Raw genomic sequence first — 72,089 nt, forward strand, 5'->3', positions numbered from 1 at the left:
TGCTGGAGGTATCATTTTCTTCTGTACCATTTTTTTCCAGTGTTAATTGATTCTTTAATATGCCGGTTTCTTTTCGCCCCTTCCCCTGACTGAGAACTCAAATTGTTTGTTAAGTAAATGGTGGAGAAAGGTTAGTTCAATTTATACTCGATATCCTTCTCCACATTTCGATTATATCTACAAATCTGAGCAGGTCTAGAAACTATATTTGAGGAATGGAAATTATCATAGTTAGGGCAGGCTCCAAATTGGTATGAAATCTGTGGCTTGTTTTCAGATGGAATGGGGACAGGACGTGAAGTGCGAGTTTATTGAAGCAAATTTATCTCCTCAAGAATGTCCTTACGATCAATTTAAGATGCCAAGGTATTCATAAGGACTTTGTAGTTTGGGCTCCCAATACGTATGAAGGATAATTATTTGTGTATGTGTGTGGTGATAATATTGTGAATGGAGCAATTATAGCTGCCCCTGATGAGGGGTCTTAGTCGAAAGAATATTAGCTAGAGTATATCTAAATGGTAGATGAACATGTTAAGCTTCGCCAAAGGTTGCTACTGACGGTAAACCTGGATAATAGGAATGAAAGGATGCACGCTGGAGATGAAGGGAAGGCTAGGAACAAGAGTTAAAATTGGTCAGCAGAAGGGGAATGGGAAATAAGAAGGAAAGGAGGGAAACCTCTTGCAAAGAATCCTTGGTAGAAGAAAAAGTAGAAACTTTCAAATATGAGATTCTTAATATGAAGGGGTTTCACAGGACTAGGAAAAGCCTATCTGAGGAAGTGCCTGAAAAAATGACTTGGCATAAGATATGTGAATGTTGCATACTAAGGTCATATTTATCCCTTATGCGCAGCAGTCTAACCCATGAATAGACATGCCCTAGAATGTGCAGTGACTTTTCATGCAAATTTAGAGACATGAACAAAGGATTAGGAGATTTTGGAAGTGCAAAGTTCTGAGGGTGAGGAGGCCCCATAATGGGCACATATGTTGTGGGAAGCAAAGACGAGTAAGAGGAACAGAGAGGAAGACATGTAGGAAAAGATAACGCAAAGAAACGATGAAGACATGGACAAATGTCCAGTAAAGTGGCAAAATGAGATTGTTGGAAGATGTAGATGTAAAGTGATCATAACATAAAATGAAGTGGAAGAGTGCCCGCCTCATTGAACTGATGGACCTCTGCATATACGGCCACTGAAGGAGATCAAGCTCTCAAAGAAACAGAGAGTTCTCTAGAAGAGAAACAAGTAAATAAATTAATTTACATATATGGTTTTTCTAGTGGTTTTTGACATTTTGTTTGCTTTTCAGGCTGATTGCCCTGATGCATTAGCTCTGCAACTCCTTCTAAAGCTTAAAAGATATTTAAACATTGTGTATGGTTTAAATGATGCCTAGTGCCACGTCGGTTCTTTCTTAACTTAGTAGTCATTTCTTGCCTGTTCTTTGCTGCAGTGCATGTACATTTAATTATCTCAAGCCAGTTAATGAATTCTACATTTCTTTCCAAATTAGGCATTTTGCCTAAAGGAATCCAAAGCCTGGAGAGATGCTATCTAAGCAAAATATTCCCTTCAACATCCATGGTGCTCCTATCATTTTGCCTACTTCCTATGAAGATATGGTTCAAAAATACCAGGTTTGCCACTGAAACTTTAGATTTCTTAATTTACACCGTATTTCTGCACTGCTAATATAATCTCACATTTTTCACCATGAAGTGTTTGGATCTTCTGGATATTTGGTTGTCGTTTCTCCTATCTTATGTTGAAAACCTGTTTTGTCGGACATACATCTATCAGCAATTTGGTTAGCCTTCAGCTTCACATCAAAGTAAATATGCTTCCATTGTATTGGCTAATTAGTCATATAACTATAGAGCAACACTTGGCTGAAAACATTTCATGTTGTATTTCCCTTTACTTCCCAACCATAGCCCTATTATTGACTGTTTTAGAGGTTAAAATCTATTATCCTATTAGTGTTAAGCATTTTCTCGTGCCCCTAACAATATAAAATTTCCATATTGCACTAATTCATAATATGATATTGTAATGCAGGAGTTCAAGAGGTTGTTTAGATGCTATGGATTATGCTACGTGCACAGCTAATGTCAAGAGGAAACGACCTACTCCAAGAAGTTTGAGAGGTGGAAAAGCTCCATGGGATAAAGGTGAAGATGATGAGGATGGAGAAGATGATGACGATGACTGTATGGGAGGGCCACGAAGGCTCTGACTTTAGAAACCAAAAAGAGCAATGACAGCAGGGTTACCAGACAACAATAATTGTAATTATAACTTGTGCAACATTACTGTACATTATATGATTATAGTGAGAGGGAAGGATTGGTGTGGGAATTGTTCAATTAGTGACAAAGTAGTTTGATTATATGACAACTTAAATATTTCGAATGATTTGAATGTGTGTCAATGTAAATGTAATACAGGTTCATATTGTTATAATGTATTTTTATAATTTACATTCGTATTTTTATTTTTTAAAAAAAATAGCAATCCCGACGCTTTAAAGTGTTGGTAAATAAAAGTTGTGGCACGCCTATGCCGACGCTTTAAAGCGTCGGTGAAAACCTGCATGCTTTGGGCTTTCCTGACGCTTTAAAGCGTCGGCGAATGTTGTTTTTTTCGATGCTTTTATTAGCGTCGGAAAAGCCCTATTTTTGCGACGGCAAAAACTTTTGCCACTCCGGTATCGCCGACTCTTTTGTGACGCTTCTGTTTGCGTCGCGGGAACTTCAGCCGACGCTTTTAAACGTCGGTAAAGATTATAAAAAGCGTCGGGAAAGATGAATTTTCTTGTAGTGAATACTTAGTCCGATGGAAAGGACTATCAGATTCAGAAGCAAGCTAGGAGTATGGTGACGAATTCACTATGGCAGTTCGAGGCATCATCAATGAGTACCGCCTAGCCTTGTCTGGGGCGCCTTCGGCTTAGGTGGGGGAGGGTGTCACGGCACCTCGAATCGGGGCTAAACCAGATGCGGATCAAGGTATAAACTAGATCGGGTCGCTGGACGGGTTCGAGGTCTGACCATGCTTTCTAGAGATTTTGGCAACTTGGAGACCAAATCTGGGCCCTAGGATCACCTAGGAAAACGTGTGCAAGATCTAGGAGGAATACCCAAGAGCATGGGGCCGAGGGCACGTGCTCCAAGGTGTGTATTGGCAAGAATACATGCTAGTTCATCATTAGGAGGAAAGCTACTGCAACGAGTCTGATTCAGTGTTGAGGGCTTATCTCGAAGCATGAGCTGAATCCGAAAAATTGGGATGCATAGAAATATGTGCCACTGATGGAGGTACGTGGCATAAGTCTCCAGAAGGCAAGGGACACATTTTTAACACGTTTTCTAACTAAAAGATAGATGGTTAGAAAACGTGGTTGTAACACTGTTTCCATACGTTCTCACGTTGAGGGGCATTTTGGGAACTTTACAGAAGTCCGTTCAGAGTGAGAAAGGTGCCATCTAGAAGGATTTTTCATTCTGAATCCAACGAATCCAGTTTCGTTGTAATCCGAGTTCGGTTGGGGCACAAACTTGGCTATTTCAGCTGATTGCGCAGAATCCTACGGGAATCGGGGTTTTCCTATCTTATCTGCAATTCATCCCTATCTTGTACATGGAAAGTTGAGTTTTGAGGGATTTGTAATTGGAGGTTGCTCCTCTATAAGAGGACCCTCAAAGAGGAGGGATTGGTATCGGGTAGAGCTCGAGAGACCAGGAGAGCTTATTGTAATCAGTTGAGTGGTTATTCAATAAAGTTCTCTTCCCCTGTATTTCTCTTTCTCCTTCGTGGTATTTTCTGGTGTTGTGCTTCGCTGCATTATTGTTGTTAAGCGTGACCTAAGTCATAGAGACTAGGTTCCCATGCCAGGAAGGCTGATCGGTTATCTTCGGTAGACCGAGCCGCACGTTGTTAGGATCCGCTCTGAGATCCCTTCGTACGTGACATTTATGTTAGATTAAGATTTTATTAAAGTTGATACAGGGTTTTAGAATATTGTTGGTTTTGTGAGATATTTAATTTTGATTTAGTTATTTGAACTAAAGTTTGAACATTAATTATTTAAATTTATTTCGCTACTTATTTATGATATCATGATGAGCTACATTGCATGGTTATAGGGAAACTTCCTAATAAATATAAAGTAGTTGCCACGACTTCTAGCTTATGATTTCAGATTAGAGGCATGACATTTCTACTCCTCCTTGGACAAGCTAGAGGCCCGATCCAAAGACTTTTTTGGTGTGCCCTACACCATGCTGAAGCTCCATAACTGCTTAGACAACACCAAGTAGCAACCTTCCAACCACAGGCTGAGGAAGGGCCTCTTTTATCAGCTGACACTCCTTCCAAGCTAAGAAATAGCACCAGCCGCACTTAGAGGGGTGCTCATTCAAAATATAAAAAGCTCTGAAGAGCTCGATAGTGGGACAGACACTATGTAGAGCTAAAAAGGAAAGGGACCAACTACGCGGGATGGGCTAGGCTGCCTGGTATCGATCTAAAAGCTGAACTATAAAAAGATGAAGAGAGCATCTCAGCCTAGCCTTTAGAGTCTCCTCATATAGGCAAGGTTGAGAGAGAAGACAACTAATGGCCCTCTCGTGAGGCCTAAGTAACCTTAAGGAGATACTTGGGGGGATAAAGTACAATCCCCTATTCCTATCTAAGTCAATTTGGTCCAAGGTGCTCACCTTGGCACGAAGACCGTATGGGTTGACTGATTGTGCTACCTATAAGACCAAGACCAAACCGCCCGACATAGACTTGGAGCCGAACGACCAACTCATGGATGTACTTAGCATACAACTGCATGCTAAAAAATGGAAAAGGGAGAGAGAGAGAGATGGTACCTATCAATTACCTAAGAGATTGGAGAATAAGAGGGCCGGACTGAACGGGACCGAGTAGAGAACTCCGAGATATCAAAACCTAAAACTGACTTGAGCAAAAGCCAGAACTTCTGCAAATAAGGCGAAGATACTGAGGCCTACCTCCTTTATGTATAGCACCCAAAACTGATCTGCCCGAATTGATTATTAGATCTAGTGAGCCTTACATGCCCCACAGCCACATCTGATCATATCACCTCGCGTAAATGAACCGTCATAGTGATTGGACTAGATGCAGCTGCATCCAATGTGGTCGGCCCAAACGACCTGATGCAGCTGCATCCAAATGTGGTCAGCCCAAACGACACGATGCAGCTGCATCCAAAGGGCTTCATGGCCGGACTAGATGACCAGGTGCAGATGAGCCGAGATAAGCTCAGATTGGCCTGTGATTAGATGATTTGGCTATTTTATTCACCCGAGCCAAGAAAATAGCTCGAATTCAAAAATGAGGGCACATGATGTAGCCTCAATCTAACGTCCAATTATGGTCTAACCATGGCATGTGGTAAGATCAGTTTCAAATGGATTCGAATTCCTCGAGTAATCCATTCAAGGAAAGCTAATGGCAGCTCTCATTCCGTTTGGGGATTCTCTAAGTCAAATCCTAGCGGGATTCTAATCTCTTAATTATGAATACAGGGCCAGGGGATTTAGGTACGCATGATCATCATTTCACCTCGTATACAATTCTACCATTCTACTCTAGGTATTCTCATCTATTCCCCAAAGCCCTGACTTAAATATTGAAGGGCTTCCAGCCGGATCAGCTCTGACATCCTACAACCTCCCTCATTCTTGTTGTGTGCTTACCAAACCTCCACCAACCTCTGAGCGGATTCTGATTGCAACCATCATATAGACCTTGACGCAAATTATATGTGCTCCAATAGGATGCATTTATGATATTGCTCGGTATCATGTTCTCGGAACAGGAATCCCTGGCGGATGCATTCTCATCCAAACGTCTACGAGTTTTTTAATAAAAAATGCCCAAAAAGTGCCGACTGGCTGAGCACTCTCTTGGAATACAGACCTAAACAAGAGACCCAAATTACAAAACCGTAGTTATCCCTGATTTGGGAATAGTGCAACAAGACCTTGGCATCATCAATAATTCCTAAGAACTACATGCACATCTTATATCTTGGCAAGTGGAATTCTCCAAAAACATGATAATCATTGTGTGAAATGAGTAGAAATGAAAAGCAAGTAGAAAGTATAAATTTCCAAGAAAGGGGGTTCTTGCACAAAAATACCTTCCACCCTCTCCCTTACCATTTCAGAAGGGGGGCTTTTTAACCTTTCTATAACAAAGCAATCGATTTTGTAAAGGACAGCTTGCTGCAGCGCCAAGAACTGAAGCACTTCGAACCTTATTTGCATTTTTAACTTGGCAGCAGGAAAAAACAATTTCCTCTCCTCAAATTTAGAAACCTAGCATTATAAAAACCACTTACTTTCCACCCTTTCAATCAATCCCTCTCAATCCAATGGAATAATTACTTTACCAAAAAACTGGATGGCTATCATCCTCCAAAAACAATAATGGTTTAGCTAAATCAACCAACACGTTCAGAGCCAAACAAGCTCAATCTTGGTCCATCAGCCCCAGCAATGTTCCTCAAAGGTGGTTTTGTTAGCACTGCCATCATCGGTTTTATCTCCCATGGACACAGCTTTGAAGATTGCCTTCGTTTTTCATACTGAGAAAACAGAGGGAGAGAGAAATAAATTAAGCAGGATTGGTACCACATTAACAGCAAATTAGGAGAATTAGATATTAGATAATTCTCCGACATTGATGAGAACTGTTTACCTCTTTGACAAAAGCATCAATTTCCTCCTTTGTCAGAGCTTCCTCCCCAGCATTTTTATCCCATCCAAGCGACTGTAAGAAGGCTTCTTCTTCAGGGTCAACAACAGGCTCTAAACATAGATTCTTTTCTTCACCATCGGGCAGAAACCCCATGGACTCACAAGCACTAAAATCTTCAAATTTCTTGTTCTCTATTGAGCAGTTCAAACCACGGTTAACGAATCATGATTGGCAGTTTCCACAATCTTCTCTCCTGACTTTTCCAAGTTGGATGACGATGCGACACAGCTTGTCTCAGGAATAGCACTTAAACAGTTCAATGCTTTCTTCCGGATGGAATTAAAGAAATCATTCCTGTTCTGAGCTTGATAAAATGGTCTTTTTTCCCCAAATGAGCTTTGAGTTGGAGATAAAGCAGTAACATTGTTGTCAACTTTAACCTTACTGTTGATGGGGCTTTTCAGAGGGATGACTGCAGCCAATGGAACAATGCCAACAGGGCTCATAGCTTTGCTAACACTTGGGCCTTCTTTGGCAGTGGGAGAGACAGCATTCCTCTCTCGGTTAAGGACTTGAAGATTTCCACTTTGAGATGTCTTTGGAATATCAGATCTTGCAGGTGCAAGAAAAGAATGTTTGATAAGCTGAGACGGCTGCTGGCCAACCTTGGGAAGAGCACTAAAATTTCCACACCTTGCTCCTTTAGATTTTGGTTTTTCTGAAGAGTTGAAAACCTGAGAGTGAGAAACAGTCAAGCACAGCTAATCTTTTGAAATTACAATAACTTTACCTCAATGAATCACTAATTACAACCAAATAACTATCACATCTTAACAAACAAAAGCATGACAAATTGACAACATGGAAAAGAAGCCACAACCCTTATGCACCAATGACACATTAAGTTCAGACCTAGTCAAGCTTAAATGTTCATTAAAGAGAGAATTTATATTGGATAGAAGTAGTTGCTATATGTCTACTTTCACATGCTAATGTTTTCAAATGCTTTCTGAATATAGATGGGATTTTATCACAAAAGTTAGCTAATTAATTATTTTTTCAGCTGCAAATATATCTTGTCCCATCACAAGATTTCAAAGTCAGCATTCTCTAAAAACATGGGCATTAGCCAAAATGTCTATAAAAACTTGACCTAGTCATTGCAATCTTCAACCAGATAATATTCATATCATGTCTTCAAGATGTAAATTTAATAACGACAGCCACGAAAATGGCAAGCCTTATTCCAACTATATGAGGCCTTAGCATATAAAATCCAATACATCGTGACAGTTAGAAAATCTTATTTTATATGAAAATGGAACAGCAAGCACCCATTTATTTCAAGAAACACATGAATTACTGCATGAGAAGATATGATCCAATAGAATGTTCAATAAGTAGCTCTCAAGCCGAAATTAGTCCTCTATAATTGGTGTTAAATTCTTGGCTAAGGCAACTTCATAAAAAAGAGGAGCCACCATGCAAACTCGAAAGGTGCAGACAAAGCTACCAATCTCAAGGAACTGTTTTGATGGCTGCGCAAGTTGGGTAAAAATTCCCTTATATGGTTTATGGTGAGAAGATGTTATCGGTGAAAGAAGCATTTCTTGGGATTAAGCAAAGTCTTAATTCAAACTCTTGAAAATCTTCAAATGTCATAAATCACCTTACAACTGATGCATAATCCCCAATTTTCTGGGATTAAGCACTCCAGAGAGTGTGTCCACTGGAAACATCTCTTCTTCCATGCGAATCATATTACTTCACTACAGGCCTTATGCAATGGATAAGCTGCTGTATTCGAACAGGTCCTAAATGATTTGGCTGTTGAAAACCATGCAATAAGGAACAACAGATCGAGTTACCTAAGCTTGAAGAAAGTATAAATTACAGGGATATAGACAGTTTGCTACAAGGAATTGAACAAACATGAAACATAGTTACACCAGAACTACAGTAAAGGATAAGCATTTATAACAGGAACAAAATCATGTGCATTCAAGAACATGAGGTCCTACCCTTGCATTTTACACAAGCACAAACAGAAAAGATTCTCCCTACCAGTCATATTTGCAAGTGGATGTACATAGCACATGTACTTGCCAGTATGACAATAGAATTATTACCACAAAGAATTGTTAGGGATCAACCCTACGATTGCGGAATACAAGGAATAATAGGAGAAAGAAGAAGAACACGGCAAAACGATAGCACACGCACAAGACACAAATTTATATGGTTCAGAGTTTTTTGCTCCTACGTCCACAGCCGCACAGATCAATATTTCACTATATGAACAAAGAAAGTTACAGAAATTCAGGAGATGAGAACAAGCTCTCTCTCTCTCTCACAACAAATAATCTCTCTCAAGATGAACAACACGTCATCTTCCTGATGCACACAAAGAACAAAATTGTTCTGCCGCCTCCCTTGGATGCTTGGATCTCTTTGGAACCTCTTGTTGATGAGTTCTAGGGTTTCTCTAGGTTTCCACACTCTTCCTCGTGTCCCTCAAGAGGTTTATATATACCTACTAATCTCATACTTTGATTAGGACTCAAAAAAATCTTGACTTGGACCCGGTTTATAACTCAACCTCGCGTCAAAATTGTGCTCGAGTCGATTTCCGCAATTCTGCGAGTCGACTCGACAACAGTCCACAGAATACACCTCTCTGTCTGCCTGTGAGAGTCGACTCCTACAGGTCTCGAGTCGACTCCAAATTTGCAGGAGTCGACTCCAAAAATTGTGTCAAGTCTGCCTGCGTGCCAGAGTGTACTCCAAGTCTGCTGGAGTTGACTCCTGACCTTGCTGAAAATTTTTCTTGCTGATTCAACTCTGAATCTTCTCGAACTTTTTTCGGCTTGTCTTCCCTTGATCCTCCACCATCATAGTGCACATGGAGATCTTGAAAAAGGGAATGGATCAGGCTCCACAACCCAACAGCTCTCCCACTTGGAGACCGATACATCTAGTTGTGCATCTATCTGAAAAATAAACAAACTTCTATACCTTGATCTGTATTCTCTATGCGGCACCTCCATTCAACTATCTTCGGAGGCCCATTGAGGCCATGCATAGCCTCAATTTCTCTATAGTGACTGTTTTTGTCAATATATCAGCTGAATTCTTTGCCCCTTGAATCTTTTCAAGTAATAAACTGTCATCTTCTAACCACTTCCTGATGAAGTGATATCTCAGTTGTATGTGCTTCGTTCTCGCATGGAACATTGGGTTCTTGGCTAAGTAAATAGCACTCTGACTGTCGCAGAATAGTACACTACATTTATGTTCTCTGCCCAGCTCTTTCAGAAGGTTCTGCAGGCAAATCATCTCCTTGCTGGCTTCTGTAATGGCAACATACTCTGCCTCAATTGTCGAAATAGCAACGATCTTTTGCAACTGTGAGAACCAGCTCACTGCTGTCCCACCTATGGTATAAACATATCCTGTGGTGCTGCTTCTAGTGTCAGTATCACCTCCCAAGTCTGCATCCACAAAATCTTGTAGTGTTTGACTGTCTTTTCTATAACACAAGCCCACATCTTTGGTACCTTTCAGATATCTTAGGGTCCACTTGATAGCCTCCCAATGTTGTCTATCCGGATTGGCCATGTATCTGCTCAAAGCTCCCACTGCATGTGCAATGTCGGGTCTCGTGCAGATCATAGCATACATCAAACTGCCTACAGCTGAAGCATATAGTACCTTTGACATCTTCTTCAGCTCCTCATCATCCTTAGGTGATTGCTCTTTTGAAAGTTTGAAGTGGCTCGCCAAAAATGTCTGCACAGAATCTGCATCTGTTATATTAAATCTATCCAGCACCTTATCAATGTAGTTAGCTTGAGAAAGCTTCAGTGTTCCAGCCACCTTATCCCTTTCAATCCTCAGCCCAAGCATCTGTTTTGCTGCACCCATGTCTTTCATTGCAAACTCCCTTGATAACTCTTTCTTCCATCTTTCAATCTCTTGTATGTTCGGTCCAGCTATCAACATGTCAACATACAGGAGTAAGATGATAAAACTGCCATCAATACCTTAAGATAACAGCAATGATCTTCTTGACATCTTGCAAAACTATTGTTGATGATCATAAATCCATCGAACTTTCTGTACCACAACCTCGGAGCTTGTTTCAAACCATACAAACTTTTCTTCAGCTTGCATACAAAGTTCTCCTTGCCAGGAACTGCAAAGCGGGCAGGTTGTTGCATGTAGATGTCTTCATCAATCTCACCATGGTGAAATGCAATCGTGACATCCAACTGCTCCAGATGCAGATTTTCTGCTGCCACAATACTTAGAATCACTCTAATTGTTAAATATTTGACTACCGGCGAAAGAATCTCACTGTAATCGATACCTTCCTTCTGTTGGAAGCCTTTCACAACCAACCTTGCTTTGTACCTCTTGCTGCCATCAAGTTCCTCTTTAACTTTGCAGACCTACTTGTTCTGTAAAGCCTTCTTGCCTTCTGGTAGTGTACTGAGCTCCCAAGTTTGATTTCTATCCAAGGACTTCATCTCGTCCTTCATGGCTAGCTCCCACTTCACCGAATCTTCGTTGTCCATGGCTTCTTCATAACACTCGGGTTCACCTCCATCTATCAACTGCATATAATGTAAAGAGGATGAATATCTATCCAGTTGTCTCGAGATTCTCGTAGATCTCCTCAGCTGCGGTATACTTGGTTGAGGTTGTGTCACAATAGTTTCTGAATTTTCAGAATTTTCCTAAACTCTTTTGGCAACGTCTTCTTCTGTAATCTCTTGCAACTCAACTTGCTGATTTTTCTTACTCTGCTCCCCTACACTCTCAAAATCTGAAGTATTCTTATCCTTGTAGAGAACTCGCTCATTGAATATCACATCCTTGCTTCTGATGACCTTCTTGTTCTGCACATCCCAAAACTTGTATCCAAAATCATCTGCACCATATCCAATGAAGGAACACTTTCTGGACTTTGCATCTAGCTTGTCCCTTTTCTCTGCATTGATGTGCACATAGGAGAGACACACCCAAAGACCCTCAAGTGTGACAAATTTATTGTTTTTCCTATCCACTCTTTTTCAGGCAATTTGCAATCTAAGGGAATCGACGAACCTCTGTTTATCAGATATGCGGCGGTGTTGACTGCCTCAACCCAAAATATCTTAGGCAAACCAGCATGGATCCTCATGCTATTGGCTCTCTCGTTCAGGGTTCTGTTCATGCGCTCAGCCACCCCATTTTGCTGTGGTGTGCTCGGTATTATCTTCTCCATTCGGATTCCATACACTGTGCAGAATTCCTTGAACTCGCCGCTGTTATACTCACCGCCATTGTCAGACCTTAGTCGTTTTATCTTTGCACCAGGCTCATTATCCACCAAACTTTTCCACTTCTTAAAAGTGACCAACACCTCTGATTTATGCTTCAGGAAATAAATCCAAACCTTTCTGGTAGAGTCGTCAATGAATGTGACATAATAGTGTGAGCCTCCAAGAGATGCAACTGGCAAAGGCCCCCACACATCTGTGTACAAGCTCTAGCTTTTCTGTCTTCGGCGTTCTTCCACCCTTTAAGAAACTAACATTTTTCTGCTTTCCAAATATGCAGTCTTCACAAAGACCTACATCAACAATTTTCAGATCTGCTAACTTATTATTCTTCACCATCATCTTCATACCTTTCTCACTCATATGTCCGAGTCTACGATGCCAAAGACTACTATCTACTCCTGTCTCTGCCAATGCCACTGTATCCTTGGTGTTGTTGGTCATGTAGAGTGTCCCCAACTTGTTCCTAAGTGCTATCACCATAGCTCCTTTGGTGATCTTCCATGAACCACCTACGAAGGTAGTAACATACCCTTCGCTGTCAAGCTGCCCAACAGAAATCAAGTTTCTCTTTAAGCTTGGAACATGCCTCACATTCTTCAACTTCCACACTGACTGATTCAGCATCCTGAGATCGGATATAGCTGGGTTTCCGCGAAATCTCTGCGAAGATATGAACTTCACCTTTTCCCACAATATCTAAAGGCTCATCATCAGCGAGATAAAACTTCCCAAAAGTCTCCTGCAATGTAATTCAGCATACACTCCTTCCGTGAGGTAGAATAAAACGAAACTCCAGAGTCTACGATCCACGACTCCATAGGACTGTCCACGCTGAGAATCAGAGCATCGTTGACTTCATCTGTGGTTGCATTCACGAATTCCTCGTTCTGCCCCTTGCTCAGATTCTTCTTTCTAAGCCAACAATTCTTCCTCGTGTGGCCCTTCTTGCCACAATGCCAGCAACCATCACCTTTCGATCTAGACTTGCTCCTCCTCTTAGACTTTGATTTGCCACAGTTTTCATTGTGTTGTACAGTTCTTCCTCTACCTTCAGATGTGTTTAGGACCGAACCAGAGTTCACGCCAGACTCTCTCCTTCTGATATCTTTGCTGAGTATCAGATTTCGGACCTCCTCAAACTTCAACTTGTTTGAGCCACAAGAACTGCTTACAGCTGTCACCGTTGCACTCCAACTTTCTGGCAAAGAGGATAGAAGAATTAGGGCACAAACTTCATCCTCAAAACTGATCTCCACCGACCTCAACTGGCTCGTAATCAGATTAAACTCGTTGATGTGATCCATAACTGAGGAACCTTCACTCGTCTTCAGATTGAATAAACGGCGCATCAGGTACACCTTGTTGGAGGCCGAGGGTTTCTCATACATATTCGACAATGCTTTCAATAAACCCGCTATTGTCTTCTCTTCCAAAACGTTGAACGCGACGTTTCAAGCCAACCTCAAGCGAACAGCCCCCAAAGCCTGACAATCCAATAAATCCCAGTCGACCTGTGACATGTCTTTCGGTTTCACACCTTCGAGAGGTAGATGAAGCTTCTTTTGATACAGATAATCTTCGATCTGCATCTTTGATAGTCAACTTTAAAGACCACGCAATAGCACGTACCTTGTAGGATAGTGATTATGGATATCGATCCATAGGGATTGGGGTACGATTGTTTTCGTAAAAATATGTGAAAAGGAGAGTTTGTGAAAAGTATTAAACTAACTAATTAAATAAGAAATGCAAATAAAAATGATATAAGTAGAAGAGCCTAGGGCAAGGAGTTCACCACTAACATAGCAACAATGGTTAATTATATTTTACTTCGTTCTTGGATTAACATGCACATTGGCTACAAGCCTAATAAGCATTCAAATAGGAATTCACAAAAGTAATTTAGAAATAATTCATCTTCAGTTGGCATGCAATGTCTATCCTAATCTAAGGTGGTAGCACACCGCATCTTTCTTAAGCATGAACTATCTTATATTTACTTAGTGATCATAAAGAATAATTATATAAACATCATACTTAAAATCACAGAATTTAAATATGAGATAAAAAGATATTCATTAAGATCAACGAAGTTTATACAATTCCAAGAACAGAAAAAAAATACAAGAACCGTTGTCGCCTTTGTTAGGGCTTCATCCTGTCCTAGTGAAGAGCATAGGCTTCCATGCAGTGGTGGACGGCAGTAGGGGCTTCCATCGCGTCTAGCTCTTCTTCCTTTCCTCCACCGGCTTTCCTCCTCTCCAAATAAAATACTCGATGGAATACTGGATACTAAGAAAGCTGCCCCCTGTTCATGTCGATTCCCTTTTTGTAGGCTGCCAACTCTCTCTCTCCTCCCCTGTTCCGAGTGCAAGATAAGGATGGAAGGCAGCGGGATAAGGCTGTGGAGGCTTGATCTCCTCCGCGGATGATGGGAGATATTGCCGTATCTAATCCAAACGTTAGGAAGAGGATAAGCTGGAAGCTGATCGTGAATGGTTGGGAGATGAGCTGATGCCGTATCCATGGAGATGGAACCAATCCAAGCTGATGTTGTTTCACTGCGAAAGAAAATATTGGATGCGGAAGATCATTTACGGATGAGGAGTGGCTTGGTTCTTATCCGGAAGTTAGGAAAGACACGGAGGGAACACGGAGAGGATGGAACGAACGGGATGCAACGATCTGTTCGTGAACGGGAGGAATTCGGAAGAAGATTGGGAGGATCTCGGCTGGTTGAGGAATGGTTGGGAGAAGATCCGTAACGGGAGGAAGTTGCTTTGGTTGTGGCGTGCACGTAAACGGTATGAAGAGGAGGTGAGCTGGGAGCTGGGATGAAGAAGTTGGCTTGGTCTTTGGATGCAGGGGATGGCATGGATGCTGGAACGATGCTCACGGCTGAGAGGAAATGAGGATAAATCGCGGAGAATGGGGAGGATCTTGGCTTTGTTCCGAAACAGGGGCCCTGTTCATTGGACGCGGAAGATCTCATGAAGTTGGCTGGGGTCAACCGGAGGAAGAGGATGCTGCACGGGATGCTAAAACTCACTGGAGGATCGTTCGTGGTTGGGAATGACCTGGGAGTTATCCGTGGAAGGAGGGAACGGCTGGAGATTGAGCTAATCCGGGCTTATCCAGGCTGGCCATGGGATACTCAGATGCGGAGGGAGATAATCATGCGGACGATCATATGCAAACGGCCAGGACGAGCATGGGACGCTGGGTTCATGCGGACGGAAGGAATGTGGCTTGATTCAGGAGAGGAAATCAGGGATCCCGTGTGATATGCTGATGGCTGGATGTGGGAAGATGTTGGGAGGAACTCTATTTTGAGGCTAAAAACAGGGGAAGTTTGGGCATGTGGAAAGGAAGTCTTGTTCTGATGGGTGAATGCGTGAAGAAAAGGAAGGCTGGGATGGGGTGCAGTGGGTCTTGGAGGAGAGCTTTTGGAGTTGACTCCGGAAGATGTGGAGTCGACTTTGATTGGCTATGGACTTGTGAAATGGTGCAGTGTGAGTTTAGGCATTATCCAATTAAGTTTGACTCGACCTGCATACATTAGGCTCAATCAATAAATAATTAAATCAACTTGAATTACCTCTAATAATTTATTAAAATGCAATGATGAAGGAAAACACATTTTCTTATATTTAAATTTAAAATATGTGCATAACAATAATAATAAGTGCTATGTAAAATAGATAAATTTATATATTATTTAGCACTGATCAATCTTCCAGAAACTGAAGTCTTTGCCGTCAAATCTGTTAATCTTGACCTTGCCTTCTTCAGCCGTCGTTGCTCCCACTTTTTTCTTCGAACCAAATTGCTCTGATACCAGTTGTTAGGGATCAACCCTATGATTATGGAATACAAGAAATAATAGGAGAAAAAAGAACACGGCAAAACAATAGCACACGCACAAGACACATAAATTTATGTAGTTCAAGTCTCCTACGTCCACAGCCGCACAGATCAATATTTCACTATATGAACAAAGAAAGTTACAGAGATTCAGGAGATGAGAATAAGCTCTCTCTCTCACAACAAATAATCTCTCTCAAGACGAACGACATGTCATCTTCTTGATGCACACAAAGAACAAAACTGATCTGTTGCCTCCCTTGGACGCTTGGATCTCTTTGGAACCTCTTGTTGATGAGTTTTAGGGTTTCTCTAGGTTTCCACACTCTTCCTCGTGTCCCTCAAGAAGTCTATATATACCTATTAATCTCTTACTTTGATTAGGACTCAAAAAACCTTGACTTGGACCCGGTTCATAACTCAGCCTCGCGTGAAAATCGTGCTCGAGTCAACTCCCGCAATTCTGCGAGTCGATTCGGCAACAGTCCACAGAAAATGCCTCTCTGTCTGCCTGTGGGAGTCGACTCCAAAAACTGTGCCAAGTCTGCCTGTGTGCCAGAGTTGACTCCAAGTCTGTTGGAGTCGACTCCTAACCCTACTGAAGGTTTTTTCTTGCTGATTCAACCCTGAATCTTCTCGCACTCTTTTCGGCTTGTCTTTCCTTGATCCTCCACCACCATAATGCACATGGGGTTCTTGAAAAAGGAAATGGATCAGGCTCCACAACCCAACAAGAATGAATAATTGTCAACTATATTATCTTTTTGGTAGGATTTTGCTGACTCCATTATCAAGGATAACAGAAACTAAAGGCCTATTTGGATGCCTGCACGAACTATTCCAGGGATAAAATTCCCCAAACAACTAATCTCTAAGAGAGGCAGTAACTGCAGAGAAAAATTAGGCAGTAATTAGGAGAGATTGAGAGATTTTTCAATCATAGTCCCTGAAAAATAGGATACTTGAATCCTTCTCAGAGGTGATTTCCAGCATCCCATTTCTGGGATCACACAAGCCAAAGTTTCCTTGATCAGGAACATTTTTCATCCTCCCATGCTAACTCTCTCCACCTCTTGCCTTTTGTAGTTTATCCTCTGAACAGCTTAGCCGGGCATGCAAGCAGCCCCTAACTCTCATCCTCCCATGCTAACTCTCTCCACCTCTTGCCTTTTGTAGTTTATCCTAAGGGCTGCTTGCATGCTAGAAGATCTTGTTGGATTGACATCATCTTATGGTAGGAGCATACGATAAGTTGGAGGAGCAATACAGTTAAGAAAAAAGAAGGGGGGGAGAAGAAGCAGGGGATTGGGCCTTCCAGCAGAATCATTTATCCAGATTTTAGGGATAAAGCAAACCTGTGGGAGGTGCTTTATCATATATGAGAAAAATCAAGATGCAAGGATCGAAGCTTCCCTGATTCCTTGAGACTCCTCTTTCATCACATATCCTCAGAGGAAGATTTCCATCTTGAAAAGCAATCCACAGATAATCCACATTGGCTTCCAAACAGCTCATTAGGGGCACATTTTATCGGTCCACTAAGATCTTCCTGTCCGAGGCTGATGTTTTGAAAATAAGTAGTTGGGAGGTGGTTCAAAGCAATCAGGGAAGCTAGGGAACAACTAGTCCCTTTTTATCATGGGAAAGCTAAATCACCTTGGAAAGGAATTATCCCTAAAAAATAGAGATTAACTATCATGGATACTATGATTTCTCTTCAAGCGAATGTTTTCTATATATTCTTTAAGTACAAGATGAAGATCCTATTGGACTAATAAGATCTTCAATTGTCCAAACAACCCCTAAACGTTTCTGCATTTTTTTAACCATATTTATAAGGTTCCTATGTAACTTTTTGGCAACAATGCACAAATCTTCATGAATCAAGAAGGCTGATAACTCATAATTAGTGCTTTGAAAGGCAGCTATTGCATACAAGCAATCAAGAGACTGCATAGCGCATATACAGTATGCGGGTTGCATATGTAGGCACATACACTTTTAGTATTTTTTTCACTAGATATAAAGAATAAAGGGTTTTTTTTGTATATACCCTCCTAAATATTGGAATTTGCGTGAATAACCTCCCAAAATTGATATTTGCATATATACCCTTCTTTTTTCTTTTTTTTGGATTTTTTGCATGTATACCCTCCTAAATATATGAAACTGCATGAATACCCTCATAAAATTATTATTTGAATGTATATCCTTCTTTTTTTCTCTTTTTTGCATATGCACCCCGTACCATCTAACGTCGTTAAAAAATAAACGGCTTAAAACTAAAATGACCAAAATACCCTTATGAGTAGATATGCATAAAAAGTTATAAAGCTATACACGCAAATAGCAACTTCACGAGGGTATTCATGCAATTTCTCATATTTAGAAGGGTAAACATTCAAAAAATCTATTAAAAAAAGGATCACAACTCAAATGGAACTTGCTAAGTCTTTTATAATTCAGTTGGATCAATAAGTCAAAAAAAAAAGAATTAAGCCACATTGTCAATTTTCTTTTTTAAGATCATAACTTGGTCAAGTTGGAATATTAAGTGATCATTTTGATAATACTATTCTCTATTTAATTTTGATATAATTATCATAATTGAATCTATGACATCTATATATTCTTCATTATTTTTAAAAGATTAAAACATAACAAATTTAAATTAATTATAGATTGTTAGATTAGTAGAATATTTTTTAGTGATTTGTAAATGTTGAGTTGTTTGTTTTTAAAGCGAGAATTTTGTAAAAGCAATATGATTAATTCTATAGAAGTTAATATTAACATAAGATCATGTAATATGATCATATTAATCTTTTTTTGCCATCTTTTTTATCAAGAACAATTGAATTATCTTTATTGAATTTTGATCATTTTATATTCCATTTTTTGACGTGTATACCCTCCTACATATGCGTAATTGTATGAATACCCTTACAAAGTTGCTATTTGCATGTATCTCCTTATAAAGTTTTCTTTTTGTGCCTCTACCTATTAGGATATTTCAATCATTTCAAATTCAAATTATTTATTTTTTAACAGCGTTAAATAGTATAGGTACATATATAAACAAGAAAGAAAAAGAAGAGTATACATGCAAAATAAATATTTTATGAGGGTATACATGTAAATAGCAATTTTTCAAGGGTATTCATATAATTTTGTATATTTTGGAGGGTATACATGCAAAAATTTTTTTTTTTCGGCATATGTATCCATACCATCTAATGCCATAAGAAACTAGCAGTTTAAAATTGAACTGACTGAAATACTCTTAATGGAATTTTTTTTATAAGGGTATGCATACAAAAAGCAAGTTTGAGAGATATTTATGCAATTTCCTATATTTAGGTGGGTATACATGTAAAAAAAATTCTAATTTTATTTTTGTCTATTTCAACTTGTTTTAACACTCAGATTAGTCTAGTGCTTGTTGCTCAATGAGTTCTATAAAAACATAACTTAGAAAAAGATAGATTCAACAATGAGATAACAAAGAGAGTTATAGAAGTTTTTTCACTAATCATGAGATTGTTCTACTTATTCTTTTTCACTTATAACTAATGTTGTGGTTAAAATTTGGCCTGAGGGTGACCACGCTGGAGGAAGCCGAGAAGACGCCGGCCGGGACGGAGAAAGCGAGCCACCTTTTGCCCTCTGGTGTACCTGCACAAAATCTTGGCCGGGGATTCCGGCGAAGGCCCTCCGACAGCTAAGTTAGCCGGACCTTTTAAAAGATTTCTCAGTGTTTTGAATTGCTTCTAATGGATTAGAATAGCTTACTGAGGGCCTTTCCCTATCCCTTTATAGGGTGAGGGTTTCAGCCGTTATCTGAAGTCTCGGATCGAGCTGTGATCAGCTGGCCCTTAACTAGAGGCGGCGTGAATCATGCAGATCCCTCCCGCCAGCGGAGGATTCGAAAGATATCTTTTCAGATTTGTACTGAGGACCCGCCACGTCATTCCGAGCAGAAGTGATTGAGGAAACTCTTCAATGCATTGTGTGCGCGCTTCCTCTCGAGGCATTACCTGATGGTACGCAAGAGGCCACTCATCAATGCCCCACCCTCCGAGGCAGTCGTCATCATGACCAGCCTTTAATACGGCGATCCAGAAAGATTTGCTGAAGGAGTTTCTAGGTCTGCCACGTGGCATGATCTAGCCGCTTGGCTGTCTGGGCAGGTCGATCAGAAGGTAATGGAGATAACTATGGGTTGAATATAAGCGCCTCACCTATACCCAAAATCCAAGGGATTTTCCGAGCGTCTCACCAAGGAGGAAGAAAAGCCTTTAAAGTCTCACCAAAAGGAAAGAAGAACAAGCCTCTCGCCTCAAGATCACAAGCAATTTGCAAGCCCAAATATTTTGCATTTATTCTTCAAGTCCACCCTTTAAATAGATAGAGTGTTGGAACATAATAGAAAATTAATCTTATGACAAAACTTAAATTAAGACTCATGACTAAACTGCAATACTAAGGGCTAAAGGACTTCTAACCAAAGTAGGACTTGACCAAGTCAAGGGACCAAGTAAGACTCCTAATCAAAGTAGAAGTGGACCAAGTCCTCTTTTCACATTATATGACGTGGACCTCTTGATGCCCCTTGGCAATTAATTACATAGACTCAATTAAAAGACTCAATTCAGCAAACTACAACTCAATTAAGAATTCAATTGACAAAACAAACGAAGAAAAGATCAAAATCAAATTTTTTGTGCACGCCCTAAAGATTGGGCGCCTTGCTCCTGCATCACATAATTTAGATCCACATGCCTTTTCCAGCAAAGATTCGAAGCAACAGAGGATTAACACAATGCTAAAGAAGGATAAAAAGAATATGTGGTGAGCTATTGAATTTTGGTTCCACTTCAGCTACATCCTAGCGAATGTGGCAGACAATACGTACTATAGGTCTGTCATTTCTTCCATACAGATTGCCGGTCTCGATGTAAATCCTTCAGGACCAAAAAACATCTACGATGAGCTTCTTGACAATAATGAAGAGCTAGAGAAGTGGATTGCCTCATACAAGAGCAAATGGCCCATATATGGACTGACGGTGATGTGTGATGGCTAGACCGGTCCTACCAGAAATAGCATTATCAACTTCTTGACATATTGTGATACGAAAACTTTCTTCCAGAAGTCGGTTGATACTTCCAATCAGGTGCACGACGCCATATACATCCTCAAATTGATGGAGGAGGTGATTGATTATGTAGGAGAGAAGAAGTCATGCAGGTCATCGTTAATAAGGGAACACAATATAAGACAGCCAGAGAGATCTTAATGGAGCGGTAGCCATATTTTCTAGACCCCAAATGCTGGACAGTGTATCGACCTCATGTTCATAGACATTGCGAAAATTAATAGGATGCAGCAAACAGTGGAGAGAGCCCAAACCATCACCAGATATATTTATAACCATACATGAATTCTCTCACTAATGAAGAGGTATGTAGGGATAGAAATCTTGAGATCAGAAGTCACACGATTTGCTACCAATTACGTTGCACTTGATAACCTTCTTGAGAAGAAAGCAGTTCTACATCAGATGTTTGTCAGTCTCAAGTGGCAGAAAAGTAGATATGCGAAGGCCAACACTAAAAGGAGCATTGTCAAAAAACTTGGTGACGAGGCAAATATTCTGGCAGCTAGCTGCTACAATAGTGAAGGCTATCAAACTATTATATAAAGTGCTTCAGGCCATGAACAGTAAGAGGTACCCTTAAATAAGCTTCTTGTATCATATGATGGAGAGGCAAAGAATCGGCTTAAGGAGGCAGATTCACGGCATGCCCAAGACTTGGTGACGAGGCAAACATTCTAGCAGCGGGTCACTATGATAGTGAAGGCTATCAGACCATTGTATGAAGTATTTTGAGCTATGGATAGCGAAAGGTACCCCAGATGGGCTTCTTGTATCATATGTGGAGAGAACAAATATTCAAATCAAAGAGACGATCCGATGTAAACATCGACATTATTGAGCGGCAGTGAGATTATCAGATGGATAAAGACTTGCATCTAGCAGGTAAGCAAGAACATTAAAAATTAGACTACTTTTATACTTGTACAATTTTACTAAGACAATAATAAACTTTATTTACAGCAAACTACCTGAATCCGAGATCTTAGTACACCATAACTGGAATCAATATGGATGACAAACTTCTGGCCGCTCTACGTAACATGGTTTACAAGATATAGCCCGATCCAAAAGTTACAACCCTATATCTAGAAGAGGTAAGTTAACTTAAATGACATGCATAGGTTAATTGGCATCTTCAATGATTAACATATTACAATGTAGTTCTTTTTTATAGACCAAAATATTTAGAGAGAACACTGATAACTTTAAAATCTCGACAGCTGTCGTAATAAGAAAAGTATGAATCCAAGTATATTACATGTTAACGATAACTATTACACATTAGAATGTTACTAATATGATATAAGATATGTAATTTTCTTCAATATTTTTTAAGCTGAATGATAGATTCATTTTAGTTTGTTCAGAAGAAATCTTAAGCGGCTAACTATCCAAATCCTCCTCCAGACGATTTTCTTGAGCGGTTGTGAACGCAATTGGTCCACCTTCGCCCTCATCCACAGCAAGCAAAAGAATTTTTTAACACAGAAGCACTTCAACGACCTTATATATATTCATTACAATCTGAGGTTGAGACTGAAGTGCATTCAGAAAGAAGTGAAGCTAAAGTACATAGATCCGATCCATAATGCTTCCGTTGGCGATGACGATGATCCTATGATTGGATGAGCCAGGTGTTGGAAATTGTGTCCCAAAGCCAATTTTTTAATTGTAAGAAATTGGATTATGTATATGTTTTATTAAAATGAATAAAAATTTATTCTGGCAATTTTCTATTCATCACAAGTGTTACATCTTCAAATTGAACTCCTGTGTATTGTGATGAAGTCCTTAGGACTAATTTAGTGGATAAAAGAGGATTTATCATTTAGTCCTTAAACCAGTTCGCGATCAAATGATGAGCTGTCAATTGGACGATAGCTATGTCAAGTATAGGTCGTTGTGTGCCATTTAGTTGGTTGTCCTCTTAAACCAAGAAGTGTAGAGACACTGTATGGCATACAGGTGAGGTGTAGGAGTATATCGTCACTGAACAGTGACTCACCTGCGTAGTACTCCACTGTCGGAAGTTAGCTTGCAAAGCGTATGGGCATAAGTACCCCTTAGACCTGAGACTGTCACGGTGACTTGCAAGCAACTCACTGTACTTAGGCACTGGATGACCTGAATTTCTAATTCAGGGATCGGAAGGATGCTGGGTGCAGTCAAGTACTCGCAAAGTCTGTGTATGAGTCAAGATGGGATTGACCGCTCCAGATTATAGGAGTTGATGTCTCGCTGTATTTCAATTCAGTAAAACCTTGGCCAGGGTAAACCAAGTGATAGGTCACTTGATTTGATTATTTGAAATACACTATGGATGACCGGACCCGGAGATCGACAGTCCACTCTGAGGTCATCTTGAGCATCGATGGTCATAGGGATGAATTATGCAACCATACGTCTAGGTTCTTGAATGTTGCTTTGCATATTCGACCTATCCGGACGTCGGGTATCACTGCTAGATGGTCACCTCGATTAGTGCATGGAGTAGTCCATGTACTACCGGCTTAGTGTTCGAACCTATCGGAGTCACGCACATTAGTCAAGCTAAGCAGGAAGGTCTTGACCCAATTTAATTAAGAATTAAATTGTGGGTCATTTGGAATTTGGTTCTGTCTATGTTCAGTGCTAGCTGAACATAAGGTACATGCTAAATTTCATGGATGAACAACTAATTAAGTCTGTATTTCGGGTCAATCAAGCTTCAATTAATATAATTGAACTTGATCAGGACTCAATTGTTGAGATTGGATTTGATTGGGTCTAATTAGTGTAATTGGGCTCGATCATGATTTAATTGGAATTTAATTTTGTATTTGCTCTGATCTAAGTCGGACTTGGATCGAGCCGAAACTGGACCCAATTGAATCTCCCATGAGTCGGACTCATGTGGAATTTTTTCGGGTCAAAAATCATTCAAATGGGCTGCCAATTTGGTTTACAACCAAATAGGCTTGCTTTATTACAAAATGGGCTAACCCATTTTCTATTTGGCTAATCCCATTTAAATGGTTGACGGCTGACTTGTTTTTAAACTCCCATGGACCCGTGGACCACTCCCCCTCATGGACCCTTAACATTTTCTTTGTGAGCCGCGATGGAGAAAAGCCTGGGAGGAGAAAACATAGCCTTCTTCCTCCCGGCTTCGTCTCCACACCGCGCCTCCGTCTGCTCTCCCGTCTGGACCAAAATGTCCGGTTTTGAACCGGCTACATTCCGGTTAAATTTGATTTTTGAAATCCGGCTGTTATCGGATGAATTGGACGATTTTCTTCACGTTTGTTTTTGAAACAAACGTTACCAATCTTACATTTAAATCGATAACGGCAGCTCATAACTCCTCTTAAAAACCTCTCTATGTTGGCCTATAGATAGACCAATGTTTTCCTCTTGAAGGGAGAACGAATTAGAGAGGAAAAGGGAGTGAATCTGTCTGTGAAATCTTTGGAAGAAACTTCACAGACAGAGGCTTCGGTGGGAATTTTCTAAAGGAGAAGAGGAAGAGAGAAGAAGTGGTCCTTCTCTCTCAATCTTCTCACCAGTGGCAAGCATCCAGATCCGGTTTTTTGGTCTCCTCTCTTCTCCTCTGCGATCGGTCCAGAATTGAAGCTCTCGGGTTGGAAACGGGAGAGAAGGAAGAAGAAGGAGAAGAAAAGAAAAGTGTTTCTTCTAGGGTCCTTTTTGCAAAAAGTGTTTTTGCAAAATACAGATATCGTCCAACCTTCCTACGAAGCTCGACGTGCGTGCGAAGTAGAGGACTTGCAGATCCAGGCCTCGCAGAGCTACCTTCAGGGATTCAGATCCAGATCCAGATTACCTCGACCAACTTCTGCTGCGGGCTTGAGGTAATTTTACATAAAAGTTAAATTAAATATTTATAATTGTTATAAATAAAATAAATAAAAAATTTTAAAACTGATTTTCATGCTTGGCGTTCGAATTTATTGGACAACTCAGGAGATTTTCCCTTCACCAGGATCACCTTCAAGACCGCTAGTTTCGTATCCAGCGAAGCTAGAGTCGATGCAACGCAATGGACAGATCGCAACATTCCACACATTATTCCAGTTGATCAGCCCCAGCCACAAGTATCATTAGGAAGCCAGTCATCATATGACTCCTTGTTTGAGACATCCTCTCAGAGCTATGAACAAGAGTTGCTTAGATGAGGCCACCATGCTATCCAGTCGACTCAGTCAAGAGGGTGACATCCATCCTCCCGCCTTGCCAGATAGAGGGACACGAAGGGTAAGTAGGCAGCTGCTCAGCGCAACTAAAAAAATATAGTTGCAGCCCCGATGGAGAGTGTGGAGTCGTCAATTCACTTAAATTTAAAGATCAAGAACAGCAGCGATGACAGTTCTAGTAGTCAGAAATCTACTAGCCAAAGAGAAAATGGAGGATATGAGACCACCGTTTATGAGACAATCATGGAATGGTCTTCGATTCACCGGTGAGTCCCAGTTTATACATGCTATACAGAATAAAGATCATAGTGTATGATCTGTTAAAGCCCGCAAGTTTACATTACATATAGGAGACGAGCTTCTCGATGTCATTCAGATGACCTCGCACGTGGAGTAAGATCCATAAACGTATCAAGTTCTGCGCCATATAGTAGATCCTATAACCTACAGTCTCAGGTAGCCTATGATCCATACGAATACAAATATGGATATGGTGCATCTGATGCATCGTCTTCTGGTGGCTACTATCTATGCAGCCCAAAGCATCTTACGGATCGAATTTTGCTACTGGCATATTTGGAAAGGCCCCTCTACAGTCCTATTATCAATCAGAGGATATCTCTCAAAGTCAGAGCTTCAACGAGAGATCTAAGAGTGCTTATAACTCAAAACGCACTCCTTATGGGATGAGCGTATAGGACAACAATATCGATTGATTAGAGAGGTAGGTTGATGTGCTTTTTGAATATGCTAATGATCCAGATATCTATAAGAGACATCGCCACTCGACGAAATTTTAGATATCGATATATGTTGTATTTTAAATATATGTAATTGATTATATTATTTTATATTTTCTATCTCACTAGTTGATTATAGAATATTTCATATTGGTTCTTGTAGCATGCAACATATCAATAATCATTTTATGATTTGTATCACTTTAAAATAACAAGATGCATCATTTAAGCTATACCGAGATCATAGAAACATCAAAAAATATTAAGAAACATCAAATTGTACTTAAAATCATTGAAAAATCTGAAAACAATTGATTACCAATAAATCAAACCTAAAAAGCTTTAAAAAAAATGAACGTGCCAGTTCAGAACCAACACGCCCAAGCATACCGTGTGTCGGTACGGCACTGGTTTGGTGTTGTACCGAACTGTACGCCAACCAGTATGGGTCCCGATACATGTTCGGCGGACATTGTTAGAACTATTTAATATGTTTAGTTCCACAATATGGGGTTACCATAATACTTTTCTTGCATTTCTTGCCTTTCTCATATTTACGATCCACTTGGTTAACTAGTAAACCTAGTGTTTTGCCCTCTCAAATCTTTTTCAAAGTATCAACCAACGAATATTGCTATGGAAATCCTATGTCATTCATATATGGCATTATAACTTCAAAATATTAAAACCATAAAACTTCCATCCAACATTGACAAGATCATATATTATTCTCTTAATTGAATGCATATATTAATGGAGCTTTGTTAAAAGGCAATTACCAAGAGTGATAAACTCCATTAGTTTCAATAACTATATCCATAACTATTTCTGTGAGTTGTTATCATAAGTAAAGAACTCTCAACTGAATTCTACTTTCACCTCTCTCTCTCTCTAATATCTTTCATTTTGTTCCACTTCTCTTCTTTCTCCTCTTATCCCTTCTTATTATTCTTTACTAACCCTCTTCAAACTCTTACATCTCCTCCTAGCTATCTTTTAACTTTATTTTACAAAACAACTACAATTCTTATAGACAAATGACAAGATCAAATCACCACCTCCCTCCATGTTGTTCGTGATATAAAATCAAAGGTACCTAAAAGAACATAGTAATGTCCTAATGTACCCTTCTTTTTATATGGGTCTGGATTCTTATCAGTACCCTTGTCGTTCCTCATGCTAATGGCTTTCTTAATTCTGTTTAATAGCAAATAACTAGATAACTAACTAGAATCCAGACTAGTGATTGAAAAATGCAAATATGAAAGAGAAAAGGAAAGAAAAAGTAATGAATATACACATTCTTTTACTACAAATACAAGATGCATATTGAAGCAAGCCTAAGATCTCATGGCAGACCCCTCTCTCACATAAAGTTAACTCAGCAAGGAATCAAGCACATGATTGATGCTAAGTAGATGAGCTCACATTTCCCGAACAAAGTTTTCAAATTTGCACCATAAAACATCAGATTCTTCACTTTAAGGACCTTAAGTTCATCACTGGCTTAGAAATCCTTAAAATAAGACTTTAAGGTCAATTGGCTAGCGAGCCTTGCATTAAGAATATATAGCAACCCCAATAAGGTTCTATATTAAAACAAATTAAAATTAAATTTTTCATATTTTATAATTACGTATTGATTTTATCATTTAAAAATTAACTAAAAATTTAAAAAATGAGAATAATGAAAAATTAGTACTATGTATAGGTATTTAGACATATTTTCTGAAGTAATTCATCCAGTTTTGCATAAGGTTGTACATTATCTAATTTTTAAGTATTTAAATACTTATGTAATTATTAATTCAACTAAAAATCATGAAAAGTATGGTAATATGTACCTGTAATTGGAGCATATTTTTTAGCACAATATTACATAATATTGTAAACTATCACATATATTAAGTGAAATTAATTACAAATATTGCTACTTTATTTAAAATATATAAAATTTCAATTATTTTGAAAATATACATCTATTTTATGTAATGTATGATGATGAATGAGATAGCTTATCAATTGTGTTCATCAAACTTGCTAAAATGAATTCAAGAATAAGAAGGATACCAACATAGGACTTCAAGATGACACCACTGAAGGTGCAAGTAGTGTGATATGAAGTGGAGGAGGTTGTGGGTGACTAGATTGAAACAGCATCTAACTAGCAGTCACCCCAATCTAGGCATAGAAGAAATGGCCACATGAGATCTAAAAATTGATGAAAAAGCATTTTCACAACTTTAGATAGAGCAAGAAAACATGTAAAAAAGAAGCGGAGATTGATTGTCAGACAACTAAGCTACCATATCCCTCCAGAAATCTGCAAGGCTATGAGGTGTCAGATCCAAATAACATGGAGGCCCAGATTCATGCTACCATATAGTCTGAATAATCAAAGGCAAGGGGAGGAGATTGCTAGGCACAATGCAAAATTTGGGTCCCCACAATATGGGAGGGGTTCTGGTTTCGAATCCTGCAAATCCAAACTATATGAGGAGCCGATCAATGAGAAAGGTTGTTTGTAAAGGTAGCAACCAGATAGCATCTATATTTAGGGCCTTTACCAGCAAAAAGAGAGAATATCGGCACAGCCACCATTCATGAATTACATCTACGTGCCTTTGTCAGCAAAAGACTAACAGCATCAGAGAATTGATTCCACACTTATAAGAAAACGAGATGTGGAGAGCTATTGCTTCGTGATTTCACTACTGCCACATTCCTGAAAATGCCACAAAAACCACCTGCCACCATTCTACTATCATCTCCATCCAAAAAGCCGATTACGGTGTCATTTAAGATATGCCGTACCGGCCTGAATCGGACGGTACGGAGCGTACCGTACCATAATAGTTTAGTACCGGTACCCAGCATAGGTGGCGTACCGGTACCCGACATAGGTGGCGTACCGGTACCCAGCATAGGTGGCATACCGGTATCCGGTATAGGTAGCGTACCGACACTCAGTTGGCCACAAAAATTCCATACCATACCACGCTACCCATTAAAACCTCTATTCTTTATCTCTTCAGCTTGAATCACATCAAATCTGCAAACAACTTATTATCCTTGTATATTGCATTTCAACAAGTTGGCCTTCCCCACAAGAAATCAGAAGCTTCTTACTCTTATCAACAACTAGCATTTATACTTCAAAAAAGAATATATGTAATATATCTTAATGCCCAACCATTCACCAACCATCACCAATATAAAAGAGAATAGAGACTTATTTCAAACAACTTATTATGTAGAGGTGTCAAGCTAAACCAAGGACTCTAATTAAACCCTGATTGGGGAATAATGGCTTCGATAAGCCATAAAACCAGCATATTTTTTACTATGACAAAAACATAAAGAGTTTAGGAGTGGAGGGGTTTGCTATTTACTAAGTTCTAGGAGAAGGATCAACTATTATCCTTAATTTACATCTAGACTTCTTCTGAATTGCTTTTCTAGTGCAAAATTAACATCCAGAAATCTCACCAAAAATCAATTGAGAACAGTCTAGATGCAAAACAGAATTTTTTATAAATGTGTATTGGCATACAATCAATACACTATACTGCACACGTAATGCTCTGCAAGGACAAAGAATGCACACTATGGAGAAGATTAGCAAAATTCAGATATTTATATGAAAAAGTAAACATGTCCTTCAATATATATTTTTGACCAATCTAAATCAATACATGTCTACTTCTCACTAAAAGCAATAAGATTATTCAAGATGCAAAGAAAGAGCATACTAATGTACCAAGGCATGCCCAGTCTGCTGATTGGACACAGAAAAACCAATAATTTTGATAATACTACCAGCTTACAAGCTTTTCACAAGGTCCGCAATATGCATCCAACACCAGCAATGTGCTGTTCTGTGTAAACATAGTTACACATTTCCCAATAAATTTTATCATGAATTTTTATCCTGTTTGTACGGTTGATATGCATACCTAATAGTTCAATGGCAGTTTGCGGAATAAACTATTTAAACCTAGTCAGCATATATATTAAACAACAATTAGCATATATATTGTAGGTCATAATGTACATTAGTTCAAAGATATCTTTAAAAAATGTACCATCATAAAGCAAAATAAAATGATGTACTTTCAAAATAAGTGAATAATGTAAGATATCTTAGCATTTGAATGCAAATATTTTTAAATATTCATGCATTTCCCCAAGCAAATGCATGGCAATTGTCATCACCATCAAGACAGCCATGGACCAGACCCAGCATGATGTGCATACTTTACTTATTGATATGGAGTCGTAAAAGTGAATGAATAGCGATACTATCCACTGCTAATACTCCACACCTGTATTATGCCATCTTCAACAAGGTAAATTCATAACTTACAGGCCAACACTAACACCTTGGTTACAATAAGGATTACTCTATACTGTAATATTGGTAATAAACATACTGACAACAGACGTTCCACATGAAATTATATGGTTTATGTTGCCCAGAGATGGTCACCCAAGAGGGGGGTGAATTGGGTGTTTTAAAATTTTTGTCTAATTAAACAGTACACACAAGTGTATGTGCAAAAGTAAAATTGAAGTGGTAAGCACAGTCAATCGCAAACGCAGAGGTTTATAGTGGTTCGGAGCTTCCACTGCTCCTACATCCACTCCCCAAACACCTTTGGAAATTTTCCACTATAATCAGCGATTACAGTCCGGTAGTTTTTCGAGTGAACTACCCAACTCGTTGTTTTACCCCGGGCTAACAACGAACCCTATAATCCCCCAATTTAACCTAGGCTTGGGACGCCTAACCCTTGTTCCAAGTCTCTTGACTGGAACAAGCACAATATTCAAGTGTTTTACAAGAATTTAAAAGCTTCTATGAAAGCAAATAAAACGATGAAGAACAACAAAACCGGAAGAACCCTCTTTGCCGTTGAAAGCGTGGATGATGGTGGTTCTTCCGATGTAGATCACGTTGGCTTGAATGTGAGCTTTGATTGCCGAGTGGGAGTGAGTAGATGAGCACGAAATCAGATGAAGAAGACTTGAATGCACTCGATTTCTCCTCTTGAAAGCACTAACTCCCTTATAACTCTTTCTCTTTCTTCTCTCTTGAATGCTCTTTTGTTTGGTTGGTGAGAAGATGTTTTTAGGCACTTAAAAGCTCCTTTTTATACTCCTACAAGCAATAGATCCGTTAGACACAAGAATATAGCCGTTAGAATTTCAAACAAACCTGCAAAAATGTGTCGGTCGCGTCCCAGGCATTCCGGAGACGTCTCCGCTTGAACGAGAGACGTCTCAGCTGTATAAAAAATCTTTTGACAATGTTGAAGTCGACTCGGCGCTTTCTGGGGACGACTCCGATGAAGAACAGCTCGATTTCTTGTTTTTCTGTTTTTCTGAGAGAGTCGGCTCGCATGCCTCGGGGGACGTCTCGGGATTTTTGCGCTTTATGCGTGGGGACGACTCCGCGACGTCGGAGACGGCTCCGACGTTTTCTCAACGAAAAAGCAGGTCCTCTAGAATCCCTATGAGAGTCGACTCCGCGTCCTTCGGAGACGACTCGCGCGCATCCCTTGAAATCGGCCTTTCTGCCGTCTCTGAGAGAGTCGACTCCGGAAAGCCGGGAGTCGGCTCCGACCCTGCGAGATGCCTCGGCAGGTGCCGGGGACGTCTCCAGACGTCCCAGTTTCTTCTCTACGTGCCAGAGACGTCTCTGGAACAAACCGGAGACGTCTCGGCTGCCCCTGATCCATTTTCTTCATCTCAAAGATCTTTAATAAATTCTCCAAAAAAATATGGGAACATGCCTTGACAATTCTTAACAATATTCTTAGTTAAACACCTGAAATGCTCAAGTAAATTGTTAATATAAAGGGAATTATACTCTAGTGTTTTGTATTCATCAAAATCCATTAGGGGGTCAACAATCTCCCCCCTTTTGATGATGACAAAACACTGAGTATATGCAAAATTTAAAATTAAACATATACACAGTATTTGATCAGATGTACAAGTATTGTGTTTTGGTTAGAGCTAGATACAGTATGCATAATTCAATATAGTCAACTGTCAGTTCTATCCTTATGCATAAGTATTGATCTTAGTAGCTCTTTGAGCAATTTTGGCATATCATCTATCACTTTTAGATTTGCATCAAGTTAAAGTGTAAATTAATGAAATATTGATGCTAACGACAATCAAAAGCCAAATACTTTTGACTCCCCCTTTCTTTTCCAGAAGGACAATATTCTTCAATTTTATCTTTTCATTTTGTTGATTCTAATTCAACTTTCAAGTATGAGTGTAAATTTTGCATTTTGCATTCCATATTGGTTCTACTCCCCCTTTTTGTCATCAACAATGAAGGGGACAAATTTTCCTTAGGTACCTAAAACGCGATGCCTATTAGAATTCAGCATTCATATTACCATGAAGCATTCAATGATTTGGGAAGGTGAAATTTACTCCCCCTTTGTTTTGGAATTCATTTCAGACCTTTTAAATGCAATTATTATAAGTTGTGCTCCCCCTATTTCATATGCATTGTCAAGTTGGCAAAATAGTGAAATGATTGCACATTGTCAAGTTTGAACATTCAAGGTACGTTATGACATTTCCATGGCACATCACAGTATTAGAGACATACTCCAAGATTCAAAAAGAAGGGTTATGACATTCATATAGTATTACAATCATTTGAAGCCATTACAAGGATTGATTGCTAATACAAAAGAAAGAGTTTCATATAAGCCTAGGGTTTTACAAAAAGATGAACCCTAGATGTCTACAAAAAGTGCCTCACCGGCGACCACGCTCAATAGCCCCAGCAGCAGCCTCCACAAACCTATTTATTGCATCCATTAGACTTCTAAAGTTATCTCCCTGAGATTGATTGAGTGCTGTCACTAATGCTTCAAATTCATGGGTTGCCCTATCAATCCTCCCTCGAAGCTGGGCAGCCACACTGCCCAAATTCCCTTCAGGGCTCGTCAGCTCTTGAAGACCATCCGATATGATCTTCAATTTAGCCTGTATCTCACATGATCTTCTAGTTTGGTTTGATGCCACACAAACCAATTCTGACCCTATAGCTTCCATTTGAGTTCTGATTTCTTTCAACTCTTCTAAGAGTGCTTCATGTGAGGTGCGGATGGGAGCTATCTCAGCAGAAACCACTGATCTCATTTCTTCCCTCATTTGCTGGCACACCATGGATGCTAGGGTGTGCATCTGCTCATCTGACAAGAGCGTCGATCCACAAGCTGGAGGAGGAGGCATGGAAGTGGATGGTCCAGCCGAGCTGGAAGGTACATCAGGAAAGCTCTCCATATGATCAGTAAAGGGTATAGAGCTATGTGGAGGAGAGAGGTGGACAGGCTCCTGATGATGGATCTCAGGCTCTACAGTTTGGGATTTTCTTTTACAGACCTTAACCCAAGACCCGTCTTTCTTGTGAAACTCCATCCTATGTAGTGTGCTCTCGTTATAGAAATCAGTGTTTCTCAAGGGTTTCTCTGGCTCATTTTCAGGGATAGGAACCTTAAAGTGCTTGAAAAGTAAGGTGAAGACCATCCCATACGGTATGCTGAATCTGGAGTACCTATGACATATTGAGATGTAGTTCAACATGAGCCTAGGAAGGTTTAGGGGAATCCCTAGCAGGATGTGGTGCATAATGGCCAAATCTCGCTCCGAAACAAAGTCGAAGCGACCGGTTTTTGGGAACAAGACCCTGTTAATTATGCTCAAGAGCAATCTCATTTCAGCATTGAGGTCTTGGGACTTAACTATGTCAAGAGGACCGCAGTTCTCTCTACCTAGAATTAGGTTTAAAGCAATCTCCCTTTGAGGATGTGAGGTCGGAGCCTCACCGTACTTAGGTATTTGTAACAAACTAGATAAAATGTCCTCATTGATTTCTACCAATGTGCCTCGGACATACCCGATGTACCCCGAGCTCCCTAAGGCCAAATTACTAAAGATTTCTCTCATTAGGCCGGGATAGGTAGACATGTTTAGGGAACATAGGTGTTCCCAACCTTGGGCACGGAGTCTCTCTCCAATAGAGAACCCCTCACTCGCTAAGAAATGAAAATCTATGTGCCTACCTGTTGTTACTGTGCGATTCGCACAGGAGGGAGTCACGGTTGGCGGAGCAACCGAAGGAGACGGCGCAGAGGACTCTTCCCTCCGTTCCTCGTCGTTTGCCACCCTAGGACGCCTCCCACCACTACGCCTAGCTTTCTTAGGTGCCATTGATCGGAAATCTAGAGAAATGGGCAGTGATTTTGGTTCGATTTGTGGTGGAGAGAAGATGGATGCTAGGGTTTAGGGTTTCGTTGGGGACGATGGAAAGCAGCTCGGGACGGCTCGAGCTGTTTCGGCCTATTAAAAAAAACATTCATTCTGTCCCTGAGACGTCTCCGCGACTAATGCGAGACGTCTCGCCGGGGGGACGTCTCTGCGATTTGCCAGAGACGTCTCCGGCACTGAAAGATTTCAGAAGGTTCCCAATCTTTTCCCAATTCGTTTTATTCAACCTTAATGATCAGTTTGATATCTTTTGGCGAATATAAAGTGACCTTGCTTGTGATCCTTCCCTTTAATAATACATCCTATAAAAGCTTGACAATGATTTTTGAATTATCAATATTGAAATGAGGAATGTTTGACCAAATTTCGAATGCCTATGGAATAGGCTCTGAAAATATCTCTATGAAGAGTCCAAGGGGGATAACTATCCTCCGGAAAGTCAAACAATTCGTCATCTAATTTGACAAATTCATATTTTCACTCATTAGGTACTTGGTTTCCTATATGTGACCTTGAAGTGTATTATTAGTTTGAGTAGCATTCATATTTATCTCTAGAGCATACAAAGCATTGCATATGTTTGAAGAGTTAAATCATTTAAGCTATAGTGTTGAAATCAAATCATGCTTGCATTACAAATTCAATCTACTTGCTAGGATCATACAAGCACAAGGCATTCCTTAAAAAGTTGAACCTATCTTTACAAAGGGGCTTTGTAAAGATATCGGCCAATTGATTTTCAGTGCATACATACTCAATCAATACATCATTTTTCAACACATGATCCCTTATAAAGTGATGCCTAATCTCTATGTGTTTTGATTTAGAGTGTTGGACAGGATTTTTTGTTAAATTGATTGCACTTGTATTATCACATCTAATTGGAATATTGTCCATTTTGATACCAAAATCTTCAAGTTGTTGCTTAATCCAAAGAACTTGGGCACAACAGCTTCCGGCTGCAATATACTCAGCCTCAGCTGTGGACAAGGCAACTGAATTCTGTTTCTTGCTAAAACCAGAAACCAAGTTAGCACCCAAGAATTGACAGGTGCCACTTGTGCTTTTTCTGTCGAGTTTGCACCCGGCAAAATCAGCATCGGAATAAGCAATTAAGTTTAAATCAGATTGTTTAGAATACCATAAACCTGCATTAGATGTCCCTACTAGGTATATGAATATTCTTTTAACAGCTTGCAAGTGTGATTCCTTAGGACATGCTTGGTATCTAGCACACATGCAAACACTGAATAATATGTCTGGTCTACTAGCAGTAAGGTAAAGTAAAGACCCTATCATACCTCTGTACAATTTGCAGTCTATACTTTTACCTTTTTCATCTTTATCAAGCTTGCAACTTGAGCCCATGGGTGTGCTGATTTCCTTTGCATCCTTCATCTTGAACTTCTCCAACATTTCCTTGATGTATTTGAACTGACTGATGAAGATGCCTTCCTCTGATTGTTTTATTTGTAGCCCAAGAAAGAAGTTGAGCTCACCCATCATGCTCATTTCAAATTCTCCCTGCATAAGCTTAGCAAACTCTTGACAAAGACTATCATTAGTAGCACCAAAAATTATATCATCCACATAAATTTGCACAAGCAATAAGTCATTCCCTTTTCTTTTAATGAAGAGTGTTTTGTCTACATTTCCTCTTTTAAACTTATTTTCAATTAGGAAATTACTTAATCTTTCATACCACACCCTAGGGGCTTGCTTAAGTCCATACAATGCTTTATGCAATTTAAAAACATGATCTGGATGTAAGTGGTTTTCAAAACCTGGAGGTTGTTCTACATAAACTTCCTCCATTATATAACCATTTAAAAAAGCACTTTTTACATCCATTTGATAGAGTTTGAAATCCATGAAGCATGCATATGCCAAAAGTAGTCTAATAGCCTCTAACCTGGCAACAGGAGCAAAAGTTTCATCAAAATCTATGCCTTCCTCCTGATTGTAGCCTTTGGCTACTAGCCTAGCTTTGTTTCTTATTACTATTCCATCTTCATCTAGTTTATTTCTATATACCCACTTGGTGCCTATAATTGAAACATTAGGGGGTCTTTTCATTAGAGTCCAAACTTGATTTCTTTCAAATTGGTTTAATTCCTCTTGCATAGCATTTATCCAATTTTCATCTTTTTCAGCTTCTTCTAGTGATTTAGGCTCTATCTGTGAAACGAATGCAAGATAATTACTAGTGTTTCTTAAAGAGGATCTTGTCCTTACCCCTTGTGAAGGGTCACCAAGGATTAGATCCCTTGGATGACCATGTGCATACCTCCATTCCCTAGGAAGATCTTGATTTCTCGCTGGGGGTTGATCTTCTTCATCTTGCTGAATTGTATCTTCTTTGATTTCATCCTCATGTTGTTTGTCTTGTATGGAGAATTCCTTCATTCTGTCTTCAAGTATACCTGCATCACCATCTTCTTCTTTTCTAGAAGAATCTCCATTAGCTTCATCAAAAACAACATGAATGGATTCTTCAACAACAAGAGTTCTCTTGTTGAAGACCCTGTATGCTCTACTAGATGAGGAATAACCTAAAAAGATCCCCTCATCTGATTTAGCACTAAACTTACTTAGATTGTCCTTTCCATTGTTTAAAATAAAGCAGCGACAACCAAAAACATGAAAATAACTTATATTGGGCTTTTTATTTTTCAACAACTCATAAGGTGTTTTCTTTAAGATAGATCTAACTAAAGCACGGTTTAAAATATGGCAGGCAGTATTGATTGCTTCAGCCCAAAAATACTTTGGTAAATCTGATTCGCACAACATAGTACGAGCCATATCTGCTAATGTGCGATTCTTCCTTTCTACCACCCCATTTTGTTGGGGTGTCCTAGGGGCCGAAAAATCGTGATTGATACCGTTTTCTTCACAAAATTTTTCAAAATGCTGATTTTCAAACTCGGTACCATGATCACTCCTAATTGCTTTTAGTTTAAGGTTAAGCTCATTCGAAATCCTATTATGAAACTTGATAAAAGCGGAAAAGGACTCATCTTTGTGGGCAAGAAATGAAATCCATGTAAAATGTGAAAAGTCATCAACAATTACAAGACCAAACTTCTTACCCCCTAGACTAGCAGTTCTAGTGGGTCCAAATAAATCCATGTGAATTAGTTCTAAGGATTTTGATGTTGAGACTATGTTCTTAGATTTGAAAGAGCTTCTTGTCTGTTTCCCTAGTTGACATGCAGCACAAATTTTGTTCTTTTCAAAGTCTATTTTTGGTAGTCCTTTGACTAGATCTTTTGTAATCAATTTAGAAATTAAATCAATGCTAGCATGCCCTAACCTACGATGCCATAACCAGCTAGTCTCATTGACCTTGACATCCATGGCTACAAGACATTGGCCATCCTTCTTGGTGAGATCATCAAGATCTACCATGTAAATATTTCCAAGCCTATGTCCCATAAGTATGATTTCATTGTCAATTGGACTACTAATTATGCATAGAAAAGATTCAAATGACACTTTAAAGCCCTTGTCACAAAATTGACTTATACTTAATAAATTATGTTTTAATCCATTAACTAACAATACATTGTCAATAAATGAGGAGGGTGATATGGAGATTTTACCAACGCCAATGATTTGACCTTTAGCATTGTCTCCAAATGTGACTACTCCCTTCTTTTGATTTCAAGGTGACGAAAAGGCTCTTGTCACCGGTCATATGCCTTGAGCAACCGCTATCAAGATACCACATTCTCTTTTTGCTCCCGGCTGCAAGGCATACCTGCAAAATAATCATGTGAAGCTCTTAGGTACCCAAGTTTTCTTGGGTCCTTCTTGGTTAGTGTAGTTGGTTCCCCTAGGCACCCACATTTTGGTTGTGTTTTTACCCTTTACAAGTGTGTTCTTATTAGTTTGAATCTTTCTTTGAATGCAAGAATAAGCTTTATGTCCACTTTTCTCACAATAAAAGCATGTAGGTTTTTCAGTTTTGACATCTTTTGCTTTTACAAAAAAGTTCTTTAGATATTTTTGTTGTTTGCTAGTTTTGTATCCTAATCCGGCTTTATTAAAAACAGCTCTTTGATTGGATAGAATAAGATTTAATTTTTCCGAGCTATGTGTAAATTTCTGCACAATTGGTTTATACTTGTGTAGCTCATCTTTAAGGTCCAAATTTTCTTTAGCTAATTCTTCCTTATCATTTTTAAGGGATTCGACATTTTGTGCAAGTGAAGTATTACTATTGAGTAGGAATTTGACTCTTAGATTTAATTCCTTAATGAGTATTTTTGCCGTTTCATTTTCAATGCTAAGTTTTGAATTTTTATCCTTTAGGTCAATGATGCTATCATTTTCATAGCTCTCCCTTTCAATCAATAGGTTTTTAATGTCATCCTTTAGTTTTTGATTGGAGGCCTTTAGTTCTTTATTTTTTACTCCTAACATACTACAATCATTCATGAGTTCTTGGAAAGCTTCATATAATTCTTCTAAAGTAAAATCTGTAGTTGAGCTTTGACATACCTCATCGTCGTCGAATGCCATGAAACACAAATTGGCGGTTTCTTCCTTCTCTTCCTCGGAGGAGGATGTGTCACTATCATTCCCAAGTCGCTTTCAACGCCTTCTTCTTCTTCTTTCCATAGTGCTTCTTCTGTTGAGGGCATTCGAAGCGGATGTGTCCCGGTCTCTTGCAATCATAACATATGATTGGGTCTCTTTCTTTTTCTTTTTCCTTTTCCCAATCATTTCTCCCTCCAAACTTCTTTCTTGGGAAGGCCTTCTTTCTTCTTATGAATTTTTTGAACTTCCTTACTATTAAGCCCAAGTCTTCATCTTCACTTTCTTCTTCACTTTCACTGCTTTCTTCTTCACAAATACTTGAAGTAGCCTTGAGGGCAATTGTCTTCTTCTTTGGCACATCTTCTTCATGTTGCTTCATTGTGAGCTCATGCGTCATCAATGAGCCCAATAGTTCTTCAAGTGCCAAGGTGTTGAGGTCTTTGGCTTCTACAATCGCCTTGACCTTCGCTTCCCAAACTTTTGGCAAGGACCTGAGAATTTTCCTCACAAGTTCTGAGTTAGTGTAAGATTTACCCAAATTCTTTAGACCATTAATTATATCAGTGAAGCGTGTGAACATGCATGAAATAGTTTCGTTGGGTTCCATCTTAAATAATTCATATTTGTGAACTAGAATGTTCATTTTAGACTCCTTGACTTGATTAGTACCCTCATGGATAACTTCAAGCCAATCCCATATTTCCTTGGCGGAACTACAGGTGGAGACTCTATTAAACTTATTTACATCTAGAGCACAAAACAATGAATTCATGGCTCTAGCATTGAGTTGAACCATCTTACTATCATTCTCGTCCCAATCCTCCTCAGGTTTGGGAACCTGAACGCCATTAACTGTATGAGATGGTTCGTGTGGTCCTTTGATTATAACCCTCCACAGGGCATAATCTTGTGCTTGAATAAAAATTCTCATTCTAGTTTTTCAATAGGAATAATTTGTCCCATTGAAAAGTGGAGGTCTATTGGTAGCCTGCCCCTCAGCAGGAACATTGTTAAAGGGTGTTGCCATCTTGATCTTTGGCAAAGACGGTTAGATTTTCAAGAATACACAGAGCACCTGCTCTGATACCACTTGTTGCCCAGAGATGGTCACCCAAGAGGGGGGTGAATTGGGTGTTTTAAAATTTTTGTCTAATTAAACAATACACACAATTGTATGTGTAAAAGTAAAATTGAAGTGGTAAGCACAGTCAATCGCAAACGCAGAGGTTTATAGTGGTTCGGAGCTTCCACTGCTCCTACATCCACTCCCCAAACACCTTTGGGAATTTTCCACTATAATCAGCGATTACAGTCCGGTAGTTTTTCGAGTGAACTACCCAACTCGTTGTTTTACCCCGGGCTAACAACGAACCCTATAATCCCCCAATTTAACCTAGGCTTGGGACGCCTAACCCTTGTTCCAAGTCCCTTGACTGGAACAAGCACAATATTCAAGTGTTTTACAAGAATTTAAAAGCTTCTATGAAAGCAAATAAAACGATGAAGAACAACAAAACCGGAAGAACCCTCTTTGCCGTTGAAAGCGTAGATGATGGTGGTTCTTCCGATGTGGATCATGTTGGCTTGAATGTGAGCTTTGATTGCCGAGTGGGAGTGAGTAGATGAGCACGAAATCAGATGAAGAAGACTTGAATGCACTTGATTTCTCCTCTTGAAAGCACTAACTCCCTTGTAACTCTTTCTCTTTCTTCTCTCTTGAATGCTCTTTTGTTTGGTTGGTGAGAAGATGTTTTTAGGCACTTAAAAGCTCCTTTTTATACTCCTACAAGCAATAGATCCGTTAGACACAAGAATATAGCCGTTAGAATTTCAAACAAACCTGCAAAAATGTGTCAGTCGCGTCCCAGGCATTCCGGAGACGTCTCCGCTTGAACGAGAGACGTCTCGGCTGTATAAAAAATCTTTTGACAATGTTGGAGTCGACTCGGCGCTTTCTGGGGACGACTCCGATGAAGAACAGCTCGATTTCTTGTTTTTCTGTTTTTCTGAGAGAGTCAGCTCGCATGCCTCGGGGGACGTCTCGGGATTTTTGCGCTTTATGCGTGGGGACGACTCCGCGACGTCGGAGACGGCTCCGACGTTTTCTCAACGAAAAAGCAGGTCCTCTGGAATCCCTGAGAGAGTCGACTCCGCGTCCTTCGGAGACGACTCGCGCGCATCCCTTGAAATCGGCCTTTCTGCCGTCTCTGAGAGAGTCGACTCCGGAAAGCCGGGAGTCGGCTCCGACCCTGCGAGACGCCTCGGCAGGTGCCGGGGACGTCTCCAGACGTCCCAGTTTCTTCTCTACGTGCCAGAGACGTCTCTGGAACAAACCGGAGACGTCTCGGATGCCCCTGATCCGTTTTCTTCATCTCAAAGATCTTCAATAAATTCTCCAAAAAAATATGGGAACATGCCTTGACAATTCTTAACAATATTCTTAGTTAAACACCTGAAATGCTCAAGTAAATTGTTAATATAAAGAGAATTATACTCTAGTGTTTTGTATTCATCAAAATCCATTAGGGGGTCAACAGTTTACACTATTGAAAATGATATAGTGTTTATCAGTCACATCAAAGTAGGGGTAAACGTAAAACAGAGTTATGGAGGAAAATTTCAAGGGAAAAGAAACTGAAGGTCAATGATCACTGATGATGAAACAAAAGGGAACCAGGGAATATTTCCATTATGTCTGATGTATGCAAAATAGTGATTAAAAGATAATTTTAATGAGACAAAAGTAGATGAGGTGTCAAATGACAAACACATTGTACAGGCTTAAAGCAAAATTATATAAGACAATAATCACACTTGTATCTGTACCAAAGGGAAAAGCAACAAGAAACTGCATTAGTCAAAGTTGTTAGAATTTAGAAAAGAAAATGAACAATGAGATTGTAGGAGCCACGCACCATTTTGGATTACCAATCAAAACTGCTTATTTTAAATGAAGATCAGAGGAGGCACTATGAAAAGAGGGACTTAATATTGAGTAAAAGAGCCAAGCACATGCAGATCTAAGAATAACAATTATAGAAGTGTGAAAAAATATAGACAGATTTCATTCCACCATAGATTAAGCCTTTAGGTGAATGATCGTGAAAGGATTTGAATACCTCCACCCTAAATAATTTCTAACACTGTGTACAACAGAATGGGCATTATGAATAGCAACTATAGAGTAGAGATGGGCGAAAAGGTTGGTTTGAGTATTCAATTTATTTTCATAATGTCTTTTTTCTCATCTTTTGAATAGCCCCGCCCTTAGATACCAAATAGCACAAACAAAGAATGTTGACTCCATAGGATATAAGGTTGGCAACTAGCCATAATATATTGCTCAATCCATTAGACAAAATTTCTGGATCAAAACTTTGCCTCTTAAATGACCATCTTGTTGAGATAACAATTGGTTATTGTAATCATGCATCTATGAACTCTTCCCATTCAAAAGAAAAATATAAGGCTTCAAAGAAACAAAAAAATAATTTGACAATCCATGCACCAACTGGAGAGAAGAATACACACATCAACATAGTCTAGAAATGCAAGAATAGGCATACAATTCCAGGCATAAACAACCTATATCTTCTACATGTCGTTTTGTCCTTTTTTTAGATATCTCCACCCTCTTCACCCATAGATACCAATTCAAACAAAGAAATTCACTCCGTGGCATGTAAGGTTGATAATTAGTTGGAATGTATTTTGCTCCATCCTTTTCTAATGTCTTCTTGATAAAAGTTTCCCCATGGCTAACCCCATCTTGATACAGATTATTTATTATGGTATTGATGAGGCTTACTTTCTTCCTCTATTTTGGGAAAATTGCATTTTAAATGTCAAAAAAAATACAAAGCTTCAAAATAAAGAACTTTGTATTTTGATAGTATATAGATGAGTTGGAGCAAGGAATACACTATCTAAAATGAAAACCAAATCCTTACAACAACAATGAAGCATACTTTAAATATTAAGGATGCAAAGTAGTCATCTATCTTGGACAATGGCAACATGCCAATGCATAAGACATGACTTCAAGCTAAACAATATTGATGGAGACATACAAGCAAGATATTGCCTTATACATGGTTCACATTTTTCATTTAGCTGAAAAGTTGGTTGGGACAAGGCTTGACTATTATGGTTTGGTTTGTTGTCCAATAAAAGAGACATTGGACATTTTTAATGAAAAGTAACATAAGAGCAGAGGAAATTGAAGAGGAAATGCTATTATTGCCAAGCTGGATGCCCAATTTTCTTAGAGAATTTCTTTTAGTAAGAGATAATGAAGCAGGAAATGGTATGGAATTACCACCAGCCTAAATGGCAGAATTTCCATGGAAATTATTTACCAGTAACTTATGAGAAATTTAAAAAAAAAAAAACCATTAATGGAACTTAGGAATGAGGAAGAAACATACCGAGGTTTTAGGCATTGAAGGCATCACAGGTGTTAGTTGCTTGCATTGTCTGAGAGTTAGTTCCTCAACCCTCTGAGCATGAAGGGCTAACTGCAACCGCAATTTAAAAAAGGAAAAAAAGAAATGACTGAGACATAACATCCTCAATAATACAGCGAGCGAAGGATGTCATATTAACTAAACTACCTGAGGGCCAGTATGGACTTGTGACGTCCCCCGAGTCAATGCTTCCACCATATTTAAGCCTTTTGTAGTGCTTAAGGCTGCAGTAACCTGATTGACAGGAGTTGTTTGTAGGGCAGATGACAGCCCTGGTCCAACGGCACCTGCTACTACAGGTACTTCTGCTAGAGATTAAGTCTAGCCATCAACCCCAAGTATGGACGCAGAACCCATAGGATGGCTTTGAACAGTGTTAAGACCAGGAAAAGAGACCCTGCCTGCATCTGGAGGCCCCTTCTTTACTTCAGCTCCAAGGGATGGAAAGTCCTTTTCAAAGGAAGTTCTGCCAGTGCCACCAATTATACTTCCTCGGTAAAGAGCATCATTTATTGAATTACCTGCTGATCTTTTGGGCCATGTGTCAACCTGTTTCTCCAGTACCATAGAATGGGAGCACCTGAAGGTATCCCTTTCAGTTCTATGTGCTATTAGCGAATCAAAATGGTCATGGAACCCATTGTCACCCAAAAATGACCTATTTTGCCTATCGCAGAAACTGGGATTCTTCTCCTGCCCTCTCTCACAATAGCTCCTAAAACTACTACTCACCCATGATTTCACAGAGCTGTCCTTGTCGAGACTTGCATAACAATTTGAACTTGAGCTCCTTCGATAGGAGGACAAATTTCCATCACAGTCACTCACTGACGATCTGTTTCTTGATGAGAGCCCAATACCATGCTCATCTATGACAATAAGAAGCACTTTTAGTAGCAGAGCCAATTATGACGATAATAGGAAAAAAATATTAAAAAAAAACGATTGCTACAAAGTAAATGGGCACCACAAGAGTGAATACCAGAATGTGAGGAAGAGCTGGTGTGGTGGTTCAAATTGCCATTGCCTGTTGCACTCCCATTTGCTACTTTATACCACTGTGAACTAATGCTGGTCCACCTCTCTCCATTTCAGATGCAGGCCATTATCTACATACAGAATTATCCCCTACCTTCAAAACTAATCTGCCCTATAACCACCGTATCAATCGTGTGTTATTTTGTGTACAAATATACTATCAGAAGAAGTCTATGCCGCTGCTTTTCCTGAATCGAGGACATCTGATGGGCTAAAAGAGGCAAGAATACGCCTTACTCCCGAGAATGATTCTTATTCTGCTGAAAAGAATAGTTATTCTATTGCGGAGTTAACAAGTCCTGGATATCCACGGACAGGGATACAAACCAAAAATACCCTTCAAGTGCCCTCAGGAGATCCCATCTTAGCAGGAATCCAAGAGAGCGTGGAAGGGAAGTTATACTACCAACCAAGAAACGACGCAAGGGCAATCAACATGGAAGTAGGAGTGAACCAAAAGAAGCAATCCCACCTTACAATGGAATGGAGATCAGAAACCCTAGCTGAAAAGGAAATGCTAGCTGAAAATATCCTTACGAAAAAATATATATATTCTGAGATTATAATAGATTTCCGGTTGTGTTGTAGTATTCTTTGTTATCAGAACAAGAGGAACAAAGCAGAGTCCCGGTAAATAAAAAACAATAATAAAATACGACAATGAAAAGAAAAAAAGCCTTACGGCAGAGAAAAGAAAGGGATTGGAAGACTTGGAGAGGGCCACCGTTTTGCTTCACTCTGAATCCCCTTTTTATACTTCAGTTGATGGGGGAAGCGCCGGTTTGCTCGGTCCGGTGGCGCCGACGGCGGAGAGAAGATAGAGGAGCCGCAAAAGACGAGAGATGGCTTCTGATTTCTATCAATTGAAGGGTAATGGAGACAAATTAGAGGAAGCGAGCGGGAGCGAAGGATAGGAGGCTTCTCTCTCTTTAACCAGAAACGTAAGCGGAAAGGGTTCTTAGTTTTCCTCCTGATTTCAGCCTTGTTCTTTGAAAACAGGCTCTCCCTCGGGCTCTTCTGCTGCTTCCTTTGCCTCGGAAAATCCTATGCCACGGACGCAACTAACTTGCCATGTAGGCACGTTATTGCTCACCGGCCCTCCGGTTGGTTCTGTGAATGCGTGGCACGTGTAAGGTGATCATCTCGCTGGTCGGAGAACTAATTTCTAGACCTTCAACTTATGCCATTTACCAATTCGGCCCGGCCATGATTTTTTTAAGAACATATGGATTCGTTCCATCGTCGACTAACATGCCATGTTTCATCCATTCATATTGTTTGCGCCCTAATTTGGGTTCCGGCTCTCCAAATGTGCCATAGGACTTGTTGATCGATGGAGAGAGGTGACAAATCTCATAGCAATAGCAATAAGGTAGATATCTATAAAAAGTATGCTACAAATAGTTACACGGGCATGCTAATAGAATTAGAGTAGCCAAAAAAAATATGATAGTAGCATGGGTCTAAATGCCTTGACTAATCTAGGAAAATCCTCAAACTCGATGTAGACCACTTTGACGACCACCATAATTTAAGAGCAAGATCCGCCACATTGAGAAGTTGAGTCGCAAGCCAAATTTCAAAAGGCCATAATTTGGTCATACGATGCCCAATTGAAATGGCATCTTTTGAGATCTACTACTTTGGGCTAACCTCTTAAAAGGTTAAATCGGGCCGAAATTCCATTGTTTAGGCTCTGAAATGGGCCACTCAAACCAAAAAGTTTTTTTTTGGAATAAAACTTTGACCGAGTGTAGCTCTCTATTCGAGAAAAATTAGACGAAGTAATAGAAAAAAATTGATATAAAAGTTGAGATCTACCTCCTCAAGATTTTTAGCTTTTTCTAGAAGATTTTTACTAGAAATGTCTATTTTAGAAAAAATAGTTATACTAGATTTAGAAAGAGAAATCCGACCTAAATTGTATTAAGACTGGCCTAACATTAAAAATAGAGGCTAAGTACCTCTTTTTTTAATCATTAATGAAAGAAAAGGAGACTAAAAGCCCTACTTTCGATATTCCTTCATTTCTTTCAGTTATCTTTCGAGAGATTTAAGTTGATCAGGTTGAAGAAAAATCTTTCTTCTCTCTAACCGGATCAAGTTGGTATCAAAACTCTGGTCCTCGTTATCTATGGGGGCCTCTATGCATAGTTCAGATATGTAAGCAATACAAGCAATTAGAAGAAGGGCAATCTGTGCTTCAAGTTTATTGATACACGAAAGCGAGTATGGTTGTTAATTCTTTAATGGGTGATGATAAGATAAAGGAACGTCTCATACAACTAGAGAAGAAGATTGTCCAACTCATCTAGATCGTCTCGAGATTAGCGATACCTTTGGTACAAGCACCAGCAATTTCTATTGCAAAACTGTCTCCTATGGCTCGAGATGAAGATCCACCATCCAACGAGGAGGATGAGGATTAGCAATCTATGGGTATGAGAAATCTCTCTCTTCAATCATTTAGAAAAGTCGAAGCATGAATCGAGATCCATGTATATGACGAAGTTGTTAAAGTGGAAAAGCTAGATAACTAGCTAGACCAGTTAGAGACATACTTTACTATTTATGGATACTCTAGTATTCAGAAAGTAGCTTTTGTTCGTCTCAAGCTTTCTAGCCATGCTCTTGCTTGGTAGAATTCGTACATGAGGAACAATAATGTTTCAAATCTGATATGGAACAAATTCAAAAAAAATCTAATCAAGAAGCAATTCTACCCAATTGGTCACAAGAAGGATCGGTGGATCAAGTAGCATTACCTACAGCATAAGTATAAACATTCTGTCCACGACTACACTACCAAATTTCACAAGTAAGCAATCTCCCTTGTAATCTCCATCGATGATCATACAGTTTTCATGAAGTACGTCGGAGGTCTCCATGCATGGACATATCAAGGAGAAATGTTGGAAACAGTACCCCAAGCTGCTGCCGAAGAGGAAGGCATAGAGGGATGAGGATGAAAGTTAATCCTAGGTTCTTCAGTAAAGCATGCCGAATTTTTTTTTTTTTTGAAAACCATGGCTGAACCTGATCGGGTTGCCTACGTACCCCTTCACAAGGGGGATCAAGCCACACGTAGTTCTTTTTAAGTTTCAAACATGTAGCAAAAAAATGAATCAAGCAATTTAATTCATGCATGCTTACAAGATCAAATCTAGAAATTAGCATATTAAGAACACATAGGATTATGCCGGAATCGTTTAAACAATTATGCTAAAACTTTTATGCATGATTAACTATCAAATCTGAAATTTAAGAACTCTATTTCAATTAATCTCCAAATATCCATCGAATGGATTCTGAAGATATCTTCGTGAGGAGCCCCAAAAGAGGGTAAAACCTTGGGGATTTGAACCTAAACCTTGACACCATAATAAATGATTAATGCTAGATTAATACCTTTTATGATGGATGAAAGTTGTGGATCTGATCCTTGACTTCGCAGCCATGCACACGAATGGCCTCTACGAGAAGTATACGCGAAGCCCTGAAGGATCTTCTTCCGCAACAGTGCTAACAACTGCAGAATACTTGAAGGCTGAATCTGCTCGCCGGGATTCAATCAACTCTTGATCAATCGTCTTGAAGCAGATGGAGATGAGGTTTGTAAGGAAAGTAATGTTGGGAATTGTATCCTAAATGTCAATCGTTAGCATGTTGATGATTGAATTTTGTAAATGAATTGACAAATTAATAAAGTGTTATTTGGCATTATTCATTATTTTACATCTTCAAATGAACTCTTATATATGATGAAGTCTATAGGATTCTTTTATAATAAAGGAGGATTTATCTGTGAGTCCTTAAACTAGTTCACGATCAAATGATATGCTGTTAATAGGACAATAGCATTATCGAGTTTAGGTCGTTGTGTGACATATACGTTGGTTGTCCTCTTAACCAAGGAGTGTGGAGACACTAATATATCACACATGTGAAGTGTAGGTGTACATTTCACTGAACGTGACCAATTTCGGAATACTCTGCTGTCGAGAGATGTTCCGAGTGGATATGGGTATAAGTATTCCTCAGACCTGAGATCACCATAGTGATTAGCAAGCAACTCACTATACTTTGGTACCGGACTAGCAGAATTTCTAATTCTGGGATGGAAGGTTACTGGGTGCAGTCAAGTACTTGCAAAATCAGTGCGTGAGTCAAGATGGAATTGCCCCTCTTGAAAACAGGAGATAATGCTTTGTGTTCAATTTAGCAAAACCTTGGCCAGGATAATTCTTGTGATGAGTCACAGGATTTCTAAAGTTGATCACATAGTGGATGTACTGATTAAGAGAGTTGACAGAACTCTGAGGTCATCCTAGCATTTGGAGTCAAAGGGATGAATTATACAATAACCATGATCCAGGATTTCATAATATTTGTTTCGCATATATTCAGCCTATCCATACGTCGGGTACTATTGCTAGATGGTTACATTGATTAGTGCAGGAAGTCATTCTTGTGCTACCGGCTTAGGTTCGAACCTATGGGGTCACACGCATAGAAGTTTTGTAGGTTGATCATAAAAGCTGATGGACGATTAAGAATCCTCCACGGATAATTTGGTCAATTTGATTGACAAATTATCATAGGTAAAGATTGCTAAAAAATAATTAAAGAATTGTTAGAGGATTAATTGATAATTAGATTGCTAATTGACTCAATATGATTGAGTGCTTGAGCTTGGAATGAGCCAAATTAAATGAGATTCAATTTGTATTTCATCAGGGTTTGACCTAATAGGATTAGGCTCAACCAAAAATCAATTCAGGCTTCAATCATGGTTTGACCTAATTAGATTAGGTTCAACCTAAGTTAATTTGGGCTTATGATTGGTTCATATCCTGATTAGATCAAGGAATTAACTTAGAGAATATTCCTTTAAGTTGTGATCACATTATGTGAATCACAAAGACCACATGCCACCACTTTGTCTTGGCGCCATAACTAATTCTGATTTGATCAAAATTAATCCCTGATTAATTTGAAATTAATTGGAAAGTTTCCTGATGTGAGTAGGAGAAAAAGGAAACATGTGATGCATCCTTTCATGCGCCATAAGAATGTTAGGATCCGTCACATACCGTAGAAAATTTCAAAAAATTTTCAATTCTGCAGCGGAAGGGCATGCGAGGATCCCGTTCATCGCATGAACGTATTTTAAAACCATTCGTAGATAGATTAGGATTAAATTCTTTTAAACCATTTTAAAATCATTAGAAAGATCAGATCTTCACCTTGTGTGGGTAGATGGTCTCCGCAAATCTGATATTCGTGGATTTGATGGAAGGTTCGCTTGAAGCCGCACACGCGTCCAGCCTCTACGGGTATCCACACGAAGTAAAGCACCGATCAAAGCTTTCGTATCTCCCCGAGGTGCTAGCTCCCTTGCAGAGATTTATTTTGATGGTTGAAGCTCTCCCTTTTCAATCAACTCTTGATTGATTTGAGAGAAGGAACAAAGAAAAGGAAGAAGATTGCAACACCCTTGCAGCCTTTTCTTTTGTTCTCACGGTGGATGGAGGAATAGAATAGGAATTGGCCCACATGCCTTCCTCCCTTTTCTTTTTGTTCTCACGGCTGAAAAGCAAGAGAGGAAAATAGGGGGCTTGCGGCTGGGTACTCAAGAGAAGATCCCTTTTTCATTTAAAGCTTACGACACAACCCTTTTGGGGGGGATTTTATATGGAGGCAGCCCCTTGCTTTTTTTTATATGGATAAACATGTGGAGCTCCTAACTTTTAGGAGCTCCATATTTATCCCTAAGAGCGGCGTACGCCCCTCCTTTTCCCTTCATTTAATGAGCCCAGGGAGGGAGTATCATGCACGTGGAGCTCCTAAAAAATAGGAGCTCCAATGCATATCCATAGGAGGGGCGCCCCTCCCTTTGTGCCGCACAAAGAAAAGAAGAGGAGGGGCGTGAACGCCCCTCCCTCTTATGTAAACTTAATCCTCCTCTAAGGAGGATTAGATGGCCCCTCTTTAAGTGATTCCTAATCTAATTAGGAATCATGTTATTAGATTAAATTAATTAAGACTTTAGAAATCCTACTCCAAGTAGGACTTTAATTTAACTTGAACAAGTCCAATTAATTAAATCCAATTGATTCAATTAAATTGCAATCCAATTGCAATTATTCCTTTTTCAACTCACTAACCTTTAACGAGTTAACCAATTATCAATCAAATTGATTATTTGTGATTCCTAATCATATTCAACCATCGGATCGGTCAATACCTCTAATATGTGTGACCCCATAGGTTCTATTCTGTCTGGTAGTAAGATATATTGTGATCTCTATCACAATACCATTGAAAACTCCTTTCAATGGGTTGGAACAATTTCAACTCAACTCACCAGGGATCATTGACCATCAAGATGATCCCCGTGAGTCTCATCATCCACCAGTGACACCTAGCGGCATGTAGTGGTTATCCAACAGAATGGAATGATGAACCTGTAGGTGCAATTATCGTATGATACAATCCTTCTATCGTGGATCCCTGCAGACCGGAGGTCATGAATAACTCTTCAAATTCCGTCGTCTGTCATATATCTAGATTTATTCGACTTGAGTTCGAGAATGGAAAACTCTTTCTCCACTGTATATATTACCCTGGCTAAGGTCTTAGAACTTAGTCTTATAAATCACATAGGATCACTCCTCATCTATCAAGGTCGATAGATTCCATGTAGGTGCATACCCTACTCCTACAGTGAACCTACTGCAGCCAATCTACACTACAAGGACCCATATGACTAGAGACCATGTATATGCGCAGTCAAATTACAATAACCTCACTGTGAGTAGCCGAAGCACTGCTAGTCAAAGGACTAGTCACACTATTGCAACATCAAGCAAGTCACTGACGAGTAGATAGACATCCAAGTGACTTCTTGTCTTGGTCACGCTCAGTACCCATGTTCTCTAACAAGCACCTGCATTATCACTTTAATGTCCCTACACTGTGGACTCGAGTCTCGTCCATCCATAAGAAAAGCGATCTGTGCACTGATCGGATCGATCACCGTCCTCGTGATGATCCATTGATCATGAGCATTTAGAGATTAATCACCAATGATACATGGCTCAAATTCTCAACTCTTGAGAATATGTATCATCTTATTAATTCCTTGGACGATTCATAGACACATAAACAATATGAATGAAAAGAATGCCCATTTATTATTCAATAATAATAAAGTCAAGTACAAAATAATATCCTAAATTAATAATGTGTCTGCCAGATTGGCTTTTAGGGCATATATTTAACAAAGAAGGGCTATAATCAGATTAGAGTGAATCCCTTGAATCCAGGATTGGATGACTATGACATTTTCTCCTTGCATGGTTTTATGGATTGATTTGATCCTAATTTAGTTAGGATTTAAAATTCAAATGTTGATGGCACATGGTGACACATGGCAAGCATCAGAGATGGGGCGCCATATCAAGGAATTATTCAAAAGTTATTGTGAGCAAAATTTACTAAATTGTGAACTAACCAAATCAGGTGGTATGAAGAAAATTTGGTAAATTGAGATTTGATCAAAGGATATAATCAATCTTTTGGGATTTGATCTCATCACTTTGCTTCATCCTCTCATATGCCCAAGCATAAAAGGACATCAGAATATGGCATGAATAAATAGGGGTATCTTGATGAGATTTCAAAGAGATTGAAATCAGCCCACACGCCTCTCTTCATTCCTTTTTATTTCTTACGCCTAGGGTTTAATAGTTATTCCTTTAGGGCGTCCAAAGAGATCTGAGATTTTTGTGAAAAATATGAAACCTCTTCTCCTCCTCTTTGTCCTCCATTCACATCTTGTCTTGGTCTGATCAAAGGTTGATCAATCCAAGAAAGGAAAAAAAAGTTCAGCCACAGCAGGGCTCTGCACAAGTTAGCACTTCCGCGGAATTAGATCAATCCGGAGCTTCGCGTGGACGATCCATAGAGGCCGGACACATGTGCGGCTGCGAGACACAGATCCATAGAGTCTTCAAATTCGAAAGGTAAGAGATCCGATCTCTTCTTCATTCTTAGTTAGGTTTAGAACTTGATTAGGACAGAATTTTCAGATCATGTAATTAATCATGCACAAGTTGTTTTACATAATGCTGTTTAAAGTTCCTAGACTTGTTTATTTCGAGATATGATCTCTTGCATGTTTAGAATTAAATAGTTTAATTCTATCTTTCTGCTGCAAGTAAAAAAAAAATTACATACATGCAAAAATCGGCTCGCACTATCAGTGATATCAGAGCCAGGTTGAATGTTTAAACAATTTATGCTTAAAATAATTGAATTAATCTGAGTAGTTTAGTAATCTAATTGGGTTAATCACCAGGTCGTCCGGTTATAGAAGAAAGAAGGGCTCATCATTCTCTTTTTCCATTCGATGGAATCTTCTATAGCGTGTAGGGGTGCCACTATGATTGATCCTTGATGATGAACAACGAAAGGTAGATTAAAATCTATTTTAATCTTTGTAATTAAATCTGAGATTTATAAATGTGTTTAGATCAGATCTAAAGAAGATTTATGAATGATTTAATTATTGTTTTGCATGATTAACTAGATCTGAAATTTGGATGCATGTGATGCATGTTTTATGATTAATATATGCGATATATTGAACATGTAAAATTTGAAATCATAAACTTATTTAGATTAGATCTAAATGCAATTTATGATCCTTTTAATCTCTGATTTTGTAAGATATATCAAATCTGAAAATAAATGGTTATGATGCATGTTATTTAAGTTAATTCATGTTAGTTTATGTATGTGATATACGAACATAAATTGTTAAAGATTTAAACATGAATTAAATCTGAAATCAGAATGTTTAATTCACAAATTTAGATCTGATTTTAAGAACTAAAAGTTTGTAATTAACATCTGATTTAAGACTTATACAATGATGTAAATTTTTTTTCATAAAACTACACTTAATTGAGAATTAAGTGACCTAGAATTGTGAATTGAATTTCAATGACAAATTGCATAAGTCTTGGGGGTTTGGGTTAGCTCAAGTCAAGTTCTCTAATTGGATTAGACATAAGGTTAGAATCAAATCATGGAATGATTGAGTTAATTGATTAAACCTAACTAAGTAATAATTAGATCAAATCAAGATAACTCAATTCAATTTACAATAGTTATAGATTGGTTGGTTCCATGTCTTTGATTAGACCAAGATCGAACTTGATTTAGGCTCCGTGGTTGAGCTTGAGTCATTAGGATGGTCAAAATCAAAATTGATTAACCAGTCGGTGTCTAAGGTAAGTTTGGCAGACTCGACCGGTGGTTTTTAATCGGAAGCTACTCGCACTAATGCGTATTTGTTGAGTTAATGGCATATCTCTTCCACCGATCTCACTTACCTGGACGATTTGGTCAATCATTTTTTATTGGATCATTTAATGATTCGAGCTAACCCATGCTTGTAAGGAAAATCAGTTTGATTGATTTAGGTGCCTTCTTAACTGGTTTGAATCTAATTCTTTATAATCTGACTTGGTGAAATCAGTGGAAGAATTTAGGTTAACCGGATCTTCTTATCTATCCTAATTAAATCCTCTAAAATTATTAGGTCCCTAAAATGAAATAGTTATAGAGATAACTAGATCATAGCCTCCCATTAAGTTAGATGATAATGAGTCCAATGTTTCGATAATCATTGGAGGCGCCACACGCCTGGTGCTTATCGGGCATTGGAATTGTTATTTGATATATGATGAGTCGAGTGTACCTTCATTTAGTGGTTGGACCTAACTAGGATCTTCGATGGAGGACGCCTACCAAAATGACTGGGGCAAAATTATCACTAGAAGTTGTTTAGTGAAATAATTGATTCAGAACCTACCAATAGGTGCATATGGATGGGCCAAGCTAAACTCGTTCCCATATGCGATCAATTGGGTTCTAGTGCTCACTAAAGATTTAAGTGTAATTCTTCGAATTTGTGGTAGAGGCTACAAATTTGTATAAAATAGTGAGAGGACCTTTAGACTAAAGTCCAAGTCTTTAGGGGTTAGTCAATTCATACACCAATAAGCCGATTTTTCTTTATTCAGAAATGGCCACTAGCCGATCGCTATTGGATAGTGATAAGCTGACAAGACCCAATTTTAATAGCTGGCTTAAAAAGCTGAAAACTCAGTAAAGTCAAACCAAAAAGATTAAGGCTGACCAGAGTCAGGCAGAATGCTTCTATTGTAGGAAGCAGGGGCATTGAAAGAGGAATTGTCCTCAATATATTGTCATACTTGACCCAAACAGGTCGAGGAGAAATGTGCAATCTGTTGCAAATCAAGGTACTTATATGATAACGCCTTATAATTTTTCTATTTGTGATAATTCGACTTGGGTATTAGATATTGGCAGTCCTTTTAACATTTGCAATTCGTTGCAGGGACTGCAAGTCGGTGAGAGGTTTGAAGAAGGAGAAAGATTCCTGAATGTTGGAGATGGAAGACCTATTCCAGTTCTAGCTTTAGGAATTCTTAAACTTGTATTTAGCTCTCATGTAAATGTCCTTAGTGATTGTCACAATTGTCCAAGTTTTTTATTGAATATCATTTCTATAGGCCTTTTGGTCAAAAATGGTTATGAAATATCAATAAAAAGGGATTATTGCAATGTCATTTGGAATGATGTTGCTGTAATGAATAGAATTCTGAGTAATGACATTTACATTTTGTCACAGGCTATTCATATAATATACAAGTCCAATAAGCGCCTTAAAATAGATAATGTCATGGATGTCTACCTTTGGCATCATAGGCTAGGTCATATTAATAAAAACAGGATGAGCAGGTTAAATAAAGAGGGAATCCTTAATGTTAATGATTGTGAATCATTAACAATCTGTGAATCATGCCTTCTTGGTAAGATGACTAAATTACCTTTTACTGGAAAAGGTGAACGAGCCAATGACTTATTGATCTTAGTATATTCTGATGTATGTGGGCCAATGAGCACAAATGATAGATGCGGATATGCATATTTCATTACTTTCACATACGACCTTTCGAGGTATGGCTAAGCGAGGAGATCTTGATGAACGTCGGCCTGAGCTCGGCATGCCCTGAGGGTAAGGGTGGTTGTACTGCTCCTCCGTTCATTTCATCGTCCTTCATTTTTTTTCCACTTTTCTATACTTTTTCTCTTTTTTCTCTTTTTTCGCTTTTTTCTCTTTTTTGGAGCTAATTTGAGACTTAAAATTTTTTTCCAGAAATTGCAAGGATGGTGTCCAATAACGAGGCCCTTCTCGCCAGGTATAATAAGAGGGCGGCCGAGGCAGGCGGAGCTCGCCCCATGCCTAAGAAGAGTCTTAGGCTAACCTCGAACTCTGCTGCTCCGATGGAGGTTGAAGATCTTGAGGTTGAGGCCCTCCAGCTCGTTCGGAAGAATAGCCGAAAGAGAGCAGGGGAGCCTAGATTGGAAGAGGCTCCCCCTGTCGAGCGTGCAACTCCTGCCGAGCGTCCAACTCCTGCCGAGCGCGCAAACCCCTCCGAGGCCATAGAGGAACCATCGGCCCGTGCTTGCCCATCCGCGGGCTCTTATGAAGTCCGCAGGGTCATTCATCTACGCGCTCGAGACCCAAGATAGGTAGTGGCCTCGAGGTTCCGAGCTCCTCCCATGCTCCTTTATCGAGCTCATCGAGACCTGACCTCCCGAGCTCGTCAAGGGTTGAAGATCGCTCAGAGAGGAGGCCCTACTACCCCAAGTGGTCGATCTGTGAGGACGACTTGGCCCTCCATAATGCCGAAGTCGCCCGCGAGGTCATCCGCTGCGCACTGCTTCCAGCTGACCGAGCCAAGCTCAAAGCCGGTGGGGTCAGCAAGTTTGTTGATTAGGCTTACTGTTCCACCGTCCGAGTAAGTTTTTCTCATACTTTCACTTTCGTGTCCTTCTAAGTTTTTAATCTCGGCTAACCTTTACTCCTCGTTTCAGCACCTCCATGAAATTGATGCGTTAGTCTCCGCGGTGGCTGACTACCAGAGCCAATTCTGGGGGAGCCAGAGGGGACGGGAGGTCACGGAAAAGAAGTTCGCCGAGGGCGAGGCCAGGTAGAAGGAATCCATCACGAGGGTAGAGGCCCTTGAGTTCGAGCTCAAACTCAAGGCCGAGCGCTTTGAGGAGGAGGAAGCTTCACACGCCCTCACCAGGTCGACTCTCCATGCTGCCGAGGTGTGCCTAGACGACACCCAATCTGAGCTCGCTAGGCAAAAATATGAGGTGGGGATCCTCCGCCTAAAGATTGAGTAGCTCGAGGCTCGAGAGAAGAAGGCGGTGGAGGACGCTTGGAACGCGGTGCAAATTTTTCGTGAGTCGGCCAAGTATTGAGAGGAGTTCGAGGAAGAGGCGATTGACGGGCTCATCCACGGCTTCGAGGACTTTCGGACCCAGGTGCTAAGGCTTTGCCCTAAGCTTGACTTCAGCAGTCTTCAACCTCGTCTTTTTGGGGCCGCTGGGGATGATGCGGATGAGGCTGAGGAGGATGGCAACGCTTCTGAGAGTCCTGCCCCTGTAATTGTCGAGGTCGAGACTGAGGGGGCTCTTGAGGTTGAAGCCGAGATGGTTTCTGTAATACCCCAAAAAAAAATTATATAAAAAAAGGATAGAATAGTCCTTTAAAATTGATATAAGAGGTAAAATTGGAAAGAATCAAAGTTAATGGCATAACAGTAGATATGTTGAAGTGTTAGGGGCAAAATGGGAATTTAATAATATTAAAGAAGGGGTGAATAGTGCTTGATGTGACTTAATTAGGGGGTTTGGTGGCTGAGGCATTGGATTTGAAACAGAGAGGAAGGGGAGTCTCAGGCGGTGGAATCAAACAGAGAGAAAGAAAAAAAAAGAGGAGAAGAAGAAAAAGAAAGAAGAAAGGAAGGGGATTCGAGCTGGATGGGAGCCCCGGTTCGCTGCCAGCTAAAGGAAAAAGCGTAGGTCTCCTTCCCCTCTACGCAAAGACCCAAGTTTTAGAAGAGAAAAAGGTAAATACCCATCCCTACCTAGTCTTCTAATGAAATTAGGCTATACAAAGGGTGGATGTGGTCTAGAGAAGTGGTTAATGGAGAGGAAATCGGATTTCGACAAGTTTTTTCGACATTACGGAAAAACTATATCGAAGTCCCAAATTCGGTGAATTATTTTGGGGATCAATCGGCATCCGATGATGATGTATCTTACCATTTTGGAAACCCCTATAAGTGTAGAATATTAGGTATAAATTTTATAAAATTTAGAGTTTGGAAAGTAGATCAAAATCGGGATGAAGTGACCCACTGTCAGTCCGGGTTACTGTTTATCCGAGATGAAGAAAGTGAGAAAAATGATGGGAGTCATCTCAAAACGCGCCGGAGTTGACTCGGGGCAAATTGGGGTCGACTCATGCCTCAGAGGGGTCGACTCACGAGGTTGGGGGTCGACTCTCTCTGAGAGTCCAGAAAATAAAGTTTTGCGGTTCTGTGGTCAAGGTCGACTCATGAGGTTGGGGTCGACTCACGCTTCAGTGAAATTTTTAGTAAAGGAGATTTTTGACTCTTTCTTGCACCTTGACCCTATAACAGTGGCCTAAGGTATGTGTGTGATGCTTTTGCATCATAATACATATAAGGAGAAGATTAAGTGATAAGAAAAAGAGAAAAAGGAAAGGATTCAGAAAACGAAGGAGTTGAATCAATTAAAGTTTTCTATATTTATGATTGGCACGTAAATTATGGCCCTTGATACAAGACTAAATGTATTGTAAATGCATGTATCAGTTGGGCAAGAAGCTAGGGAACAAGAGGAGGAAGTCCCCCACTGCCTACTGTAGATTTTGAAGGTGTATCAGGACCATGCCGGATTGACAGGTGAGTGGGAGTTATGTACTTTGCACCATGAGCATTCTTAATTCATTTTCATGAATGTCGCCAAGTGTGAATTGATTCCACTTGTGCATATTGATTGATATTATAGTAGATTTCTCTATAATCTTGTTTCTCAATGCTTGATTATTTTGCATGCATTTGAAGAAACATTATGAGGAATTACAAGAGGTAGATGAGTAGTTAAATTGGTTCTAAATTATGAAATGACTCATATATAAATTGATTTCATTTCCTCTATTTCAAAGACTTGTAGAACCTTTTTAGTGGTATATTGAGTTGCATTGCACTCCCATGATTCCTCAATCCCAACCCTGATGTTAGTTATGATTGGGTCGTGGTCGAGTGAGTGGTAGTCTTGATTATGCTCCCTTTTAGTATAGTATTGGGAGGGTGCATTAGGCATTATGCATGGCTTGGCAGTATTTACAGGATACCTATAATCGATAGGGTTAGACATCGTCCTGTGTGTACATAGTAGCCTTCTGGATGGGCGGAGCCCAGTCCCTTCCTAGGAGGGACACGGCCCTAGGCGTAGGATCGGCCAGTTCTACGACTTATATTCTGCTTGCCGCCGGGCATAGTAAGACCCCACGAGGTGCAGTATGGCTTTTCGCGGATGTAGAATTTCCGTGAGGTGCCGTTTAGTATACAGATGTGAGATGTTTCTATGGATTTCTGTTATGGATACTGGCTAGCATTTACATGATCAGTATGGTGTTTTATCCTGCATATGCATGTGATAGAAGAGAGTTGTTGTGGTTCGCCTGGGGCATAAGACCCACCTCTCAATAGCTGTATAGTGATGACTTCGCATAATGACATCCGATTTGTATGTTGCAGCATTATGATCTGTTGAGCATATTCATGAGTAGTATATATGTTTACTTGATTATTCCATATGTGTTTCAGATGAGTTGATATTGATTATGGTGATATTGATGATTTACTCCATATTTTTTATGTTGAGTTCATGTTCATCTTGCTATTGATCACCATTCAAATACTCTTGAGATTTCATCTCGAGCTATGATTATATTCTGTTTCATATGTATAGTACTCTCTACTCCACTCACTGAGTATTCATATACTCACTCCCCAGTTTGATATTTTTGTTACAGGGCAGATGTCGTTTAGAGAGGAGCAGGGTTAGAGATTGCTTGCTAGCTGTGCTGCTCCATAGTATAATGTAGATAGAGGTTTATACCTTTTGGTGTAATATAAACCTTCTGTTGTATATAGCGTATAGTTACAGTCATAGATCCTGTTGTGGATATGGGTTGACCATGGATGGATTGGGAAGCAGTTATATATATATATGTGTTGATCAGTTGTATGCCCGTGATGATGTATTGTGTTATATTGTCCAGATTTATTATGTGACAGCTTATGTGATTGCTGTTGGGAATTGTATCCTAAATGTCAATCGTCAGCATGTTGATGATTAAATGAATTGACAAATTAATAAAGTATTATTTGGCATTATTCATCATTTCATCTTCAAATGAACTCTTATATGATGAAGTCCTTAAGACTTATGTTATGATAAAGGAGGATTTATCTTTGAGTCCTTAAACTTGTTCGCGACCAAATGATATGTTGTTACTAGGACGACAATATTATCGAGATTAGGTCGTTGTGTGACATATACGTTGGTTGTCCTTTTAACCAAGGAGTGTGGAAACACTGGTATGCCATACAGGTGAAGTGTAGGAGTACATTTCACTGAACGTGACCAATTCCAGAATGCTCTACTGTCGAGAGATGTTTCGAGTGGATATGGGTATAAGTTTGGCCCTCTGACCTGAGACCGCAACCTGTGACTAGCAAGCAACTCACTGTACTTTGGTACCGGACTACCTGAATTTCTAATTCAGTGACGGAAGGTCACTGGGTGCAGTCAAGTACTTGCGTAGTCAGTTGTGAGTTAAGATGGAATTGACCCCTCCTGGAAAGAGGAGATAATGTCTTGTGATTAATTTAGCAAAACCTTGGCCAGGGTAATCTCAGTGAGGAGTCACGGGATATCTAAAGTTAATCACATAATGGATGTACTAATTATAGGGTTGACAGTGAGCTCTAAGTCATCCTAGCATTAGGAGTCAAAGGGATTGAATTATACAGTAACCATAGTCCAGGATTTCAGAATATTTGCTTCTTATATATTCGGCCTATCCGGACATCGGGTACCATTGCTAGATGGTCACATCGATTAGTATAGGAAGACGTTTCTATACTACCGGCTTAGGTTCGAACCTATGAGGTCACACGCATAGAAGTTTCTAGGTTGATCAAATGGCTGATTGATGAATAAGAATCATTCAGGGATAATTTGGTCAATTCGATTGACAAATTATCCTAAGCAAAAGTTGCATTAAAATTATTATTGAATTATTTGAGGATTAATTAGCAATTAGATTGCTAATGAACTCAATTTGATTGAGTAATTAAGCTTAGGTTGAGCCAAATTGAATAGGATTCAATTTGGGCTGCATCAGGGTTTGACCTAATTGGATTGGGTTCAACCCAAGTAGATTGAGCTTGACCCAATTGATGGGACTTGACCCAATTGGATTAGGCTTGATCCAAATCAATTAGAAGACCTTATTTGATGAGGATTATGAGTCCAAATAATCAGAATTGGATAAGGAGAAGAATCCCTAAATTTTAGGAACCCATCTTTATCTTCTTGGAGAAGAATGACACCTTAATTTATTCCCAATATTTTCTATACCTATCCTCTTTATTTTTGGCCAAAAATTGGCGTGAGAAGAGAGGAGGCATGGGGCTATAACTCCTATAAAAATGGTGCCTTAAATCTTTCTAGAAAGATTTAGATGAATTTCCTAATTTGTAGGGATTGCATGGTGCATTAAATAGGGTGGTCTGCGGCTGAACTTTGGAGGCATGAATTCCTATCTTTTAGGGATCCAAAATGCATGAAATTTGGATATGTTTATCTCCTCTTAGCTGCCAAACCACCAGAAGTTTTTGGGAATTTTATCAGCCGAATTAGTTGGCTAAATTAGGTGTGAGGCGTGGGGTGGTCTTTTGGCTATAAAAGATCCCCATGCCTTGGGTTCAAGATATACCATATTTAGAGGTTTCAAAAAATTCTGAAAAAATTCTCTGAGGGTCTCCATCCCTTCTTCTCCTTCTTCCTCACGTCCATCCTCCATCTCCTTGAAGAACAATCAAAGGTTGAGTGTTTAGAAGGAGAAAGCTTTAACCATTGCAACGTTCCTGCGCGAGCTAGCACTCCCGTGGAAGACGATCTACCTAGGGCTTTGCGTGTACTTCTCATAGAGGCCATTCGTGTGCGTGGCTGCAAAGTCAAGGATTAGATCCATAAGTTTCTTCCATCATAAAAGGTATTAATCCCACATCAATATTTTATTTTGGAGTCAGGGTCTAGGTCTGATTTTCCGAGGTTTTACCCTCCTTTAGGGCTCCTCACGGAGTTATCTCCAGAATCCATTCGATGGATATTCGAAGATTAATCGAAATAGAGTATTTACCTTTCAGATCTGATAGTTAATCATGCATGAATGTTTTAGCATAATTGTTTAAACGATTCCGGCATAATCCTATGTGTTCTTAAGGTGCTGATTTCTAGATTTGATCTTGTAAGCATGCATGAATTAAATTGTTTGATTCGATTTTTCCGCTGCGTTTTAAAACTTAAAAAGAACTACGTATGGCTTGATCCCCCTTATGAAGGGGTACGTAGGCAACCCGATCAGGTTCAGCCATGGTTTTTTTTTAAAAAAAAATTCAGCATGCTTAACACCTATGAACCTAGGATCCACTTTCAGTGGTATCAGAGCCAGGTTTATGTTTAAAATTTTATGTTTTAATTTTTGTAATTAAATCTGAAATCATGAGCATGCTTAGATTAGATCTAAAGTATTTTTTATGATTGATTTAATTGCTGATTATGCATGATTAACTTGATCTGAAATTTTGGATGCATATGATGCATATTTGTGTTAAGATTTGTAACATAAATAAATCTGAAATCATAATATTATTTAGATTAGATCTAAATAAAGTTTATGATTCATATGATCTCTGATTTTAATGAACAAATCAGATCTGAAAATAAAAGTAAAAAAAAAAAATACATAAGATGTATGTTGTTTGTATTAATTCATGTTGTTATGTATATGTGATGCATGAACATTAAATATAATGACTTAAACATGAATTAAATCTTATTACATATGATTAATTACAAAAACTCAGATCTGAAAATATGTTTTAAGAACTGAAAGATTGTAATTAATATGTAATTAAAAAGAAATATGCAATGATCAAAACTTTCATAAGTCTAAACTTAATTGAGAATTAAGTGTTATGAAATAGAATTGTAACTCAATTAATTGACATTGCATAATTCTTTGGGCATATGGGTTAGCTTGAATTAAGTTCTTAGGATTGGGTTAGACCTAAGGTTAGAATCATACATGGACAAATAGAATTAATTGATCAAATCTAATTAAGTAGTAACTAGATTAGGTCAAGAAAATTCTAGGTCAATTTACAATAGTTGTAGATGGATCAAGTCCATGTCTTTGATTAGACCAAGATGGAACTTGATTTAGGCTCAGAGGTGTAGCCCGAGTCATTTGAGTAATCAAATCGAAATTGATTAACCAGTCGGTGTCTAAGGTAAGTTTGGCAGTTTTGACCGGTGGTTTTTAATTGGGAGCTACTCGCACTGATTCGTCTTTGTCGAGTTAATGGCATATCCCTTCCACCGATCTCACTTACCTGGCCGACATGGTCAATCACATTTTGATTGGATCACTTAATGATTCGAGTTAGCCCATGCCTATAAGGAAAATCAGTTTGACTGATTTAGGTGCCTCCTTAACCGGTTTGAGTCTAATCTGATTTGGTGAAGTCAGTGGGAGAAATTAGACTAACCGGATCTTCTCATCTATCCTAATTATGAAATCCTCTAAAATTATTAGGTCCTTAAAATGAAATGGTTATGGGGATAACTAGGTCATAGCCTCCCATTAAGTTGGATGATAATGGGTCCAATGTTTTGATAATTATTGGAGGCGTGACATGCCTGGTACTTATCAAGCATTGGAATTGTCATTCAATATATGATGAGTTAAGTGTACCTTCAATAGGCGGTCAGGTGAGCCGAGCCACACTCGGGCTTGGTCGTCTATTAGTTGATTAGAGTTAACCCTATCATTTAATGGTTGGACCTGATTAGGATATTCGGTGGAGGCGCCACACGCCTGCCGAAGAACCTAGGGCAAAATCATCACTAGAAGTTGCTTGGTGAAGCAATTGGTTAAGAACCTACCAATAGGTGCATATGGGTTAGCCGAGCCACACTCGGGCCTATATGCGATCTATTGGGTTCTAGTGCCCACTAAAGAATTAGGAGTAATTTTTCGAATTGGAGGTAGAGGCTACCAATTTGTATAAAATAGTGGAAGTATCTTTAGACTAAAGTCCAAGTTTATTGAGTTTAGTCAATTCGTATACTAATAGCCAAATTTTCTTTTACACAAAAATGGCCACTAATTTGTCACTTCGCTCATTATTGGATAATGACAAGTTGACTGGTCCCAACTTCAATAATTGGTATAGGAAACTGAAAATTATGCTAGAGCATGAAAGGATCCTTTATGTGATAACAGATCCGGCACCTGAGCAGCATGTTGCTAATGCACGGGGTACAGTCAGAGACACTTATCAGAAGTGGCTCAGTGATCATATCACTATCTATTGCATTATGCTCGCTGCAATGAATGATGAGTTTAGTAGGTATATTGAGAATGCGCAGCCGGAAGACATCATTCAAGTGTTGAATGAATCCTTCGGTATTCCTAATGATGTTGAAAGGCACAAGACTAGTTGTGCTATTTTCAGTGCACGTATGAAGGATAGGGCTTCAGTGACCGATCATGTATTGTACATGATTGAGTTAATCGAGCGCCTAGGCATTTTCGGATCTTCCCTACATGATCAATTGGGGAAGGATGCTATACTGAATACTCTTCCTGGTTCGTACTGCCCATTTCTCACCAACTTTCGTATGACGAAACTGGTAGTAAATTATCACCAATTGTTGGATTTACTACAAACTTTTGAGAAGGATCACCAACTCCTAAAAGGGTCGGTGAATTTAGTGGGAGGTTCGTCCAAGGGTCGTGGTACCTTTAAGAAAGAAAAGAAGAAAAATAAGAATCAAAAGAAAAAGGTGCAACGTGCTAAGCCAAGTCAGACCAAAAAGATTAAGGCTGACCACAATCTGGCAGAATGCTTCTATTGTAAGAAGCAGGGGTATTAGAAGAGGAATTATCCTCAGTACCTTGCCTCACTTGACCCGAATAGGCCAAGCAAGAGAAAAGGGCAATCAGTTGCTGATCAAGGTATTTATATGATAACACCTTGTAATTTCTCTATATGTGATAATTCGACCTGAGTATTAGATACTGCAAGTCCATTTAATATATGCAATTCGTTGCAAGGACTTCAGGTCAATGAGAGATTTGAAAACAGCAAGAGATTCCTGAATGTTGGAAATGGAAGATCTGTTCCAGCTCTAGCTTTAGGAAATCTCAAACTTGTTTTCAATTCTCATGTAGTTGTCTTGAGTGATTGTCACTATTGTCCTACGTTCTTATTGAATGTAATTTTCGTAGGTCTTTTGGCCATGAATGGTTATGAAATTTTAATAAAAAAATGTTCTTGTGATATCATTATGAATGGTGTTACTATAATGAATGGACGATTGAACAATGGCATCTACTTGTTATCACAACCTGTTAATGTAATGTACACGTCAAGTAAGCACCCTGGAATAGATAATGTCACGGATGTCTACCTTTGGCATCATAGGCTAGGTCATATTAACAAGAACAGGATGAACAGGTTAAGTAAAGAGGGAATCCTCAGTGTTAATGATTGTGAATCATTGACAACCTGGGAGTGTCTTCTTAGTAAGATGACCAAATCACCTTTTACTAGAAAAGGTGAACGAGCCAGTGATTTATTGACCCTTGTACATTCTAATGTATGTGGGCCAATGAGCACAGATGCTAGAGGTGGGTATTCATATTTCATTACATTTACAGACGACCTTTCTAGGTATGGTTATGTCTATTTAATGAGACATAAATCTGAATCATTTGAAATGTTCAAATTATATCGTAATGAAGTAGAAAAACAAACTGGAAAGAGTATTAAAACTCTTCGATCATATCGAGGAGGTGAATACCTCACCAGTGAGTTTTTGACATATCTAGGAGAAAATGGAATTCTCTCTCAATGGACTCCTCCTGGTACACCACAGTATAACGGTGTATCAGAAAGAAGAAATCGAACTCTGTTAGACATGGTTCGATCCATAATGGGGTTTGCGAGTCTGCCCATATCCTTTTGGGGATATGCACTTGAGTCAGCCTGCTACATTCTAAATAAGGTTCCAAGTAAGTCTGTAAATAAAACACCACATGAGATGTGGACTGGACGTAAGGCAATGCTCTCTCACCTTAGGGTTTGGGGGTGTCCGGCATATGTCAAACATTTGAAAACAGACAAACTTGAACCTAAGTCTGACAGATATTTCTTTGTTGGTTATCCTAAAGAAACTAAAGGATATTACTTCTACTTTGCTGAAGAACAAAAGTTGTTCGTAAGCAATATAGCTCTTTTCTTAGAGAAAGAATTCCTTAGTGAAGGAACTAAAAGCTCTAATGTTGAGCTTAGGGAAGTTCAACATGTAGAAGATTCGACACCATCTACTGAACTAGTTGAGTCGAATTTGATTAGATCAGATCCAGAACCCATATTAGATGCACCATTAACGCGATCGGGTAGAGTACCACGTCAGCCGGACAGATACTACGGTTTCTTGGTCCGGGACAGGGATCCTATCGAACTTGATGAAAACGATGAGGATCCGATCACATATATGGATGCAATGCAGAGGTATGACTCTGATAAATGGCTTGGAGCCATGCAACCCGAAATGGAATCCATGAAGGTCAATAATGTATGGACATTAGTTGACCCACCCGAAGGGATTAAACCCATAGGATGTAAGTGGATATTTAAAAGGAAACGGGGTACAGACGGAAAGATAGAGACCTATAAAGCCCGTCTGGTTGCCAAGGGATATCGTCAACGTTATGGTTTTGACTATGACGAGACATTTTCTCCTGTGGCAATGCTCAAGTCCATTCGGATTGTGTTTGCGATAGCAGCACATTTAGACTATGAAATCTGGCAAATTGATGTAAAAACCGCATTTCTAAATCAAGATTTAGAAGAGGAGGTATATATGATACAACCTGAAGGTTTTACATCTACAGATGAGTCTAAGGTGTGCAAGCTACAAAGGTCCATTTATGGATTAAAGCAAGCTTCACGGAGTTGGAACATACGATTTGATAAGGTGATCAAATCATATGGCTTCATTAAGAATGAAGAGGAACCTTGCATTTATAAATGGGCAAATGGTTCAGTTATTATATTTCTTATTTTGTATGTGGATGACATTCTTTTAATCGGGAATGACATTCCTGCATTACAAGGAATAAAGGTATAGCTATCATCTCAATTTGCCATGAAGGATTTGGGAGAAGCATCTTACATCCTAGGGATGAAGATCTATAAAGATAGATCTAAAAGATTGCTTGGATTATCCCAATCCACATACATTGATACTATACTGAAGAGGTTCAGTATGATTAATTCCAAGAAAGGCTATCTTCCAATGGGCCATGGAATTAACCTCTCTAAAAGGGATTGTCCGACAACCTCTCAAGAAAGAGAGAGTATGGATAGAATTCCATATGCTTCGGCAGTGGGATCTATAATGTATGCCATGACATGTACTAGACCAGACGTGGCATACTCACTAGGAGTAGTGAGCAGATACCAGTCTGATCCAAGTAGCAACCACTGGAAGGTTGTCAAAACCATCCTTAAGTATTTGAGAAATACTAAAGATCAGTGGCTTGTCTACAGTGATTCTGACTTAAAACTTGAGGGATATACCGATTCAAGTTTTCAGTCAGATCAAGATGATAGCAAGAGCGTGTCGGGATATATCTTCACTCTTAAGGGTGGGGCCATCTGCTGGAAGAGTTCCAAGCAGCATACAGTGGCAGATTCTACATGTGAAGCAGAATACATCGCAGCATCTGATGCTGCCAAGGAAGCCGTATGGTTACGCAAGTTCATCACTGAGCTGGGAGTGGCACCTTCCATTGATGGTCCAGTTCCTATATTTTGTGATAACACTGGAGCCATAGCTCAGGCAAAGGAACCTAAAGCACATCAGCGGACCAAGCATATTCTGCGACGCTATTACCTGGTTCGAGAGATTATAGAACGAGGTGATATTGATCTTCAGAAGATTGACACAAAAGAAAATCTGGCTGACCCATTTACCAAAGTCCTCGGCATTAAAGAGTTCAACGAACACAAGTCGAAGATGGGTATTAGATACTGTGCTGATTGGCTATAGGCTAAGTGGGAGTTGTTGGAAATTGTATCCTAAATGTCAATCGTCAGCATGTTGATGATTAAATGAATTGACAAATTAATAAAGTATTATTTGGCATTATTCATCATTTCATCTTCAAATGAACTCTTATATGATGAAGTCCTTAAGACTTATGTTATGATAAAGGAGGATTTATCTTTGAGTCCTTAAACTTGTTCGCGACCAAATGATATGTTGTTACTAGGACGACAACATTATCGAGATTAGGTCGTTGTGTGACATATACGTTGGTTGTTCTTTTAACCAAGGAGTGTGGAAACACTGGTATGCCATACAGGTGAAGTGTAGGAGTACATTTCACTGAACGTGACCAATTCCAGAATGCTCTACTGTCGAGAGATGTTTCGAGTGGATATGGGTATAAGTTTGGCCCTCTGACCTGAGACCGCAACCTATGACTAGCAAGTAACTCACTGTACTTTGGTACCGGACTATCTGAATTTCTAATTCAGTGACGGAAGGTCACTGGGTGCAGTCAAGTACTTGCGTAGTCAGTTGTGAGTTAAGATGGAATTGACCCCTCCTGGAAATAGGAGATAATGTCTTGTGATTAATTTAGCAAAACCTTGGCCAGGGTAATCTCAGTGAGGAGTCACGGGATATCTAAAGTTAATCACATAATGGATGTACTAATTATAGGGTTAACAGTGAGCTCTAAGTCATCCTAGCATTAGGAGTCAAAGGGATTGAATTATACAGTAACCATAGTCCAGGATTTCAGAATATTTGCTTCGCATATATTCGGCCTATCCGAACGTCGGTTACCATTGCTAGATGGTCATATCGATTAGTATAGGAAGACGTTTCTATACTACCGGCTTAGGTTCGAACCTATGAGGTCACACGCATAGAAGTTTCTAGGTTGATCAAATGGCTGATTGATGATTAAGAATCATTCAGGGATAATTTGGTCAATTCGATTGACAAATTATCCTAAGCAAAAGTTGCATTAAAATAATTATTAAATTATTTGAGGATTAATTAGCAATTAGATTGCTAATGAACTCAATTTGATTGAGTAATTAAGCTTAGGTTGAGCCAAATTGAATAGGATTCAATTTGGGCTGCATCAGGGTTTGACCTAATTGGATTGGGTTCAACCCAAGTAGATTGAGCTTGACCCAATTGATGGGACTTGACCCAATTGGATTAGGCTTGATCCAAATCAATTAGAAGACCTTATTTGATGAGGATTATGAGTCCAAATAATCAGAATTGGATAAGGAGAAGAATCCCTAAATTTTAGGAACCCATCTTTATCTTCTTGGAGAAGAATGACACCTTAATTTATTCCCAATATTTTCTATGCCTATCCTCTTTATTTTTGGCCAAAAATTGGCGTGAGAAGAGAGGAGGCATGGGGCTAGGTCTGATTTCCCGAGGTTTTACCCTCCTTTAGGGCTCCTCACGGAGTTATCTCCAGAATCCATTCGATGGATATTCGAAGATTAATCGAAATAGAGTATTTACCTTTCAGATCTGATAGTTAATCATGCATGAATGTTTTAGCATAATTGTTTAAACGATTCCGGCATAATCCTATGTGTTCTTAAGGTGCTGATTTCTAGATTTGATCTTGTAAGCATGCATGAATTAAATTGTTTGATTCAATTTTTCCGCTGCGTTTTAAAACTTAAAAAGAACTACGTATGGCTTGATCCCCCTTATGAAGGGGTACGTAGGCAACCCGATCAGGTTCAGCCATGGTTTTTTTTAAAAAAAAATCAGCATGCTTAACACCTAAGAACCTAGGATTAACTTTCAATTGCTGCTCTGACAGGTAGAGTTGCTGTATGTATTGATATAATCCTGACAGGTCAATATAGGAAAGGTGATCATTTTGTGCATGTATCATGCCAAAATTTTTAGAATTTATTGATAATTGATAGGTAGGGTTCTACGTGGTGGCTGGTGGCCTTATGACTACCCGCATCCTGGGACCGTCGCAGCTGCCCGCCGGAACGGGGCGGGGGTCGTGACAGTTTCAAAGGCTGCCCACGAGATTTCACCTGGGGTGGCGCCAGAGTGTGCCCTCGAAGCGGCTCCCGGGGCTCCTCCAGCAGGCGATGAGGTCGGCGCCGAGGCCTCCACCTCAGGGACGAGCTGAAGTTTTGCTGCTTTCTTCTTTTTTTGTTGTTATTTGTAAACATGGTCGGCCGCTAGATCTATTGTTTGCTAAGTGGGCCGACTTCAGAGTTAGTGTCTTTGTATTAGGCCTCAGGGCTCTTCATCAATAAATAAAATATTTTCTTCAGTTCTCTTATATCCTTGAACTTGTCTCTTATGTTTTCGGCGAATCCTTTGTCTTTGATTGTTTGGGCAAGACTTTGCGCGTCGTCCACTTTCAAACGCGATTCCGGCGTTTTTTTGAAGAATTTCACTAAGTCTTCAGGCTCGAATCTAGTCGTAGTACGGGTCAAGGTTGGGCTGCTGTTTGGCTGTTGGAACTTGAGTGCCCTTCGATCTGTAGTATCTGCCTTAGGCATCCCGAATTATAGTCGGATCTCCATTCAGTAGTGCCCTAGGTCGAGGGAGACTTAGCTCACGGTCGACGCAGTGGGGCGTCCCGAGCTTGGTCGGGACATCATTAGGTTGTGCCCGAGGTTAAGGGAGACTTGGCTCGCGGTCAACGCAGCGGGGCATCCTGAACTTGGTCGGGACGTCATTATGTTGTGCCCGAGGTCGAGGAAGACTTGGCTCGCGGTCGACGCAGCATGGCATCTCGAGCTTGGTCAGGATGTCATTATGTTGTACCCGAGGTCGAGGGAGATTTGGCTCACGGTCGACGCAGCGGGGCGTCCCGAACTTGGTTGGGACGTCATTATGTCTGACTCAAGATATTTCGAGGACATCCTGGGATTTACAAGTAGATCATTGTTCGAAGAAATTTCAAATGGTTAGGAAAATTTTTTGAAAAATGCCTTATTAGCTAGATTTTCAAACATTGGAGACCCTTAAAAGGGCATTATTGGTAATACATCCTGAGGTTTTCGGAGTGCCAACTTCGGAGAATGAGGGTTCCATCGAGGGATTCCAGCTTATATGTTCTAGACCATTGGACCCGAGCGACTCGATATGGTCCTTCTCAATTCGGGATAAGCTTCCCTTGCTCCATAGGTCGAGAGGCTTCAACTTTCCTTAGGACGAGATCATTTGCTTTGAAGAGCTTGACTTTCATCCTAGAATTGTAATATTGTGCCGCTTTCTGTTGATATCTCGCCATGTGGATTCGAGCGATTTTCTTTGTTTCTTCGAGGAGGTCTAGATTGTTTCTGAGTCGCGGTGAATTTGAAGCTACATCATAGCCCTCCACCCTTGGTGATGGAAGCCCTATCTCCAAAGGAATGACCGCTTCCATTCCATAGGCCAGGTTGAATGAAGTTTCGCCGGTAGGGATTCAGAATGTGGTTCTATAGGCCCATAGGATATTGTAAAGGTCTTCGACCCATTGTCCTTTAGATCGATCGAGTTTGGCTCTAAGTTCTTGAAGGATTGTTCAATTTGTCAACTCCGTCTCTCCATTAGTTTGGAAATAAGCGACCAAGGTGAAACGATGGTCGATGCCGAGCTCAGCGAAGAATTTTCTGAAACGGGCATTGTCGAACTGTCGGTCATTGTTGGATATAAGAACGCGGGGGAGCCCAAATCTGCAAATTTTTTATTTTCAGATGAAATCCCGCATCTTCGGCTCGGTGATTTGGGCCACTAGTTCAGCTTTGACCCACTTGATGAAGTAATCGATGAAGACGATGGAAACTTCCTTTATCCGGTAGCTTCGAGGAACGGTCCTAAGATGTCGATCCTGAAGGGTTTTAGCATGTTATAATGCGCAGCGGAAGTTAGGAATTTTAAAAATTTCTTGATAAAGTTCCTTAACATAAAACCCTTATAAGCCAAGATCACCTTAATGGAAGCAATCAAATAATATAATATAAATGCAGAAATAGAAGAATACCTCTAACGCTAATCCAATATGCAGAATTTCCACTAGGTGCCCAAGTGTTCACCCTCCAACGTTGATCCACACGAAAACTTGATTTAAGTCTTAAGCTCCAAAAACTTTGATCCTTAATGCAGAATTCTTAAAGAACTCTAATGGCTTGCTTTCCTTTCTTTCTATTTTTCTTTAACCTTCTAAAATCACTTCTAATCCTTTTGTCCTAAAGAAGACCACCTTGTCTTGGCTTAGGACACACTAGAAGCAATGCTAGAAAGAAAGAAACTAATGTAAGAAAGAAAGAAGAGAGGAGTGGGGTGGAGTTGGAATGATGAA

The 72,089-nt window shown here is 39.5% G+C and overlaps 1 protein-coding gene across 1 annotated transcript; it reads right to left on the reverse strand.

The window, feature by feature from the left end:
* Positions 1–6,043: 6,043 nt before the first annotated feature.
* Positions 6,044–45,436, reverse strand: LOC113461222. Its single transcript, XM_039119921.1, has 5 exons — positions 44,322–45,436; positions 43,487–44,208; positions 43,301–43,390; positions 6,746–7,479; positions 6,044–6,632 (listed from the first exon to the last, which is right to left on the reverse strand). The coding sequence occupies exons 2-4, from the start codon at positions 43,535–43,537 to the stop codon at positions 6,949–6,951; spliced, it is 672 nt and encodes a 223-aa protein (XP_038975849.1). The 5' UTR covers positions 43,538–44,208; positions 44,322–45,436; the 3' UTR covers positions 6,044–6,632; positions 6,746–6,948.
* Between the last annotated feature and the right edge of the window lie 26,653 nt (positions 45,437–72,089).

Source organism: Phoenix dactylifera, unplaced genomic scaffold, assembly GCF_009389715.1.
Source record: "Phoenix dactylifera cultivar Barhee BC4 unplaced genomic scaffold, palm_55x_up_171113_PBpolish2nd_filt_p 000659F, whole genome shotgun sequence".
Classification (NCBI taxonomy): domain Eukaryota; kingdom Viridiplantae; phylum Streptophyta; class Magnoliopsida; order Arecales; family Arecaceae; genus Phoenix; species Phoenix dactylifera.

Coding starts and splice junctions, on each gene's coding strand:
- LOC113461222 (XM_039119921.1), bottom strand. CDS start 43,537: ATGGTGGAAGCATTGACTCGGGGGACGTCACAAGTCCATACTGGCCCT. Junction 43,391..43,486: donor AAGTCCATACTGGCCCTCAG/GTAGTTTAGTTA, acceptor TTGCGGTTGCAG/TTAGCCCTTCATGCTCAGAG. Junction 7,480..43,300: donor CTTCAATGCCTAAAACCTCG/GTATGTTTCTTC, acceptor TCTCACTCTCAG/GTTTTCAACTCTTCAGAAAA.